This window comes from Quercus lobata, chromosome 3 (assembly GCF_001633185.2).
Source record: "Quercus lobata isolate SW786 chromosome 3, ValleyOak3.0 Primary Assembly, whole genome shotgun sequence".
Lineage (NCBI taxonomy): Eukaryota > Viridiplantae > Streptophyta > Magnoliopsida > Fagales > Fagaceae > Quercus > Quercus lobata.
In genome coordinates, this window is record NC_044906.1 from 57,070,521 (window position 1) to 57,142,609 (window position 72,089).

The window sequence follows — 72,089 nt, forward strand, 5'->3', positions numbered from 1 at the left end:
CTAAGTATCAATATTGAAAGAATTGGAGCAAACAATAGACTAATCCTGATTATAACTATGATTATCATCCATAGACTCTTTGTTGATGTCCAAATTCACAACATTTTCGACAAGCTCATCCAATTTCATTTGTGCAAGTTCTATGCCAAAAAAAATATCTAAGTATTAGTAGTTACAAAACATGATCATGCCTCAATAGTTTTAAAAGCAATACCCATCAGATCTAGTTTATAAACTATCTCAATAAACCCACTTGCAAGATATGCAGATGGTGTGCCAACACTAATACAAACACCAAAAAAAAAAAAAAACACATGGCACAAGACAAAAGCTACAACTGTGGCCTTAATCAACAATTAATATATCTTATATATTAATAACGGCACATGGGTCTAAAGTTTATAGAACAAAAACATTATGCAGAAAAAATTACTGCAGAATTTTGAAACACCAAGAAAACGGTTTTCTTTAATTCTAAAACTCACTAAAGACATGAGAGAGAGAGAGAGAGAGAGAGAGCAATAACCGGTTTGAGACTTTGAGTTTGAGGATTGGGCGTGAGTCTATCATATAGTAGAGTGAGTAGTACAGTTGAAATTAAAAAAATTAAAATTAAAATTAGATATTTGTAAGAAGGTTTAGAGATTTAGGGTTTGTAGGGATTAGAGATCTAGGATTTGTAAATTTTTAATTTCCAATTATATCCCTTGTAAGTTTTTGTAATTACTCACTTTTCTTTTTAAATTTAAAATATATGTTGGATATAAAAGGTATTTGACAAATCTAAAATAAAATAAATATGTATTTGTTATACGAGTTAAACGGGTTGTGTTAAATGGGTCATTTTAGGTTGACACAAATAAATTGGCGTGTCAAACGTGTCTATTACGGGTTACGCGGGTTGACTCGCTAATGACATGTTTCTTATCGTGTCGCTTTCAAGTCGAACCGTTTATGACCCAAACCCATTATGGCCTAACCCTAACCTGCAAAAACCCGTGTTGGGTTTGTGTCGTGTTCGCGGGTTAGGTCGAACATTGACACCTCTATAGAGCATTAGCAGCAGTGAAGCTATATAACTATTTTAGTTTCACCAAAACACAAAAATGCATGTTATAATAGTGGAGCTATAGCTAAAAATTTTATTTTAAAAATTATAATAAGTTACTAAAAAAAATATTAATATTTTTTTTACTCATATCTCTTCTACCTTGTCAATATCTTTTTTTTAAGCCCTCTTTTATTCTCATTAACTCAATACTCTCTCTCCTTTAATAATTGATATATTAAAAGCTCATAAATATTTAAAGACTAACTAATAGAATTGATATATTGAAATACTTTTCGGACAAAAAAAAAAAAAAAAAAATTGAACCTTAAAATTGAAATGATTTACGTTAACCAATAATTTTTTTATTTGAAATGCGTAGAGTTTCCAAGTCCTACACCCACCCAATCAACTACTAGAAGTCCTAACTCATTAGGATTTCATTTTTTTTTTTCATTCTTTTTTTTTCACCTCTACACAACTTGCTTACAATTGTAGCCCATTAGTCTTTCATTATAAGTTTATTTTTTTAATTCTCTTTTTCACTTCCACACGTTTTGCTTTGAAGTCTTGTCACTTGCTTCTTGACTGACTACTTTTCTACTTTCAAGTGAGTGTACCAAAACTAAAAAGAGAGATAGACACACATTGAGAAATAAATGAAGAAGATGAAGGGGCTGTAGAAACAGAGGCCGGCGAAACAAAGGAAAAGAAGAAGAAATGCGTAGTAGAGACAAATACGAAGAAGAGGAGGAAAAACCGAGGTAAGAGTGAGGAGGTGGATCTTGAAATTTGGGGGGTTTTCTGAGTTTTTTTGTTTCGCCCTGTATCTATTTTCCGGCTGAAACCCAATATTTATCCCGGTATGTCCGAAACAGCTTCGGTACAGCCAGTATTTAAACCGAAACAAAACAAGAGCATTTCTGTACTGGCCTAAGCACCAGTACAGAAAATTCTGGCGGTACCAACCGGTACAGTACGAAATTAACTTCCTTGGGTGCAAGGTTATCCCCAATAGATATGAGATTAGCTTTTCTTCGTTTCGACAAGAAAATTATCATGTAAAGCTCCAGCAACTTTCGTCTACGTACACAAGCATGATACCATGTGCACGCAATATCAAGGTTGCATACGCGGCAATCCAAAGCTGCACGTGCAAAGCTAGGGTTTCATTGTATTTTTTTGTCCATTTTTGAAAGCTTCAAGTTAAATTGTTCTTGGCCATGAACTCTTAGAAATGAGTCCCTTAGACTGTTGTTGTTGAGAAGCAAGAATCCGGTACAGCCAGTATTTAAACCAAAACGAAACAAGAGCATTTCTGTACCAACCTAAGCACTGGTACAGAAAATTCTAGCGGTATCGGCCGGTACGGTACGAAATTAACTTCCTTGGGTGCAAGGTTATCCCCAGTAGATATGAGATTAGCTTTTCTACATTTCCACAAGAAAATTCTCATGTAAAGCTCCAGCAACTTTCGTCTACGTACACAAGCTTGATACCATGTGCACGCAATATCAAGGTTGCATACGCGGCAATCCAAAGCTGCACGTGCAAACCTAGGGTTTTAGTTTATTTTTTTTGTCCATTTTTGAAAGCTTCAAGTTAAATTGTTCTTGGCCATGAACTCTTAGAAATGAGTCCCTTAGACTGTTGTTGTTGAGAAGCAAGAATTTAAGTAGTAAGAGCATTCACATTGGGAATGGCATATGCCATATGTAGAGAGAATTTAGCATAAAAGCCTAAAACCCCCACACATCCGGACTTGTAAAAACTAACTATTGCAAAATAATTTGCAATAGTGCTACAATGCAATTCTAAAGGTAGAATTGCACTATAGCTCAATTCAAAAAAAAAATAATAATAATAATAATAATATTTTATTCACTTATTTTATCAATTCATCTCTCTCTCACCAGGTTTTTAGGTTTTGGATTTTTGTTTTTATTTGAGTTTTGGGATATATTATTTTATTGTATAGAAATATTATTTTAATGTGTTGTATTGTAAAATAAAAGTTGGGATGCTGAGAGTATTATAAAATGGTATGGTATAATTGCTAAAGTAGTTTTTTGGAATGATAAAATAGGATGAGATAGAATTTTGGGATGTGAATGCGGACACAGAATGGTGTCGGTAGTGTTACACTTGTTGGGCAGCGCAAGGAAGCGCTGGAATAGCCCATTTGAGTCTATAACAGCGCTTTTTGAGACTATAACTGCGGTTTAAAAATACAGCTATACTCCCAATTTTTTTGAAGTGATTGGTCATTTCAGACAATTTTGGTAACGTTGTTCTAATAACGTTGTTTATATTTTTTGGAAATACGTGTAGATAAAAAAGTGTGTGAAAATACATGTAATATTACTTAAAAACTGAAAATTGTTACTCAAAATCACATACCAAACGCCCGACTCTCCTAATATTGTGTAGAGTATAAATAATATAGGCAAAATTTTGTAGGGCTCATGATTCAAAACAGTGGACTGTGGCCAGATGAATCAATACATCTGTACGTGTAGGGTACGAGCTAGGATTAAATCACTAATCGACAACGAGTCTCCCAACATTGTGCAGAGTATAGATAGTATAGAGTCTATAAACAGAATGGTAATAGTGTGGCTCGTGAGTCAGAACAATGGCCACAAGACGATGAAATCGCCAGTAGAGCTAGAGCACTATTAATGTATGAGAAGTAGATATATATGTCGGGGATAATAAGACAGTTTGTATGACGATCAGATAATTAAGATCGTTGGCACTTGATAGGGAAGGGTGCTATTGTTGGTATAGGATGCTGGGATTGAGGCGGTGTGATGCACGTTGGCAAAGTTGCCAAGTATGTAATGGATTTAATGGAGAGGACACAAGAGTTGGAGAAAGAAAAAATAGTTCCTAATTTCAAAACCCCAACTCTAATGAAATATTAATACATAAATAAATAAAAAAATTAACGAGAGAGGAGGAAAAAAAAACATAGAAGATTAAGGTGGTTCAATTTATGTGGCTTACATGTACAATATAAACCCCTAAATGGCTACATCTTTACTATTTTGTTTTTTTTTTTTTTGTTTTACAATGTACTCCTCTATATATATAAAAGTGGCTTACATGTATGAGAGAGAGAGAGAGAGAGAGAGAGAGAGAGAGAGAGATGATGGTAGGAATATTAGGGCCAACTCAATGAATTTCGGGACCGAAGGTAAAAACTTTAAGAAAACACTTTTTATATTTAATATTAATTAAAAAATATTTATTTAAATTTTGGTATAATTTTTTATTTAAATTTATTTTTCTTGCCACTTGAGATGCAAAACTACTAATTAATTTTTCATATTCAAGTTTCCCTAACAAGATTTATAATAGAAAATTATAACTTAACTAAAATAAAATTTAGTATAGAACAATACACTTGGTTTTTCAAAAGCAATATTGTAACTTTACTAAATGATATAATCACTTTATATTCTAAAATTGTATGAGTAAAAAAATTATTTATCATATAAGTCAATAAATTAAGACTAATACAAAGTAATTATTCTAAATTCATATTTTTGTTATTGTAACTTTTACATTGATATTTAGATCTAATTAAAATATCTATTATTAAAAAAAAAAAACAGGAAAATTTATGAAAACATACACACAAAAAAAAGAAAAAAAAAGAAAAAAAGAAAAGAAAATCAAAATAACCTACCTTGAAGCAAAAGGACCATTAAATCTATCTTATTAAAAGAAAGGGTACAAATGGGAATTGGGAAAATTAAAATAAAAAAAAGGTATAACAAAATAATTGATGAAGGAAAATGCTAAGACCACGACTTATTGTACAATTTGCAATGTGGTGAGATATGAGTGATAAAAATAAAAAATAATAAAAAAAAAAAAAGAAAATAAAAAAAAAAGTGTCCATAACTCCACCATATAGCAAAAGTTGTATAATAAGTTATGATCCTGCTCATTCAAAAAAGTCAACAAGCAAGGACAAGTAAATGCAGTGGAGAAACAATAATAGAAGATAAAAAGTATCTTTTTTTTTTTTTTTGGTAATAAGTTTTTAAAAATTGATTTGATGTGATAATTAAAAGTTAACAAGCAAGGACAAGTAAATGCAGTCGAGAAACAATAATAGAAGATAAAAAGTAATAAAAGAGAAGTAGAAAGTTTTTCTTCAAAGTCCAAAAATAGTTTGAAGTGAATTTTTTAAATTCCTCTTATATATATTTTTATTAGATATGAATTTTAATAAATTTATCATTAGATTACATTTTCTAATTACATTTTTTATGTTTGTGAAATTTCAAAAAAAAAAAAAAAAATCAAAGATCAATAGTTATGTTATCAATCAAATATTTAAATTTTAAGTTTTTGTGATATATACATAAAAATAAATTTATGGACCAAATAGTAAATAACATCTGATTTGAAGAAAAAAAATTGACATAAGTGTTATGAACATGAAAAACATGCAATCCAACGGTTAGATCTTTAAAATCCACATTCAATAAAAAGATATAGTAAAAGTTTGAATGATTTTTTGGTTTTTCTCCAAATTAGTTTTTTTTTTTTTTTTTAATTAACTTTATCCTAAAGATAGGATATAAGATGTAAACGTGTTCATCTGTTAAAATGCATTCTATTGGCTAATAGAGGGAGTCTTAAAATTATATTTTCTTTTTTGAAACAACCTTAAATAAAATATTTAGACAAATAAACTAATAATGTATTAGTTAATGGGGTCTTCTTTTATTAATTTGCTAGCCTTAGGCCATATCCAAAGTTGCCCATATGATTGAGCTGGCCCTAAGGAAGATGATAATCCCAAAAAAATCACTATAAAACAGTACAACAAATATTGAAGAATATAAGCATACTATTAATAAACTGTAGCTCATGCCTCATATGCTACAAAATCATGCACACAGAATATAAGCATACTATCTATTATAGTAAACTTGTTTTCACTTTATTACCTTCTAAATAATATAGAAGAATTCATGAAACTAGGAAACTATATGCTCAATGCTACAATCGCTTGAAAAAGAAATGCTGCTTTTAATGCTTTGCTATACTGAAAGTCAATTATCCTCGATCCAGTGTACGTTGGTCCAAAAGGTAAGCCAAAGCAGATGTAAATTAGCCTCTTTAAAGTTTTTCCACTTTTGAGGTTTTAATGTTTAGCTAACTTAAGTTCATAAAAGTAATAACTCTTGAATTCTTTCCACATTTGGGCTGTAAATTTCTGGTTCGAATTAGGTTCTGTACATAGATAATATCCCACGTCCAACTGGCTATTCAAATGGCCGTAGCAGTATAGTTATTTTGGTATCCCTGATGTGTACCACATTTACTACATAGTTGGACGTACGTGGGATATATCAGTTGAGCAAAAATCATAACGAGCTTATGTACCTCTCTCTCTCTCTCTCTCTCTCTCTCTCTCTCTCTCTCTCTCTCTCTCTCTCTCTCTCTCTCTCTATATATATATATAGAGGTAAAACTTAGAGAAAGTTCAATTAGAATTTGAAATTAGAATTCAATTTTGTGTCATGTATCTAAATTTATGTAGAGACCATACCATAATTATTTATTTAAGTTTGTGTCATGTGTCCATTTAAGTTTTTTAATCTTTGTGCCAAATAAGTTAGTGAGTGTAAAATACTAAGAATCTAATATTATTAAACTAAAAATAAAAACAATCACATATACTCAATAAAAATCACCACACAACAAAAATTACCACACGTTCTATCTTATTAAAAATTAGGAAAAAAAATGATCATAAGTAGTATTTAATTTATGTAAAAATTTTAATATGTGACTAATTACATTTACGTTAAAAATAATAATTTGACTAATTATCTATATTTTTATGATAAAAATTGTATTTAATTTTAAACATATCTATATATATGCATTAATGCATGTGTTACATACTGTTTTTTTCTATATATAATAATTTGACTAATTATTTATAATTTTATAATAAAATAGTGTTTGATTTTAAACGCATCCATGTGTTTGCATGGATTACATGCTAATTATAAAGTAATGATTATTAAAAATATGATTTTATAATTTTAACTAAAATTATATTTTTATAACACAATTTCAAATGGAGTGTGTATACAGATTGTGCAATAATGGGTCTATAACAAGACTTTTTCATAATTCTATATAGCTGCAAGAAGGGTTTTCTCAATGTTTGCCTGACCAAAATAATGAGAATATGGGCTTTTTTGTATTAAATATTATTTACTTAGGTTTAATTTAGAAGCACGCAAAAGAAGATGGGGACAATATACACCATCATTAATCATTAATTATAAGTATAAGAATAAGATGATTATGTTTGGTTGCAGAGAAGACGTAGGAAAGAAAATGAAAATTCACAAAAGTGTTTTATGAAACAATCAAACCCTAGAACAACCTTTATTTTTTTAACCTCGTTTCTCCGTCTTATAGGCAACCAAATTTCACAAAAGAGAGTAAATAATAGAAAAATCTCAACATACAAAACAGAAGATGGAGAAAAACATTTAAAAGTAAAAAAATTTATTAAAAAAAAAAAAAAAAAGAAGCAAAAAAAAGTAAAGGCCTAATTAAGGTAGCATAGACCAGTAGGTGCTCCATGAAGAACAAGGAAAGGAAGGCATGCTACTCTCTCCTCAGTTCCCTCTATTATTCTTGCTGTTTTCTTCTTTGAAGAAATCAAGCAGCGCGGTGCTCTTGCATTTCGGGCATTTTGGATCCACCTCGGATAACATGACGTACATGAGGCATCGAGGACACCCTACGAGCACCATTGATGTGGAATCCGGGCTGCTCGGGCACTGCAAAGTCTCTACAGGCTCTGATGAAACGCATGAGCTCTCAATTGACATGTCTGAAGAAAAAGAAGTCGAAACATTTGGCGACTCATCTGGTGAGTTTGCCCTTGGTGGTGACAAGTTCAGCTTCAAGTCCAGCTCTGGACTATTCGGTCTTCGGCTCATGTTCGTATTTGCCAAAACACCTTTTGCTCCGTCTTCTTCTGCACAATATTTTACCTGAGGCTATGATATTGTCAAGTAAATCAGCGAAAGTGGAAGTAACGCCTAAAAAAGATTAGCAAAGTAGATAAACTAGTGGATTATAGTAACTAAGTATACCTTGTATAAGGTCAAGGATTATTGTCTTCAAAATGGAAAGTAACGTGGTAATTAAGTGAAATTTGATGAGAGAATAGAGCTGGAGAGATTGAGAATGCAGGACAACAGGACGAAGCTTTGCTAATAAGGACCTGGCATGTACCTATATCCCACCATCAAAGGTTGGTGTTCACGTTGATGTTGGACCTCTAAGACCATTATATACTAAATGTGAGAGAGAGAGAGAGAGAGATCTTCAATACGAAATTAATTATTGGTAGGAATGGAGGGTGAGGAAAATTTAGAGAGAGAAAGAGAAAGAGGTTTGGATTTGATTAAGTTTAAGTTTGAGTTTGAGTTTGAGTTGAAGAGAAGAAATGATGGGTAGACTGTGTGAGATGATGATTGTAAGTGTATTAATTGAGGGGTAGAAAATACCTGATGTTTTTAGGTAGGAAGAAAATTTTAGTGAAGTATGTTGTTTAATTAGTCTTCATTCATGATTGAATCTAGGTGAGTTGTTGATTTTGTAGATATATGCTTTATTGAAAGAAGAAAAAAAAAATGAATACCTTTGGACTATTTGTTTAATTTAAAATACTACAAATAAAATTTGAATTTCTGCAAAATAGATTTTGATAGAATATATTTTTACTGAAAAGTTACTATATCGAATGAATTATTATTTTGATTATGATATAGGAGAAATTTTTTTTTCACCATAACATAATAATAATATACTTTATTAAAATATTTTCTCTTATTATGACTAGAAAATAAAACGTAAAACCTAGCATTTTTTTTTTTTTTTTTGGTTTTGGTTGAAGTTTATGGTCCAGCCTTCACAAGATCAATCACACCATCATTTGTTATATGAAGTTGAACATTGACTTTTATGATATGACTAATTAGCTATATATCGGAATGGAAAATTCAACCAATTTAATTAAATTGAAGATAGTTCAATACATGTACGGTTTCTGAAATTCAAACTTGGGAAGCATTTGACGACCATCCTCGAGCTGGAAACTTGTGCACGCAACAAATAGTGACCACATTTGCTCTAAATATCAATCTTGTCATTAAGGAGTTCTGACTATTGTCCTGTTGGACTATTGTTGTCTTGATAACAGATGTCGATATATAACAGATTGCTAATAAATTATTTTAGAAAATTTTTATTACCAATTTTATGATAAATATAAAATTATTTAAAAAGTCAATTGTTTGTTTCTTTTTTATAAAAAAATTTTAAAATTATTTCTTAAACTAGTAACTTTAGGACAATAAGGGCATGTTTGGTAAGCATACTCAAACACATGTTTTCAATTTTTAAATAACAATACACATTTTTTCACACATTTTTTCATCTATATATATATCAAAAAAATACAAACAACATTATCAAACTCCTTTACCAAACAGGCTCTAAGTAACTTTTCCTTTTATATATATATATATATATATATATTGGTATACGCATGTGTGCGAGCAATTTTGCACCTAGATAATTACAATTTTTTTTTTTTTTTTTTACTTCTTTGAATTCTTTATGTCAATTTTTTCAACAACTTTGATCACCTTTGATTTTCAACAACTTTGAATTCTTTACCATTTTTTTCTTTATGATCACCTTTGATTTTCAACAACAACTTTATTAATGCTTATATATATATATATATATATATATATATAGGGTTGGGTTTAAGTTACACCTGATTTAACTCTAAGCAATGTTACACCATTCAATATTTTTTAATTGGATGCGAATATTGACAAATCTACCCTTAAATTACATTATCTTTGTATATTTTTTATGCTTGCAAAATTTCAAGATGATAAAAAATTAATATCCATGTCATCAATCAATTGTTAAAATTCAAATTTTTGTAGTTTAAAATAATGCATAAAATATGAATTTATGGATCAAATGGTAAATAGCATCCGATTAATATGAAAATTGGCATACATGTTAAGAACATATAGAACATGTAATTTAATGATTGGATTTTCAAAATATTAATTCAATAACAAGTTATTGGGTGGTGTAACATTGTTTAGAGTTATACTAGATGTAACTTGAACCCAACTCATATATATATATATATATATAGATGAGTTCAAGTTACACCTAGTGTAACTCTACAAAAGTTACACATTTTTTAGACCGTAGATTTCTAAAAGATTTAACAGTTAAAAAAAATCATTAAATATGATTGCTTCCGACTTATTACATAATTAATACTGGCATTCTCTCTTTCACTCTCTCTCTCTCCTTATTTATTACTTTCCAAGAGATAATATTTTGTTCAACACAACCTAAACAAAAAATCTAATTTTCTGGCTAGATTGCGTTGAAGCAGATAACTTTTTTTTTTTTTTTTTTTAATTTACGTTGAAGATAGAAGTTTATATTTTTGTAAACAAAAAAAAAAAAAAAAAAAACTGAGTTTGAACACAGGGGCCACCCCGATGGGCCATGGCTACCAAACACCAATAAACAAAACAAAAGAAAAGTTCCATAAAAATTAGTCTAACCAAAAAGTTTTTTCTCAGTCTAACCAAAAAATTAGATTTTTTGTTTAGGTTGTGTTGAACAAAATAGTACCGCTTGGAAAGTAATAAATAAGGAGAGAGAGAGAGAGAGAGAGAGAGACATAATACTAGTATTAATTAGGTAATAAGATGGAAGCAATCATATTTAATGATTTTTTTTAAACATTAGATCTCTTAGAAATCTATAGTTTAAAAAAGGTATAACTTTTGTAGAGTTACACTAGGTGTAACTTCAACCCATCTCATATATATATATATATATATATATGTATGTATGTATGTATGTATGAGTTTTACTGACGTATGCTCTTAGAACATATATTAATAAACCATTTTAGGAAATTTTTTATGGAAAGAAGAAAAAGTTACTAGCTTTTATTTATAGTTTTTTCAATTTTTCATAAAAGGTTTCCCAATTGCTGAACTTATGTTTCGGGTATTACTCACACTTCATTTATTAAGATTGAAAGAGTTCCCACAAGACCCATGAAAGCTCGAGTTTGTATGAAAACACCAAAGCTTGTTTTAGACCCCCAAGTTAAAATTACTATTAGATTGTTTTTACTCTAATTTAGACTAAGTGCGGGATAAGAGTAAATGAGCGCAAACAACTGATAACACTACCCTAAGCCATGTTCATCCATTATCAACGATATAAAGTAAAGCTTAAGAGTAGGGAAGAAAGATGCAAACACAAGATAACACTGAGACATGTTATCGAAGAGGAAACCAAATAACTCGGCGAAAAACTTCTCCGCTGCTCTCCAAGCGGTAATCGATCTACTAGAGAATAAAGTTGAAGTACACGAATAACAAAAGACCTTTCAAACCTAGTCTACCCAATTTACTTGAACCCTCCAAGCTCCTACTACCAACTGGCTTCTCAAAACCTTGTCTTCTCTAACTTTCCCAGATCCCGCAATATGCCCGATTGCATTCGCCAATGATTGGCTCCTTCCAATGCTTCCTAACAACACCAAAACCTCAATTGACACTCAGATTGGGTGTGATAAGTGTTTGGGCTATCAACCGCTCAAGGATTTAGAGATGGAGAAGTAGGAGTAGAGGAAAACCATAAAGAAATGTGTAGATGATTGTGGGTATAACAATCTAAAACTCTCAAGTATGTATTCTAGGATTTTCTCTCTGAAAAGCACTCCTTACAATATATGGGTAATGAGGGTATATGTAGTGTGGGTAAAGACTTGGTAAAATAAACATGACAAATTAGCCAAACAGAATGTTTCGTGAGTATTTTGCGGGAAGGCCTTACCCGCGAGACACTTGCGAAAACTCCAGGCTAGCATGACTTTTCGCATTCCAATCATGTGCTTTACATGTGGCTACTTCATAGGTTAGCTTCTCATGAAATCAACTTGTTCTTCATTTTTCAGCTTGAGTTTTCACACTCTCTCACACACACACACACACACACACACACACACACACACACACACACACACACACACACACACACAAAAACCCACGTAAATACAGGGAAAATGATTGAATAAAATTACAATCAAATTTGACACGAAATTAAAGCCAACACAAAATAGTTGTAAATCACAACTTTACAATCTTGCCCTTTGGCTATTCTGTGACAAAACCCCTAAACAGACTCTAAACTTAAACGTGAATTTGGGAACATAGGCAAAACTCACCCCCACCTAATTCTAGAAGCTGTGAAGCACTTGCACTGTATACATCTATATCCTGAAACACTCGCACATAAACAAAAAACTTTCATTAAGCTCATGACAAGTTAAACACAAGGTATGTATAGGAGCAAGTAAAATGCGATCAAGATATTAAGCAAGATATAAGCTGAAGCGTAACTTGATCAAACATGAACAATCATTAAAGACTGACTACAATGAACATTTATCTAGTAAATGATCATCCAGACACACAATGCAATTAAGAGCAATGCTAAAATCAATTGCATGTCCAACATGCATGATGCATTAAAGAAACTAAAGCTAAAAGCAACAGAAAACAATAAGCATAAAAACCAAGATACACAAATAGTACTAAAGATAAACAAAGTTTTAAACTAAAGTACTTTAAAGCTTTAAAAGAAAGCAATGTAAATAACCGTAAGTTATAAAAACTTTAAAAAGTAAATTAGACTAGCCAAATAATGGTTAGACTATCCAAAAGTGTGTGACTGTAGGTTAGCTTCCTCCTTTTGAGCTCACAAAACTCCCTCTTTCAATATGCACACTTCCTTTCTTATGATGCTCTCCCCCTTACTATATGTTATAGTCAAAACTATACAGTGAGTTGCTCTCCCCCTTTTTGGCACGAATAGCTAAAGGCTCTCCTCTAACTTGCAATGAATCTCATACAATTGTTGATAGGCCAAGAATGTATTGAACCCTTGTGATGAATTAACCAGTTAATTAGCCAAGTTAATTAATTAATTCAATTAGCATGCAATAAGCGTGGTAGCACAAACAAATCACCAACTAAGTTAAAATGCAGTGAAAAATAAATTGACATGATGATTTGTTTATGAATGGGGAAAACCTACACAACAAAAATCCTACCGGGTGATTTTAAGGTTACCACTCCCGAGAATTCACTATTATTACAAGCGGTTACAAGTAATGGAATCCAAATACCTTATACCAACTTACAGTTGAACCCTTACCCCAATACCCAATTAAACTTGTTCTGTAGTGACAAACTCTCATTTTAATGCACGGCTCCCAATACGTAACTAACCAATTTGATGTGAAGATCCCAGTACGCAACTTACTCACCAACTTGAGAAAAATGTTGGCTGCAAAGTTCTTTAATTCATCAACACGATAAAGATCACAAAACTCCTTTGTTACAAAACCCTACGGTGTACAAATACAGCAGCTTTTTGAAAAGAAAGGCGAATTAGGGCATATGTCTTTGGTTCACAATATGCTTGTAAAAAACTTTTGCATTGAGTTGCGTTAGCTGTGACGACTCTTAAAACAATCCTTATATATGTCTAGGGTTGTGAGAAAAGAAAGCCCAAACATCTATTCATAGATTGGAGTGAAATTAGCTCTGAACAACTGATTTTCATAAATCTCGATAGATACCCTATTTGTCGAGCAGCTATCGAGCATCAAGCTGAAACAGCTACTAGCTGTCGAGCTTTAAAATCCAGTACTTCTTCACTTAATTTTTGGACAGACTTGCATGGCTTTAACACTTGAACTTGAAACCTTGTTCCTTGAAGCATTAAACACATCCCAGATCTACCCAATTACAAGTAAAGTGTGTTTTATCAAAGGATTAGTTAAGTCTATATTGACATATGTTCCTAACAATGATTCACATATGTCCTAATAACTGTGTATCAATAGTTGTTAGACGCATCTGAACCTGGTTGTTGGTGGAGTAGATAACATTAGCAAGGCCTGAAATATGCTCATGCAAACCCTCAACCAAGGTAGTCAACCTATCGAAATGAGAACTAGATGGTCCTGGCTGAGTGCTAGTAGACTGCGGCTCAGGATTGTGAGGAAATGTAGTCTGGGATGCCCAAGGGTAGTGGGAGCAGCTGAACGATGAACGGAAGGAGTGGCATGTGGGGAAGGGTCACTCTTTGGTGTTTTGGAGGGACTTTGCTTTCCCCGTTCAGTAAAAGAGTGACTTTTGCTCATTTGGAGAGACACCAGGGATATTGGGTGTTGACGGAGAATGGTAGTTCTTTCTTTTGGTGGATGAACACATTTAAGTACCATGATTTTCATGATAAGACTACAAAATGGAAGACACATCTGCGCTGCTGATCGTCTTGCTATTTTCCCCATAGTCTGGAAAATGTGAGCACAAATGTCAATCAAAGCACCTGTAATGAGATCACACAAAAATTGTGCTCTTCCAAGATTGATGAATCCAGTGTTGGTCAGTGGATAAAGGTTGAAGAATATGATCAATGTGAGAGCCTTCAATTCTGGTTCAAAATTCACTGTTCCAATGGACGTGCCTTTGGCAAAACCTCATGATCAGCTCTTAGAATGTCAAGAATATCTTTCATTGGAGCAAGTTTGTCATCATATGGAGAGATGTCCACATTTTCCGGATGATTGATGCATAGGATCTTTGTAAGATAGTCTGGAGTGATGAAAATCCTTTCCTCGAACCCAATACTTTAGTTCAGCTCCTATGAAACTAGCATTTAAGTAAAACTCCTTGACCAATTCATCAATAGGATCCTTAAAGTTTCCAAACAGGCTTGCCCAATCTTTATCTACAAAAATCTTAGGGATAAAGTGGATCCCAAGGCCTCAAACCGCATTTTCCTTTCTACCACAGTAGGTGCATTCTTAAAGATGCTAAAGAACGTCTGAGAGTCCAAGAAAGTCTTGAATATCTTTCTGTTGAAGTCATCGGATGAATGTTGAGTCCTTTTTGACACAGGGGATGATGTGAGGTCAATCACTTGTTCTTTACCATGAGAGGAACGACGATACATTTGCAAAAAGAATTGCCACACAATAAAGGAACAAGGATAGAAACAAAACAAGGAAACAAACTTGATTAGATACAAGTTGGTCCATAAACCAAATAACAAGTCCTAAAAAGAACATAAAAACATAAAACCTAATGTCACCAAATCATGTTTTAAGTGTTAAACATGTAACAATACTTATCTAGTATGAATGAAGTGCAAAACATGTCAAGTGATCAAGTGTGTGCATCAAGTGTGCATGTGGTGTGCATATGTGATGCATGATCAAAGCATGATAGAGCATGCATGGGTCAAAGTGTCTAAAACACACAAACAATGATCAAAACATGATAAACATGTAAAATCATTTTAAACCTCAAAGTTTGGTACTCATCGGAATCCAAAACAACAACAAAATGTCATTTGGGCATTTCATCAAACACAGAGTATGCATATAGACCACTAACATGTAAAAAAAAATGCATGAACATGATAATATCTTGCCTAAATACATGTTAAAATGCCACTTAGGGTCAACACAAACACAAGCAAACAAAATGGGACACAGCCCAATTAAGAAAAAAAAATTCAAGAATTTAAGTTTTTCCTAATGCTTTCAAAAATATACCCAACCCTAGAAATCCTAGAATCTAAGGCTTAATCTAAGGAATCAAAAGTAAAAAGATGTTGAAACATACCTTAGATGAATCTTAGAAGTGATTGATCTTGAGTTTTGGATGAGTTTTTTTAGAGAAAATGAGTTTTGGGTTGAGAGAGGCTCAGAGGAGGCAAAATACAAATGTTTGAAAAACTATCTCTGTTTGCCTTTAAAAACTGCAAAAACACACTTTTCACGGGTAAACTTCTCTTGAAGTTACTCGCAAAAATGCCATTGAAGCACTCATCAGTTTTCGCGGGTAGCTATTTCTCGCAAAATAGTTGCAAAACTCTCTATATGAATTTCAGTGTTTTCTTATTTTTGCCATCCTCATTTTCGCGAGAAGAGTTAACTCGTGACTTACTCACGAAAATGCCTCTGAAAGATTTTTTTGATAAAAACAAGAAATAGACATTTTTAACAAAAACTCTAAACACACAAAAGTATAAAAACACTTTCAAAAACACATAAAATACTCAAAATCCTTTTGGGCTTGATCAGCAAGCAATTGAGTATACCCATCACATTTGAACACGTATAAACACACAAATGGAATAAGCATTCATTGAACATTAGGCTTGTGTGTTGTGTGTGTGGATCAAGTATAAACTAGTCTATAGTCTAGTATGAAATTTCAATGATCAATTCAATCAAGTTATACACAACTAGTACGAAGTCAAGTGACCTATCTTACTTGTAGAAATGAACATATATGACTCCTCACCAATGTGATTACAATTGATTGAAAACTTTTCATTTGGCTTCTATTTTTCATACTTTTGATTAGAAACAACTTAAATTTTTTAGAAGCGATGCCATAAACATTTTGATATAACTTTGACAAACATGAGCCTTTGGTTTTGGCACCATACATTTTATACAAATTGCTTTCCCTTTTTCCTAGTCAAGCACTAGTTTGTGCGATGGCTTTTTCTACTCAATATCTCTTTTTGAGATAGACATTTGTAGAGCTCTTTGAAAAAGAAAAAAAAATGTGTGAGGAGATATATAAACATAAGTCTACTCATGTATCAAGATCAAGCAAGACTATTGACCAGTCGTTCATGACAAGTTTGAAGATCTATATACAACAATCAAAACATAGATTTCTAGATGTCGCTTACACTTAGAAAAAATGTGCATTCATAAGCTAAACTCATAAATGCACTACGCCATTAGTACGGAGGTACTAAGCTAAACTCACATGTGATATACATAACACAAGCGATAAAACTTTTTGAGATTTTTCACTTTTTATGGGTTTTTGAATTTTTCAACACACTCAAAAATTGAACAAGCAAAGTAAGATCAACAAAAACAACAAGAAAAAACATGAAAAAGAAACATACTATAAACCGGAAGCAATGACACAAGAAGATTGCATATGTTATGATGCATGAAAATATAACCCTAATACGTTGGAAGTATTAATGCATGGGCATAGAATGATTATGCATGAGTACCCTTCTTCACCCACACTGTATGAGTGTTTTGGGTGAGATCCTTAGACGGAGGGGTACGACTGACATAACTCTCAAACCTTGAGGTGAAGCTAGCAAGGCATAATAAAATGTTCTTTAACATCTCCATAACATCTCCAATGAGTTGTCCCTCATTTTCTCCTTTAGCTTTTGTTCCCTTTGGCATTCTTCTTGCATTGTCTTGGCCATGCATAGAATCAGCCATCTTGAGTGCATGAAACTTGAAACAATTTGGCCTTATGTGCCCTTGCACGCAACAATGATGACAAAAGTGCATCTCTTGAAGCCCCCTTTGACTTTTGGGTAATGACTTCCCTTTATCCTTTAGTTTTGCACCAATGGTTCTAATTGCAACAACAGGGGTCTCAATCTTAGGCTTCTTTACATTTTTGGCTGATACAAACCTTACTTCCTTCTTGGGTTCGCTGCTTAAGCTTCCTTCACCAATATAGCCTAGATCGGCCTTGTCATGTGAAGATTTTTGAGAAGAAAGCACGCTGTCAAGTTTCTTGGTGGAAATGCACTCCACTTTGACATTTGCTTGAATAATTTCAAGTTCAAGAAACTTGATTTTTGAATAGGCACCCTTCAATTCTTCCTTTAGCCCTTCAACTTCACACTTTGCCTCCTTAAGTTGCACAAGTGTACACCTATGCTCTTCTTCAATTTTCTTCATCTTCTTCACGGTGTTGTTGGCAACCTATGCTCTTCTAGCAATGCATCATACATTTCTTGAAGGTTCTTCTCACCTTCATTGAGGCACACATCCTCATTTTCCAAATCTTCAACTTCCTCCCCTTCAGAATGCACACAAAGCTCATCAACCAAGTTGCTCAAATTTTCCATAGAGTCAACCGTCGTAATTGCCATGAAAGCTGAATAGTTTCTCTCGCTATCACACTCTCCTTCTGCATCGGAATTTGAGCTTTCGGAATCACTAAGGGTAGTGACAAATACTTTACCCTTTCCTCTTAAATAGTTTGGACATTCTTTCTTGAGATGTCCATGACTGTTGCATTCATAGCACACGATTCCTTGAGTGGATGGAGAATCCTCCAGGTCTTTCTTCTTGAACTCCTTCTTATCACCTTTTGAGGATGAAAATTTTCCTTTGCCTAAAGACTTCCCACTGTTTTTCATCTTGAGAAATTTCCGGAAGTTCTTTACAAGAAACGCCACCTCCTTCTCCACATTGTCTTCTTCAGAGGAATCATCCATTCTCTCATTTATAGTTTTGAGAGCAAGTGATTTGCTGGACTTGTGAGAAGGCAATCCGAGCTCATAGATTTAAACAGATCCAATGAGTTCTTGAATCTTTATCTCATTCAAATCTTTTCTCTCCTCAATAGTTATGACCTTAGCCCGGAAGATTTCGGGTAAAGATCTCAAAATCTTCCTTACCACCTTAGCATCTTTAATCTTCTCCCCAAGATTGAGCTTGGCAATCATTATCTCGTTGAGTCTCCCATAGAATGAATCAAACGACCCATTGTCGCTCATCTTTACTTCTTCAAATCGAGTAGTGAGCATTTGAAGCTTAGTGTTTTTGACCTTCTTTGTAACTTCGTAGGTCATCTCAAGAATGGTCTACACTTCCTTGGCAGTCTTCACATGCGAAATCCTATGGAACTCATCAGCAGAAACATAGAAAATAGTGTTAATCGCTTTGTTATTGCATTTGCCAAAGCAAGAGCAACCTAATCCCATTTGGATTTGGCGATAGTGGGTCTAACATACCCATTTTCAATGGAATCCCATATTGTCTCATCAATAGCACAAAGAAAAGCACGCATACGTACTTTCCAAAAAGCATAATTACTCTCAACAAAGAATGGAGGAGCATTAAGAGATTGAGATTGATCCATCTCACTTGGGGTCTAGGATCACACTAGGATAATGAAATCAGATAAATGTACCCACTCTAATACCAATTGAAAGCTCGGATTTATGTGAAAACACAAGAGCTTATTTAGACCCCCAAATTAAAATTACGACTAGATTGCTTTTACTCTAACTTAGACTAAGTGCAAAATAGAAATAAATGAGCGCAAACAACCTATAACACTATCTTAAGCCATATTCATCCATTATCAACAATATAAAGTAAAGTTTAAGAGTAGGGAAGAGAGATGAAAACACAAGATAATATTGAGACATGTTATCGAAGAGGAAACCAAAGAACTCGACGAAAAACCTCTCTGCCGTCTTCCAAGCGGTAATTGATCCACTAGAGAATAAAGTTGGAGTACACAAATAACAAAAGACCCTTCAAGCCTAGTCTACCCAATGCACTGGAGCCCTCCAAGCTCCTGCTACTAACTGGCTTCTTGGAACCTTGTCTTCTCTAGCTTTCCCGAATCCCACAATACGCCAGATTGCATCCGCCAATAATTGGCTCCTTTCAATGCTTCCCAGCAGCACCAAAACCTCACTTGACACTTAGCTTGGGTGTGGTAAGTGTTTGGGCTATCAACCTCTCAGGGATTTAAAGATGGAGAGGTAATCGGTCCACTAAAGAATAAAGTTGGAGTACACAAATAACAAAAAACCCTCCAAGCCTAGTCTACCCAATGTACTTAAGCCCTCCAAGCTCTTGCTACCAACTAGCTTCTCGGAACCTTGTCTTCTCTAGCTTTCCCAGATCTCGCAATACACTTGATTGCATCCGCCAATGATTGGCTCCTTCCAATGCTTCCTAGGAGCACCAAAACCTCACTTGACACTCAGATTGGATGTGGTAAGTGTTTGGACTATCAACCTCTCAAGGATTTAGAGATGGAGAGATAGGAGTAGAAGAAAATCACAAGGAAATATGTAGATGATTGTGGGTATAACAATCTCTAACTCTTAAGTTTGTATTCTAGGGTTTTCTCTCTGAAAATCACTCCTTAGAATATGTGGGTAATTAAGGTATATATAGTGTGGGTAAAGACTTGGTAAAACAAACATGACAAATCAGTCAAACAGAATGTTTCGTGAATATTTCGCAAGAAGGCCTTACCCGCAACATACTCGCGAAAACTCCAGGCTGGCATGACTCTTCGCATTCTATTCATGTGCTCTACACGTGGCTACTTCGCGGGTTAGCTTCTCGCAAGCTTCTCGCGAAATCCACTTGTTCTTCATTTTAAGCTTGAGTCTTCACACTCTTTCACACTCATCCCTTACAACAAATAAAAACCCACATAAATACAGGGAAAAATGATTGAATAAAATTACAATCAAATTTGGCATGAAATTAAAGCCAACACAAAATAGTTGTAAATCACAATTTTACAACCTGTAAAAATATATAAATAAAATAACATAAAAAACTATTTTATTGTACGTTGATTTTGCATCACAAAGAGCTATAATGGCTCATTAGTAGCATTTGAAGAAGAGATGATGACCATTAATATATAGTTCATAAATGGAGAATCAATTGGAGAAGAAAAAAAAAAAAAAAAAAGAACGAGAAGTTGATGTTGCAACTATTGCTTGAACATAGTTGCCCTCAATTGCAAATTACTTATTTTCCTATCTATTACTTATTCATATGTCAAACAACCAATTTTGGCAATGACTTAAAGATAATCACAATGAATAATGCAATGGTTTCGGGAGAAAAAGAAAGTTCATAATGAAGATATATCTCTAATCCGACTGATCAATTATAAATACATAAAGAGCAAATGATAACAGATGGTGGCAAAAACCAACTGCATGTCTAATCTCATCCACTGCGTGCAAAAATGTACAATAAAGGTAAGCAACTCCTGGAGATTATAAATAATTATGGTAGTTATTTAATAGATACTATTTGTGATGATTAATTTTTATATAAAATTTATATTTTAGTATTAAACATTTATTATTACTGTGCTTGTATATGAAAGTATAGAATCTAGCTACTGTTCTAAAAAAATTATATATGAATAGGTAAGATTTTAATGTAGGGTTAAAAAAATAGAATAGAATTTAAAATCAATTAAAATATATATAATAGAATAATAAGGTGCAAAAATATGAGACCTCAAAAGCTTATATGACAAAATATTGGGAGAAAATGGGCTTTTGCTTTTTTTTTTTTTTTTTTTTTTTAAATCTAGCATTTTTCCCCTTTTTCAAACTAATTAGGAAAATGCCCCTATTTTGAAATTCGATTTTTGGACAATCGAGTTATAACAAACTGAAAATTAAAAAAAAAAAAAAAAAAATTTAGAGCCATAGTGGCGTTTTGGAACTCGAGTTCCATGCAAGTTTTTTTTTTTTTTTAGTTTGATCAATCCATACCTATAGTGGGGTTCTAAGGAGCCCTATAGTGACATTGAAACTCGATTTTGAGAAAATTGAGTTTCAAAACAGGGGCATTTTCCTAATTAATTTGGAAAAATGGGCAAAATGCTGGATTTTTTACGCGAAAGGGGCAAAGGCCAATTTTCTCCCAAAATATTGTAAGATCAACCAAAAGTCAAATTATAAATTACAAAAGAGAGATTATAGGAGATCATGTGATTGCTTTATTTATAAGTGGGCTGTAATATAATAGTAGTTGACAAAGATAAAATTTGATATCAATGATTCAATGGAGTGATTGTTTGGAGGATATTGAGCGATTGTTTTCTTAGAAGATGGTTGGCTATATAGTAAGATAGGGTAATAATGGGATTTGCTAGGGCTTGTAGGATAATAACCAAGACTTATTGTAAGGTACTAAATTAGATTTTATTTAATGGAAAATTTAATGGATGTTTTAAGAATATTAGTTTAGGAAATATTTTTTAAAAGTTTTTATGGAAAAAGATGGACAAAAAGTAAAAAATCTCTATTGATAGGATTTCTTCCTATATATATGAATTTATTGGACCCAAAAATGATACATTGGAAGACTAATAAAAAAAAAAAAATTATTTCTGTGACAACTTTTTATATTTTTCCTTATAAAATTAGTATCAAAATTTTTTTAAAATAGCTTATTAACAGTTTCCCTAAGAGCACCGTTAAAGACCATTTGTTTAATTATATATTCTTTATTGTTCTATATTTTAAAAAGTAAAATTTTAGATTTTTTATTCATTTATTCATTTATTTTTTTATTAGATAATTGATAAGAATGATAGATAAAGAAAATTATCTGTTACAAATACAAATACAAATGATAGATAAGAATGATAGATAAAGCATTCAATAATTTTCCTCGTGAAACTATTCACATTTGCATTCATCCGTGCTTACGGTAATTTAAAATTCGAGAAAATATTACATAAATGGTATTCAGGAATCGGTACATAAAATTAGAATAAGTCCTATTATTATCATCAATTTTGTGACATCAATGGTGTGTACCACTAACTATACCATACAAGTTTTTTTTTTTTTTTTTTTACATGAAGCAATTTCCTTATTTTCCATGGAATAAAGCTTTTTCCTTAAAGAAAACGCAACAGCTAGGAGACGAAATCAGATAGTGACACCATTGATATCCCAACTCCGAATTACCTGTTTCAAATACAGATGATTGTTAGTTGTAAAACCATTCATCCCTCCTACTATTATTATCATCAAATGTGTGACATTAAAGATTTACTCCATTTGCAAGGTATTCAAAACATGCAGAAGTAGTAGTATTTAAATAACACACTACTCTCCTCTGCTTGGCAGCTGAAAACTGGAAACCATCCATCATGATGAAGATGAAGATCATGGTTAACGTCTTCGCCTCTCTCTCTTTTCTATTCATTCTTCTAAGTCCAACAAGGTGCTTTATCTTCTTCTTTTTCTACCTCTGTTCTATTCTGTTATATTATTCTCTTTCCTGATACTCCCAATATTGCATTGCATTTACATTTAATTATAATGATCAACCGCCAAGCTTTGAACATAGAGATATCATGCAATTTTATAACTGTTTGAACTTATTAATTATTCTCTTACATTAATTGCAGTTAAATTTTACTTACATTCTTTCTTTCTTTTGAATCCTGGATCTCTCTGTTGAAAACACCAGAGTTTTTTACAAAACTCTTGGCAAGTTAACCAATTTTAGGACATTTGGAGTAGTAATAATGATAGAGGTTTTGGAAAGGGTTTTGGCAGGAATCTCTCTGCACTTGCTATTTGCTAAATTATTTGCTATAGGTGTACAATCAATTATTTAGGTCTTCTTTATGTAACATTTTGGAGAATGAATTTTCTTGCATATTAGATTGAGATCGAATTCACCAAATGTTGCTCCCTTTAGCTCTCAATATGTTTTCCAACACAAAATTAGTTTCTTTGTACAAATTTCATGATATCAGTGAAGATTAGTGCATAAACTATAAAAGTAGGGGTTAATATTATCTTTCAACTTTACAATCAACCCGACTCCATAAAAGCCATAGTCCTAAAAACTTTGGAACGGCTCACTTTGTTCAAGATTAGAAAGAAAATATATTATGAGTGTAGTATTTTTATGATTTGTATCCTTTTTTTTTTATGTCTTTGTTGAATCATCTATTTATGAGCGTAGTATTTTTATGATTCGTATCCTTTTTCTTTTTCCTTTTTTGTCTTTGTTGAATCATCTATTGAATTGTGTCAAAATTATGTGACATAGTTTATCGGTTTTATGAAGAAAATGATGTGAATAAATGGTGTCATGTTTCAGGGTATCGTCCAAAAATCTATCTGATGTGAAATTAGAACATGCGAGCTTTCCACCTAGAGGTTGGAACTCCTATGATTCCTTTAGTTGGACCATTTCTGAAGAAGAGTTCTTGCAAAATGCTCAAATCATATCTGAGCGTCTACTCTCTAGTGGATATGAGGTAGGAAGATTGGGGATACAAAATTCTCTATCTTACTTTTTATTTTCAACTTTATATTTCATCGATCACAATTTGCTAAATATTCATTTTACTTTCTTTTTATAAGTAAAATACTCAAAGATTAAAATTAAAAAAATAAAATAAAATAAAATCTATACTGTGGATGAATATATATATATATATATATATATATGATAAGAAAATATTAAGTGAGGCCTAGGTTCCAAAGAGAACAAAGACAACTAGGGGGAACTGGCCCATAAGCTTCCTTACAAAAGATCCATTGAGGGATGGAAGAGATGGGTTGGGGACCTTGGAGTCCTTGAGATGAAGAAAAAAGAGCCCAACGGGCTAGCATATGGGCAAGTTCATTACCCAAAAAGGGCAAATCATTTTCTTTTTAATTCATTATCCAAATCAAAGATTGACATATTGATTAACTAATGAAACTGATTAGTCATGTTTTTTCCCCTTTCTTTTTATCTCTGCAATGTAGTATGTTGTGGTGGATTATCTATGGTATCGGAGAAAGGTGGAAGGTGCTAACCCTGACTCTCTAGGATTTGATGTAATTGACGAATGGGGGAGGATGGTCCCTGACCCAGATAGGTGGCCTTCCTCTAGAGATGGAAAAGGGTTCACTGAAGTAGCCAAGAAAGTGCATGACATGGGTTTGAAGTTTGGGATTCATGTTATGAGAGGAATAAGTACACAAGCAGTGAACGCAAACACCCTCATATTGGACACAAAAACGGTATTGTCAGAGCATTTTTCATTTATTTATAGTTACTTTATGAAAGAACAAGGAAGCACACTCAATTTTAAAGTTTATTCCTCAGAAATATGAACAATGTTATTGAAATATATAATGCAAATAACAAGTGTCAAGAATAGTTAGCATTAGCAATAATTGCTTAAGCTTATGTTTTGATATATTTATTTTTATCAGGGAGAGGCTTTTGAAGAGGGTCGCAAAAAGTGGACTGCACAAGATATAGGGATTAAGGAAAGGCCTTGTTCATGGATGCCACATGGTTTCATGAGTGTAAATACCACGTCGAGAGCAGGAGCTGCCTTCTTGAGGTCACTCTATACACAGTATGCTGAGTGGGGTGTTGATTTGGGTAATTAATTTGACCATTGTTATTGGAAAGTTGTCCTTACTCTGTATACATTGCTACAGCATATCAGTTAAGACTGTTCTTGACATCCCATGAATTTATGCATCTAGACGCTAAATTTTTTTTGATATGTGCATGCTGTACAACCATAACTTTATACAAATATCTTTTGATTACAACAAATTCAATTGGACAGTCACATGTTTGGCAGCTCAATCTTTACTTTCCACTTTCTAAGTTTGACATTGATTGCTTAATTATGTTTTCTTGTAGTGAAACTTGATTGTGTATTTGGTGCTGACTTGGATATGGATGAAATAGGCACAGTGTCAGAGGTAAGATGCATATTCTCTCTCTCTCTCTCTCAGCTGCGATATTTTGGAGAAAATCTAAGGATACAACTTTTGTGTCACAATCCTAATGTGACTAATGAGTGGTAAGAACAAATGATGGATTTTTGTGAAAGTGATAGATATCCGATCATAGTCTACTACGTCAAAGTTTTGATAAAAATTGTGAAACTCAATAATTTGTTCAAAATTTGCATGGTTGATTTATGCCTAGATTTTGAAGCAACTTGACCAACCCATATTGTATTCGCTGTCTCCTGGAACTGGTGTGACCCCAAAACTGGCAAAGGCTGTGAGTGGATTTGCGAACATGTATCGAATAACTGCGGATGATTGGGATTCATGGGGAGATGTTGCATCTCATTTCGATGTTTCAAGGTGAGAAGACAGTTCTGTTTTTGTTCAAGATTTTTGGAGTTTCAGTCACACTAATCATTATTTCTTTTTCATTTAATGCCTTTTTGATCAATGAATACTGAAAAACACTTCTTTTTTTTTTTTTTTTTTTTACTAGGGACTTAGCTGCAGCTAATCTGATAGGAGCTGATGGCTTGCTGGGCAAGTCATGGCCTGACTTGGATATGCTACCACTAGGATGGCTTACCGATCCAGGTAATAAAAATTTTCTTGTTACTTTTCCTTCTAACATAAAATGAATAATTTTCTTGTTACTTTTCCCTTCTCTCTCTTCCTTCTTTTAAAATTTAATATAATTTTTTGCCATATATAACACATTAGATTTATTAGCATCAGAGATTCAGAGCATATAGCTCCAAAAACATTGTAAGGAAATATTATTAGAAAAAACTTCTTTTCTTTTCTACAAACAAATTCTTTTTTATTTGGTATTTAAAAATGTTTCGGATACACAAATCCATGAATATTCTTTTTTATTAGAAGTAGAGATGCAATGATTTAAAGATTAAAATTTGGAGACATGACCTACTTTGTCATCTATATTTTATAAAAGAAAGAAATTTTTATTTATTTATTTAGTATGATCATTATTATATTTCTCTTATAATACTTTTTATACATCAAGATAAACCGAACATTTATTATTTAATTTATTGAAATGAATTAATTTGTATAATTTTATGTTTTCCTATTTTTAATTTTAAATGTGTAATATTTAATTTATTTAATAAAAACATTGATTTATATTGTTTAAAGAATATGGGTTCCAATTAGGGTAACGAGTAAAGTCTCTTGTGATTAAATTAAAGACTTGGACTCAAATCTAACCTAAACAAAAAATAATCTAATCAGTGTCTTAATCTAATGATAAAAAGTAATTATTATTTAGCTCACAATATAGATTTTAAATTCTATCGCACTTATAAAACGATATTTATATAATATTATTTGTGATTAATATAATTTAAAACGTATCACATAAAAATGAAAGAAAATATTTGTCTTCAATTATATAAAAATGACTTGATGAAATTTTCTTATATTTGAGAAAAATGATGAGTAAATCTTTTTTTTTTTTTTTTTGCCTCTAGAATAACTTGGTTTAAAAGACATGTTTTAAGTGTAAATTATACATATATGTATATTACTTTTTTCTTTTGAAAAGAGATGTGTATTATTTTGTAGATTTATAAATTATTGATCAATTTAACTCCAAAAAAAATTTTCTGGCTCCCCTACCGGCCATTACAGAGTACTGTTAGATAAATCAATGAACTTAGTTATACATTTATTGGTTCTTGTCGTAGCAGTTTCGAGTGTCAAATAGGTCCATCAGTCCATGCACTCAAATGTGCATTACTTCAAATTCAATCTTTACAAACAAAGAACTTGCCATTCCAAATCCGCTGAGTGACTTTTACCAAAACAGAGGTACTGTCTAAACTCTAGACCAAGTGGCATGGCTTCAGAAACAAGTTCTCCAACCCACTTCTTTACATCAGTGGATAGTTAATTAGAGATTTTCAAAAGGCCCGGAATATATATGCTTACATTTGACTGTTTAAGTTGAGCCTAGCCTAGACATATAAAAACCCACAATTAACTTCAATTTTTTCAAATATTTTAGCTGCAAATGAAGGTCCACACAGAGCATCTAACCTTACTGCAGATGAGCAAAGAACTCAGGTATCTATATCAAAACAAAGAAGTTAGTTCTCGATAACCCTTGAAATAACTAAGCACTCTATTTTGACCTTATCTTTCTTATTTTGACAGATTACATTGTGGTCTATGGCTAAGTCTCCTCTCATGTTTGGAGGAGATGTGAGAAACCTTGACAACGCCACATACGACCTCATAACAAATGCTGTTTTGTTGGAGATAAATTCCTTTAGCTCAGGCAACATGGAGGCATGTGTACCCATCTAATCTTTTGTAGTCTTAGGAAATATAAGCTTTGTCTAAATAGCAACGTAACATATAATTTAATTTTTTGTACAGTTTCCTTATATTACTAATGGAACTCGTTCTTGGATTGCAACTGGAAGAAATGGTAAGACTCCCCAACCAACAAAGAACTCCAATAGAACTCCAATTAGTAGAACCTCACAGCTCTGCATTGCCCAAGTGCAAATTTGTTTTTTTTTTTTTAAGTGCATAATTCTATTCTTCACAATTTTTAATGATTTTTCATGAATTAAAAAAAAAAAAAAAAAAGAATAATGCTATTGTTAAAACTTTTTAATGATTATTCTTTCATGCTTTCTAGGAGAAATATATCTTGCATTTTTCAATGTAAACACTGTTCAGACAGTAATAACTGCAATGACATCCGACCTGGCTAAGGTACTTCCTAGTAAAAACTTGAATTCCTGTAAGTGCCATGAACTATGGAGTGGAAAAGACTTTGGGGTATTAAATCAGTCTCTATCAACGGCGGTAGAAGGCCATGGATGTGCACTATTTATCCTGAACTGTAGTTAGCATTGTGGATAAATTAAAACAAATTCAGATGTAAGAAGGCAATGATAATTCTTTGTGAGAAATTTTGTTGGACTCTGTTTCTGATATCATTATGTATGTTGCCATTTAATCTTGGGAATCCCTCGCTTCTATGTTTCAGCGTTTCACTTTCTTTTGTATTAGTTTTCTGAAGTTCAAAATTTTAGAAAATATTGTGAGAAATCTGTTGGACTCTGCTCTTGATACACCCTAAAATGATGCACATGTATCATTGTGCCTTTCCAGAGTTATCTATTGCCCATTGATTGAAAATAAATCTTGGGACATTATGCTGCAATCATGTAATATTATAAAATCCTTCCCTAATCATCAAATGTATCTTATCAGTCCCTAAATTCATTTTCTTCCGTTTTTGATAAACAATAACAACTGTGGAAGTATTTATGCAATTATCTTTGCTATTAAAGAGAAGCTCCTAATTCCTTGTTTCAATTCAAGGGTTTCCCACACCTTGGAAATTTCACTTGGAAGGAGTAAGAATATTTTCTGTCAACTACATGACACTTGCTCCTTTATCCTCACCACTCCTAAGTGCAATATACCCACACAACAATGAGTGTAAAGGAAATTGATCGTGAAAGAATACATATTTGGCATCAAGATTAGGCTCAACTTCCATTTAAAATTGGAACTTACCACAAATTCTATTATCAAGAATTTCATAATCTTATAAAGACCAATACCAATTAACCAAACCTATGGATAGTAGAGAACCGAATTTAAGGTATATAAGTTATCCTTCAGTTATATTATCACTATTTGATAATCCCTTCAGGTCTTTAATGGGGCTCCTAATTCTCTATTTTATTAACAAAACTAACTTTTAGGTCATACGTTTGCTAGCTTCAATTCATTCTTCAGTCTCTCTTAATTCACATGTAGAAAGTTCTGTAGACAAACATTATAAACAAAACTGGTAGAGAACATCATACAAACATATATATAAAGATAAAACAGACAATGGTTTTTATGAATTTAATTATTGTAGAAAGTTCTATAGACAAACATTATAAACAAAACTGATAGAGAACATCATACAACATATAAAGACAAAAAAAAAATATTTACAATGGTTTTTATGAATTTAATTAAGAAAAGCTGTATCTCATGGTCTCACCAAATCTGAAAGTTCAAAAACGTGTATAAACACCCTTGAACGTTTAGACCCCCAAAATACAAATTACCAATTCAAGCTTTATATCAAACAATTAATGTGCGGAACATGAACAAAAGCTTAATACAGAATTGATAAACAATCTAAGCCAATTAAAATCACATTCACAGCAGAAAATAAAAGGCAAAGATAAAGGGAAGAGAGATGCAAACACAAGGACAACACACGATGTGTTATCGAAGAGGAAACCGAAGCCCTCGACGTAAAACCTCTCCGCCGCCCTCCAAGCGGTCAATAATCCACTAGAAAATGTAGTTGGGATACATGAACAGCAATAGACCCTCCAAGCCTAATCTACCCGATGTACCTAAGCCCTCCAAGCTTCTTGCTCCAACGAGGTTGCGCCGAACCTTTTTCTTTTCTAACTTACCGGATTCCGCTATAATCCATAGCATCCGCCATCCTTGGCATCTTCTAATGTTTCCCAAAACTCCAAAAGCACTCAACACTCTAAATGGGTGTAGGTAGTGTTTGGATAGAAATCTCCTCTCAATAAGTATGACAATGAGAGAGGAAATGAGAAGAGACTACAAAGATTTCTCTCTAAGAATGAGTAGCTCTCTCTAATTGGGTGGGTGATTTAAAGAAACCTCTCTTAGGGTTTTTCTTTCTGAATAGCCACACATATTTTGTGGGAATGAGGGGTATTTATACTGGTGTGAGAATGGAATGCGAAGAGTCAGTTTTTCCAAAAACAGGGCTGGCTGGCGACTTGACCTCGCGACTTGACTGAGTCGCGAGTTCAAGCCACGAGCTAACTGAGTGGCCAGTCTGGATTTTTGTCCTGTAGTGCTCCAGCTGGCATGACTGTTCAGCTTCCCTGCATGCTCTGCACGTGTGCAACTTTTGGCGGCTTGCAAGCCGCGAGCCTCCCGCGAGATCCAGCCGCGAGTCCCTACTTCACTGCACAGTCTTGAGCATTTCTTCACACTCTCTCACACACTACCCTTACAACAATCCCACCTAAATACAGGGTTTCTAAGTGCTGTATTACAAGCAAATTTGTCACGAAATAAAGCCAACACATGGTTGATTAAATTCAACCTTACAAAATCTTCTATAAAAATAAAATAAAATAAAAAGGGTCTCTCCAAAGGTTGGTTCGTATCTTGAAATTTAAGAAAAATACTCTTGTTACTGGATCTACTTGTGACCTATTGAGATAAATACTGTATTTAAGAAAAATACTCTTTTTATAAAAATTAAAGTTAACTTTTTTAATTGTTGAACTTATGTTTCGGGTATTACTCACACTTCATTTATTAAGATTGAAAGACTCCCTGCAAGACTTGTAAAAATATAAAATAATAAAATAACTATTTAATTGTTGATTCTAAATCGCAAAGAGCAATCATGGCTCATCAGTTGCATTTGAAGAAGAGATGACCATAATTATATAGTTCTAAAATGGAGTTTTTTGTTTTTTATTGACCCTTAAAAAGGTCAAAATGGCCAAATACCACCAATTTCTGAATTTTTTTGTAAAAAAACACTGCTTCAGAATTATATAGGGAAATACCACTTTTTATGGTAATCGAGTTTCTCAAACTCGAGTTCCTAGAAGCTTTGCCATCGTGGCACTGCTGAGGTGGAAATTGGGCAATTAAAAAAAATTATATGGTACTCGAGCATGGTAAACTAGAGTACCATGCAACACAATACTCAAGTACACCAGGCTCAAGTACCATTTATAATAAAATGCTTTTTTTTTTTTTTTTGGATTATCAACAAATAAACATAAACATAAAATGGCGTTTATTTTATTTATAGAGTACTCGAGCTCACCATGCTTGAGTACCTAGTAAATTTTTTTTTTTTTTTTTTTGGGATTATCAACAAATAAACATAAACATAAAAATAAGTAGCTTTTTTACGTTTTTATTTATTTAAATAGAAGCATTGTAAAATATAGAGATTTTAATTTCAAAATATGAATTTAATTTCTACATTAAGTAAAATTGTTCACTGTTTTCTCACAAAAATTGTTCACTGTTTTCTGCATAAACTATTTCCAGCATTTTGCATAAAATTATTTTCTATTCAACATTATTTAAAAAATTGTTCACCCTCTTTTCTGCGTAAATTATTTTCTGTTCACTATTTAAAAAATCGTTCATTGTTTTTTCATAAAACATCTAGTGAAATCGTTTTTTTTTAAATCTAAACGCCAAATCCGAATGCTTTTTCATGTTTGAATTTCATAATAATCGAATCTATTTTTCTGCATTGATAAAACTGTTTCTACATTAATAAAATTTGCACTCTGCCCATCATGTTTACTGTATATTCAAATCTGCTTACTACATTCATAAAATCTATTGTTTGCATTAAATAGAACTATTCACTGTTTTCTCATAAAAATTGTTCACTATTTTTTGCATAAACTATTTCTAGCATTCTGCATAAAATTATTTTCTGTTCAGCATTATTTAAAAAATTGTTCACTCTCTTTTCTGCGTAAATTATTTTCTGTTCACTATTTAAAAAATTATTCCCTATTTTCTCATAAAACACCTAGTGAAATCTTGTTTTCTAATTTTAAAAGCCAAATCAGAATGCTTTTTCATGTTTAAATTTCAAAATGAACAAATTTATTTTTTTGCATTGATAAAATCTATTTCTACATTAATAAAATTTGCATTATGCACATCATATTTACTATATATTCAAATCTGCTTACTGCATTCATAAAATCTATTTATGCATTAAGTAAAATTGTTCACTATTTTCTCTTAAAAATTGTTTTTTGCATTAATTTTATGCAAAATGCTAGAAATAGCTTATGCAGAAAACAGTGAACAATTTTTGTGAGAAAACAGTGAACAGTTTTACTTAATATAGAAATTAAATTCATATTTTGAAATTAAAATCTCTATATTTTACAATGCTTCTATTTAAATAAATAAAAATGTAAAAAAAACTACTTATTTTTATGTTTTTATTTATTTGTCGATAATCCCAAAAAAAACTACTGGTATACTCGAGTATTGTGTTGCATGGTACTTGAGTTTACCTTGCTCGAGTATCACATAATTTTTTTAATTGCCCAATATCCACCTCAGCAGTGCCACGGTGGCAAAACTTCTAGGAACTCGAGTTTAAGAAACTTGAGTACCATAAAAAGTGGTATTTCCCTATATTGTTCCAAAATAGTGTTTTTTTAACAAAAAATTTCAGAAATTGGTGGTATTTGGCCATTTTGGCCCCCCTATAAACAAGATTTGTTTAACCTAATGTTAGCCAAGTAGTTATTTAGGTTAATTATTCATATCTAGATTAAACTCATGCAATCATATTACCAAGTGCGGAAAAGTAAAGAAGACAGTAATATGATGACTCAAGAAAACTAATGAAACCAATCGTTTCAAGGTAAAAAATTTAGAGAGGATTTAACCTAGCTATCCTCAAGGTAAACAAATTCATTATGATAGAATGGATGTTTACAATAGATTTAAACCCTAAATCTAAAGCTACCTCTTATAAAACTTACTAACACGATCACATATAGCTCCGACTTCACCTTAAGGACAGAGCCAGAACTTTGAGTTACTTCTTAGCTACTGAGATTTCCCTTTTTTTGTATGGGTAAGAACAAAATTATTTTTGTTTAGAATTTTTTAAAGGGCAGGGTTGTTTATTTTGGATAAAATTGGTTTATTGAGCTTAATATTTTTAGTTTTATTATTGGTAATTTTTGTTGTTGAGTTTTTTTTTTTTCTTTTTTTGGGTTTGTATATTTTATTTTAGATTTTAGATCTATAAATTTTTTATGGTCACTAAAATGAGGAAAATGCTAGAGTTACAATTTTTTTTTTTTATAAATTACTGATGTGATAAGCGGCTAGTGGTAAGTAAAAAAATTATGAGAGTAGTGGGCCCATATATGAATCAATAAGAATTTGCTACCAAAACAATTTGTAAAAATGTTGTAAAAAAGTTTGTGAATATAGTATTACTCTTAAAAGAATCAATAATATTATTTAAGGAAAACAAAATGTAATTTTATAGAACAAAATTGCTAAAATTAGTACACATACATATAATAATATTTTTTTTTTTTAAAATGGGGGGGGGGGGGGGGGGGAGGGGTTAGGCATTGCCCCCCTAGTCCAATGATGGCTCCATCCATGCTCCACTGACTCTTCCATCTTAGATGTGCTAAACACAAACTCCCACGTTTGTGACTTTGAGATCCCACTCAAAGGTTTGAGATCATTAGCAGTTATTAATCTTGTAGCAGCAACTCTAGATTTACCGGTTCTAATGGTATGAGAATGATTTCTGGCAGTGACTTTGAAAGGAGAAAGCATAATACCTTTTAGATCTCACAAGAGCACCTTTAAAGTCATAACAAAACGTGTCTTAGGGTTTCCTTTAAATATTATGTGAAATAGATCTGAAATCCTAATCACTTAATGGGCTTAACAAGCTATACTGGGCCAAAATTAAATTCTGTAGAACCCGTCTTTCGATTAGTCTAACATGTTCTCTCTATCAATCGAACTTGGCATGTTTCGAATTTCTGAACCTGCAACTTCCTTTTTGTTGTATTCTGACTTGCAACACCTTGAACATTGTCTAATAAACCCTATAGACTCTATGATCTATATCTAAACAAGTTCATGTTCACGGTTTGCCCATTGTTCTAAACTTTTAAAACCTAATAGGAGTAACATTTGAAGAAGGCAAAAATAAGGAATGACAAGATGATGTTGCAACTACTGCTTGAATATAGTTTCCCTCAATCGCAAAAAATTACATAATGAAGATATACCTATTCCTCAATTATAAACGACATAAAGAGCAAATGATAACAGATGGTGGCAAAACCAACAATCTAATCCCATCCACAACTTGCAAAAATGTGCAATAAAGGTAAGTGACTAAAACACCTGGAGTTTATAAATAATTATGGCAGTTATTTAATTTTATTATGATTGAATTTGTATATAGAAACTTCTATTCTAAAATTAATTACGCATTTATTGTTTCTAAAAAAAATAGTATTAGGCATTTATTATTGTTGTGCTTGTCTATGAAAGTATAGAATCTACTTTTTTTTTTTTTTTTTTTTTAAAAAAAAGTTTGACTTTATCTATTGTATTTTTTTAACTAGAATCTCCTTTTGTTTTAATGAGAAATCGTCACATCATCCACTAACTAAATAAAAGGTAAATATTAAAACCCACTACCGCTTCTTATTGTGTATTTAAAACAAAAGGAGACCTCCAGTTAAAAAAGTACTGGGGATAAGCCAAACCCTTAAAAAAATATGAATTGTTAAGATTTTAATGTAGGGTTAAAAAATAGAATAGAATTCAAAACCAATTAAAAAGTATATAATAGAATAATGATGTGCAAAATTATAAGCTCTCAAAAGCTTATATGACAAAATATTGTGACGTCAACCAAAAGTCAAATTGTAATAAAAGAGAGATTATAATAGATCATGATTGCTTCCTTAAATAGCTCTAATAACTGTTCCTAAAAAAAATTAGCTCTAATAATTATGGCAAAGATCAAATTTGGTATCAGGGGCGTAATTGATTGGAGGATATTGTGAGATTGTTTTCCTAGATGATGGTTGACTATAGCAAGATATGGTAATAATGGGAATTGCTGGGTTTTGTATTTTGCCTTGATTTGGCTAAATTCCAAAAGACTTGCTGTAAGACCTATGAAGATGCAAAAAATCCGTAGTTAAGTTCCTCGTCAGTGTAGATGGATGATAATATTGGATTCATCTCTGATGAATACCTTCAATAAGACTCAAGCTAAGAAAATATACACCGGCTAGTGCATCATAGACGGATGCTTTGGTATACAAAGCTCCTTTGTTACTGTTGCTCCGTCCATTACTCTTTGTCATAAATGCTTGTAATGAATGTGTAACGCATTTTAGGCTCATCAATGTTCTAGTGACGGTTTCATTATTTTTTCGACTCATCAACCTATATTTAGATTTTATTTAATTATATATTCTTTATTATTCTATATTTAAAATTTGTATATTTTAGATTTTTTATTCATTTAATTTTTTAACAGTTAAGGATGATAATTAAGGAAAATTATCTGTTCCAAATATAGATACTTTTGAGCTGTGAAACTATTCGATCACTCCTATTATTATCGTCAAATGTGTGAAATAGATCAACACCATTGATGTCCCAAGTTCCAACTCCCAATTAGCAGGTATTCAATTCATGAAAACTTAAAACCATCCATTATGATGAATATCATTGTTATCGTCTTCGCCTCTCTCTATTTCCTATTCATTCTTCTAAATACACCAAGGTGCTCCTTCTTCTTCTTTTTTCTTCTACTTCTATTATATTATATTATTATCTTTCCTAATTCTCCCATTATTGCATTGCATTCGCATTTAATTATAATGATCTACTGCCCAGCTTTGAAGATAAAGATAACATGCGATTTTATAACTGTCTAAATTGATTAATCATTTTCTCCTACATGTTTCTCCTAAATTAATGACTAGAGTAAGTTTAACTATTTTTTTGGTTGAAAATTTGATAGTTGGAGATGAGAGATTTGAACTCTGGATGTCTCCATAAAAAAATTAAAAAAAAATAAAAATACCAAAGGTGTCCACTAGTTGAATTTCAAGATTCTTGGCAAGTTAACCATTTTTAGGAACTTCAGAGTGGTAATAATAAAGGCTTTGGTAAGGGTTTTGGTGGGACTCTGTATTTGCTATTTGCTAAATTATGTGCTATAGATGCAATGGTGGTTCTAGTAATTTTTTCTCTCTTTTGTGCATGTGTGTATGTGTTTGTTTCTTAAAAAATAAATAAATAAATAAATTTATAAAATAAAAAATAAAAAATAAAAGGGGTTAGGGTGGTCCTGTGACCACCCTGGCTTCAATGTGGAGTTGCTCCTGTATAGATATACAATCAATTATTTAGGTATTCTTTGCTTAACATTTTGGAGAATGAATTTTCTTGCATATTAGATTGAGCAGCATTCTCACCGAATGTTGGTCTCTTTTACTCTCAATACGTTTTCCAACGCAAAATTAGTTTCTTTGTACAAATTTCATGATACTTGTAAAGATTGGTGCATGATCTATCAACCTAGCTAGACTCCACAAAAGCCTTAGTCTTAAAAACTTTGGAAAGGGTTCACTATGTATAAGATAAAAAAGCAAATGAAGTAGGCTAAGAGGAATTTATGAGTGTAGTATTTTTTATGATTCGTATCATTTTGTTATGTCTTCGTTGAACCATCTATTTGAATTGTGTCAAGGCTATATGTGGAAGCACAATATGCGAGCTCCCCACCTAGAGGTTGGAACTCCTATGATTCCTTTAGCTGGACCATTTCTGAAAAAGAGTTCTTGGATAGTGCTCAATTCATATCTGATCGTCTACTTTCTAGTGGATATGAGGTAGGAAGACTACAGATACAAATTTTCTATCCCACAATCACAAATCGCCAAAATATTCATTCTAATACTTTCGAGTAAATACTTACAGTTTATCTCTGCAATGTAGTATGTTGTGGTGGATTATCTATGGTATCGGAGAAAGGTGGAGGGTGCTGACGCTGATTCTTCAGGATTTGATGTAATTGACGAATGGGGGAGGATGGTCCCTGACCCAGATAGGTGGCCTTCCTCTGTAAATGGAAATGGGTTTACTGAAGTAGCCAATAAGGTGCATAGCATGGGTTTGAAGTTTGGGATTCATGTTATGAGTGGAATAAGTACACAAGCAGTGAACGCAAACACCCTCATATTGGAGTCCAAATCTTCTGTTCCACTTTTCCTGTTCCACTCTATACTCCACCAATAAATATTTGCCATGTGTTCATCTAATTAATTAAATACTGTCATTATTGACTTATTAATACAAAAATTATTAATTAATAGTAGTATTTAATTAATTAGGTAAACACGTGGCAAATATTTATTAGTAGAGTATAAAGTGGAGCAGAAAAAGTGGGACAGAAGATTTAGACTCCTCATATTGGACACAAAAACGGTATTGTCAGAGCATTTTTCATTTATTTATAGTTACTTTATGAAAGAACAAGCAAGCACACTCAATTTAAAGTTTAACCTCAGAAATATGAACAATGTCATTGGAACATGTAATGCAAATAGCAAAAACAAAGTGTCAAGAATAGTTAGCAATAGTAATAATTGCTTAAGCTTATGTTTTGATATATTTATTTTTATCAGGGAGAGGCTTTTGAAGAGGGTCGCAAAAAGTGGACTGCACAAGATATAGGGATTAAGGAAAGGCCATGTTCATGGATGCCACATGGTTTCATGGCGAGAGCAGGAGCTGCCTTCTTGAGGTCACTTTATACACAGTATGCTGAGTGGGGTGTTGATTTGGGTAATTAATTTGACCATTGTTATTGGAAAGTTGTCCTTCCTCTCTTTACATTGCTAGCTACAACATATTATTTAGGGTGTTCTTGCAATCCCATGAGTTTATGCATGCAGAAACTTAAAAATTTTGATTTGTGCATGTAGTACTACCGTAACCTTATATACAATCTCTTGATCACAACAAATTCAATTTGACAGTCACCTGATTGGCAACTCAAACTCCATTTTCCACGTTTTAAGTTTGACATCGATTGTTTATATTTTCTTGTAGTGAAACATGACTGTGTGTTTGGTGGTGACTTGGATATAGATGAAATAAGCGTTGTGTCAGAGGTAAGATGCATACCTCTCTCTCTCTCTCTCTCTCTCTCTCTCTACGTTACTGTCACATCTGCAGTGACATTTGTGATATTTTGGAGAAAATCTAAGAACACAACTTTTGTGCAACAATTTTAATGTGGCTGATGTTAATAAATTCATGTTTTTCAAATTAATGTTAGCTTAATTCAATATTTTTTGTTGATTTGAGAATAGTTTATTTAGGTTTTTATTGAAAGTATCTTAAAATATACTTGTAATTTGAAAAAGTTAAAAAAAAAAACTAGCCTATAATTAAGCTAGTCCCAAACACACAAATTATGTTTTTTTAAAAGTAGCTAGTCCCAAACACACAAATTATGTGTGTTTGGGACTAGCTTAATTATAAGCTAGTTTTTTTTTTTTTTTTTTTTTTTTTTTTTTTTTTTTTTTGAGAAACTCCAAAGCTACATTTTGTGTCCAGCATGCGATCTACCTTGCTCATGAGTGACACATGGAAGAAATTGATGAAGATTGTCTATTTATGTGCATGCTGAACGTGGCTAGAGAGTGGAATCTGACCATAAACTTTATGAGAGACCTCATTTCATTCCATCCACCTTGTAAAGAAAGAGAGAACCTTTGCCTAAAAGCTGAAAATACTCTCATCCGCTCTTCTCCATTTCTCTCACCATTGCCATACATTTGAGAGAAATTTTGTTGCCTAAATTTCCTTCACCATCTACTAAGTTTTGTGAGTTATGTGTTGAAGGTTTAGAAACTTAGGGTGCTATCACATATCCAATCCTATTGGTGGCTTTTTGTTGGTGGCTCAATAGTGGTGTCTCTAGGAAGCTAGTTGAAGATAGGGTTTCGTGAAGCTAGTTGCTAGGTGGAGCTTAGGAGACTCAAGTATATAGGGGAATATGAGTTTGGAAGGTTCATAGTCTTATAACTTGTACTACAACTATTCATATAATGGACAATTTCTAATGGTGTGGTTGGGGAGAGATTTTTTCCGCTAGGTGCTCAGGTTTTCCTCTTCCTAAACATTTCCTTGTGTTTAGCGTTGGTTTGCTTTATTTCTGCATTTTCATATTGCTCTTTGTATGCTTTAGTTCATATTTGCACATGCTTACAATATGAAATTTGATTAATCACTGACATTGAACTAAATGGTAGTTTCGGATTAAAAGTGATTAAGCCATAAAATTGGTTTATGGGGTTCTAAATATATGCTAGGGTGTTTTTAGCATTTCTCAATAAAGAATAAATAATGGGCCTATATGAAAGTGATATTCAGCTAGTCACAGTTTTTCATATAAAAAATATAACAAAAGTTGTGGAATACAATATTTTATTCAAAACATATGCGGTTGATTTATTAAATGGTGCGCCTTTGCCCAGGTTTTGAAGCAACTTGACCACCCCATATTGTATTCTTTGTCTCCTGGAACCCGTGCAACCCCAGCAATGGCCAAGGATGTGAGTGGATTAGTGAACATGTACAGGATAACTGGGGATGATTGGGATTCATGGGAAAATCTTGTGCCACATTTCGATGTTTCAAGGTGAAAAGGCAGTTCTATTTTTGTTCAAGATTTTTGGAGTTTAAGTTACACTTTAATCATTACTAGCAATGGGCTCGCACAATGCACGGATAATGCTATAAATTGCTATGTGAGAAGGTTATATAAAATGTTCAAAATATTTTAAAGTAATAACATGAAGTAATGTTATGATAACATGAAGAGGTTTTTGTTAAATTAATGATGTAATACAAAATTAATTAAGGGGATGAAGAATTTAAATTATAGAGTGTGTGTTTGGAACGCACGTCTTCTGTGCGTTCTAGCTTTTTGCTGAAAACTGGTGGGTCCCGTGCACTGTTCACGGGACTCACAAGTACTTTTTTCAACAAAAATAGCTTTAAAATTGGGTCCCACAGCACTATTCACACATTTAAAAATGATTTTACTATAGTATTTTCAATTTTTAGTTTTCAACAATAAGCGGTATCCAAACAAACCCAAAATAAGAGTAATTAAATGTCATGTAAATTAGAAATTAGTTATTATGTGGTGTTTCATAGTTTTTGTTTCTTCAATGCATTGGAGTTAACTTAAAGTTTTTGTAATATCATGTTAATGTTTTGACTTATAAAAATATCATAGAAAAATTATGATGTCACATTTATATTATTAAAGTATGAAAATGATAGGTTAAACACTCGGTGAAATAGTAATATCCTATTAATAGAATTTTATTATAACCCAAAATATGTTAAGAAATAAGAATTAGAGGTGAAAAGCTAAATGAAAAATTATTCTAACAAAGATCTACATGGCAGAACTAAATGGTTTCCCACGAGATTTTTTGCTATTTGAAATAAAATTTTAAAATGATAGGCATATAAAATACTGTTATATATGGTGCATACCTATATATAATTAGTGCACACCTATAGATAATTAGTATGCATATTTACACCATTGACACATTCAATGAACTAAAAATTTGACATAAATACAAATTTTGATGAGGTGGAAGCCTAAATAAGAGAGCCTTAAGGAATGTGTCACTTAGTAGAACCTAATGCTCTCTCTCACATGATGTCTTTGCTTCTTCTTTTTTAATATATATTTTAATTGATTGATAGATGATTTCTTTTCCATTTAATTCCTTTTTGATCAATCATTATAGAATACTGAAAAGCAATTTTTTTTTTTTTTTGGTTAGGGATTTTGCTGCAGCTAATATGATAGGAGCTACAGGTTTGAAGGGGAAGTCATGGCCTGACTTGGATATGCTACCACTAGGATGGCTGACTGATCCAGGTTATAAGAATTTTCTTTTTACTTTTCCTTTATACATTTAATGAAGAATTTAGCATTTTTTTTTTTTTTTAATGTCAAGTACATATACAATTTTTTCTTAATTGGCCCCCGGATTTGCCTTCTTTCTTCTTTCTTTTAACATTTAATTATTATTTTTTGTCATATATAACTCAGTAGATTTAGAAAAAAATGTAAATTTCACCTTTTAAGTTTGACTAAAATTCATTTTAATCCTCTAACTTTATTCTCATTTAATTGAATCCTTTAAGTTTCAAATCTACTCAATTCAAGCATTTTGTCTAATTTTGTTAAAAAAATTTCATTAAAAAAATATTATTTTCACATAAAAAAATTTGTGAAATTAATAAAAATATTTTATAGATTTTTTATTTGATATTTTTTTCAAAATTTTTTTTCTCATTAGTTGATGGCATACTTAACAACAATATTTTTTAACGGAATAAGACAAGAGACTTGAATTGAATAAATTTGAAATTCAAAGGATTTAATTGAACGAAAGTAAAATTAGATGAATGAAATAAATTTCAGTTAAACTTAAAGGATGTAATTTGCATTTTAGCCTTTGATTTAACAGCAAAAGAGCATATAGTTCCAAAAATATATAAGTAAATCTTATTAATAAAAACTTCTTTTCTTTTCTACCAAAAATTCTCTTTAATTTTGTGTTTAGAAAAGTTTAGGATACACGAAGACATGAATTTTTATTTTTTATTTTTTATTAGAAGAAACATGCTATGATTTTATGATAAAAATTTTGGGACATGACCTACTTTCTCATCTATAAATAAAATAATTTTTTTTATTTAGTATTGTCATTATTATGTTTCCCTTATTATACATTATATACATCAAGACATATAAAATAACATTTATTAAAATTAATTGATTTGTATACTTTTATGTTTTCCTATTTTTAACTTTTAATGTGTGATATTTAATTTATTTAATAAAAACATTGATTTATAATTTTTAAATAATGTAATCCCAATTAGCTTAATGAGTAAAGTTTCTTGTGGTTAAATAGGAAACTTGGATTCAAATCCAACCTAAGAAAAAATGAAACTAATGAATGTCTTAGCTTGATGAGAAATAACAATTATTATAGAACGGACTCTATAAGTTTTAAATCCTAGCATATCTAAAAAAGTGTTTAAAGAATATTAATTGTGATTAATATAATTTTAAATTTTGAAGCATAATTATACACGATTTAATGAAAGAAAATATTATTTGTCCTTCAATTATATAAAAATAACTTGATGAAATTTTCTTATATTTGAGAAAATGATATGTAGAATAAATCTTCTTCTTTTTTGGCATCTAGAATAAATTATTTTAAAAGACATGTTTTAAGTATAAATTATACATATATGTACATTACTTCTTTTTTAAGAATATATGTGTATTATTTTGTGGATTTATAAATTATTGTTCAATTTAACTCCCAAAAAAATTTCTAGCCCTGCCACTGGGAGGGACAGAGTACTATTAGGTAAATCAATGAACCTAGTTGTTGTTTAAGTGATTTTACTGTTACATTTAGGGGTTCTTGACCAAGCAGTTTCAAGTGACAAATGGGTCCATTAGTCATGCACTCAAATATGCATCACTTCAATTTCAATCTTCAAAAACAAAGAACTTGCCATTCCAATTCTGCTAACTGACTTCTACATTGTCTGTCTAGACCAAGTGGCATGGCAATAAGTTCTCCAACCTGCTTCTTTAGTTGAAATATGTTATATATCTATGACAAATCATTGGATAGTTAATTAGAAATTTTCAAAAGTCCCAATTAACTATTGTTAACTATATTTTTTTCAAATATTTTAGAGTCAAATGAAGGTCCACACAGAACAACTAACCTTACTCCAGATGAGCAAAAATCTCAGGTATTTATATCAAAACAAAGAAGTTAGTTATCTGTTGGTGTGTTTTATTAATACAAATAAATAAATATTTACATTTACAACTTATAATTTATTATGAGTATTCTATCTATTAATTTCAAATGGTTATTAAAAAAATTTATTATGTTTTTGTAACTTATATCTCCATTATATTGTCATTAAATTGATATTTATAACTTACATGTTTTCTATACCTATAAAAAGGGAGTTTTACCATTCTAGAGAGGTGAACTTCAAAGTCCTATATGTGTACACACAAATGTGTAAAAATGATAAAATGAGAAAACATGTATAGAATGGGGTTTTTTTTTATAGACTTTTTGTGAACAAAGAAGGATGTATTATTGTGGTGGAGCTTTTTCTCTTGGGAGTAGTGCAAATTCATGGAGAACACAGCATGTGTGACTAGGCTATTGCATCCTAAGGGAATCGTGCCAGTGAACCTATTGCACCGGATGAGATGTATCTTCGATATTCTCCCGAGTGACACAAAATGCCTTAAAATAGCAAGTATCACACCTCAGTCGAGCCCTGCCTTACCATGATATCTATAATTTATTATTTTTATTTTTATGTCATATATTATCATTCATATGACTGCATTGAGATAAGAAGTGAAATTTCATTTTATTTGCTGTGAGCTTATTACATAATTGTGAAATATCAAATTATTTTATTAATTTAAACTGCGGATCCAACTTTCTCTGTAACCATTGAAAATTGGAATAATTAAGCACTCTATTTTGACCTTATCTTTCTTATTTTCACAGGTGACTTTGTGGTCTATGGCTAAGTCTCCTCTCATGTTTGGAGGAGATGTGAGAAACCTTGACAACGCCACATACGACCTCATAACAAATGAGATTGTGTTGGAGATAAATTCCTTTAGCTCAAACAACATGGAGGCATGTGTACCCATCTAATCTTTTGTAGTCTTAGGAAAAATAAGCATTGTCTAAATAGCAACATAACATATTATTTAATTGTTTGTACAGTTTCCTTATGTTACTAATGGAGCTCGTTCTTGGATTGCAACTGGAAGAGATGGTACGATTCCCCTACCAACAAAGAACTCTAATTTGTAGTGCCTCATAGCTCTGCTTTGCCCAAGTGCAAAGATTATTTTCAAAAACTAAAAATTGCATAATTCTATTCTTTACATTTTTTTTTAATGATTTTTCACGAATTATAAAATAATAATAATAGTAATGCTATTCTTAATGCTTTCTAATGATTATTCTTCCATGCTTTCTAGGAGAAGTATATCTTGCATTTTTCAATGTAAACACTGATCAGACAGAAATAACTGCAATGACATCCGACATGGCTAAGGTACTTCCTGCTAAAAACTTGAGTTCCTGTATGTGCCATGAATTATGGAGTGGAAGAGACTGTGAGGTATTAAAGCAGTCTCTATCAAAGGCAGTAGCAAGCCATGGCTGTGAACTATTTATCATGTTCTGCAGTTAGCATTGTGGATAAATTAAAACAAAGATGTAATCGGTCATCTATGTTGTACTACATATAATGAACCCATTGGTTATATGAGGCAATGATAATTCTTTGTAACAAATCTGTTGGACTCTGTTTCTGATATCATAATGTATGCTGCCAACTTGCCATTTAATCTTGGGTGAGGCGGAAAATAGTCTACAAAAAATGAAAACGTAGACCAATTATTTCTGTCACCCTAACACTTGTAAATGCGGAAAATATTTTCCAGAATCAATTTATGTCGAACAAAACATAGCCTAAATTCCAAGTTTAATCATTCTTTGAACATTTAGATATTAAATGTATAAAAATTACACTCAATAATTCGTGAAGAAAAATGTTCAGACATCAAAAAATTGTCTATAGTGAATATACAAAATTATATCCATTTATTGAAAAATTGTGTATATTAAATGTATTGAATTGTGTACATTTTTTGGAAAGTTGTATACGTTGAATATATATAATTTTGTATATTAATTGAAAATTTTTGTATATTAAATGTACAAAATTGTGTACATTGAATATGTAGAATTGTGTTACACTCTATGAAGTTGGGATATTGAATGTACAAAATTATGTATATTATTTGAAAAGAACAAAACTTAGGTACAGTACCTTAGGTGCTATTCCTTAAATTCCCCTCTTAAGATTCAGCTATGTGGCTACTTAACTAAAAAATACACTTTCATTTTGTGAGAAAAAATCCACATGGTAGAATCTTAAAAGGGAAACCTAAGAAACAGAACCTAAGTACTATACCTAAGTCTTGCTCATTTGAAAAATTGTGTACATTTTTAGACCCCTTAAAACACAAGTTATTTAACCTAGTTATTTAGCCAAGTGATTACTTAGATAAATTATTCAAATCTAGGTTAACACATTCAAATCATATCATGTAAATAATGCAGAAATATAAAGAACACACGATATGATAACCTAGGAAAACCAAACCAGTAAAAAACATAGGAATGATTTAACCTAGCTATTCTCAAGGTAAAACAGATCCACTATGAAAAAATTGAAGTTTGTACAATAAGACTTAGACCACTAATATCCTATTGCTACCTCAAGTAGAAAACTTACTACCACGACCACGTGACAGCTCCGAGTCCACGGACTAGTTCTTTCCTTGATCCATTGCAAACACAAGTACTCCTACTTGTGATTTTGAGACTCCACTCAAAGGTTTCAGATTTTCTTTAAGTTCTTTATGCAGCAATTGAAACGATCACCAAGTTCTTGACATGAATTTTGATCTTCATAATTCTAAGTGTGTATAAAGGTAAACACCTCTAGATCTCACAAGAGATTTAACACACAACACATCAAAGACTTCTAAAACGTAGTTAGGGTTTTTCTTTTTATATTTGGACTAAAACATAAAACCCTACACGTCAAACCAAGCTTGGGTTGAGGTGGAAAATTCTGCAGAAAAATTAATCTGAGCGAGGTTTGATCGATCGAGTCTAATTTTTGATCAATCGGGCCTTGCAGATTTAGACCAATAAATCCTGCAATCATTCGATTCCAACTTTTACAAATAAACACACTTTGAGCAAGCCTAAACCTAGACTCTATGTTTTGATCATGATTTGCCAACATAATACATAATGAAGTTTTAATACATTTAGTTCCAAAAATTTTAGAACCTAATATAATGTAAAGAATTCTCTACATTCTTTGCAAAATTATGTACATTGAATGCACAAAATTGAAAATTTGTGTACAATGAATAACTAAAATGAGTACATTCTTTAAGAAAATATGTACGTTGAATATACAGTATTGTGTATATGAAATGAAAATTGTATGCATTAAATCTACAAAAATGTGTATTGTAGGGGCATTGGGCCCTGAAGCCCATTATTTATGTATATAATGGACCTAAGGCCCAAGCCACGGACCGAAGATGTTCGAGGAGGGTAAACGTTGTCAAAAGAGCCCATGTTAGCAAACGGAGAAATCAATTTTGATCATAACAGTCCAAGGGGTTGTGCTGAGGATGAGAGCCTCCTCGGATAACCAAGGCCGAGGTCCGTAGTGGTGGTCCGCCGTCCAAGAGAATGACCCAGGAACACTCTGTTGATATAGATAAGCACTATGGAAACACAAGACAAGGAGGTGTCCTAAAATATCTAAGAGGAAAGCTGCTACTACCGCATTGAATGCACTACAGCTAACTTTTTGGCTGCATTAATGTAGAGAAGACCCCTGAACAGTGTTGCATTGGCTACCACAACGCACAGAGGGACTGAAAGTGTGTCCGATAGGACAAGCACTCAAGTGGTGACTTGGATGATCAAAAAGTGAAGGACCAAGATTGTCTAAGGAGAACTATATAATAGAAGAGACCCTCCATGAAAGAGATGGGTTGGGGGGGGGGGAATGAAGAGGGAAACACTGTAGCAATCAGGAACCAACTTTGTGAACAAACTTGAAAGAAATATATAAGAACTAACTCCCTCAGACTTTGCCGAGGACGATTTTCTTTGGATCAATTCAATCTACTTTCCTATTCTTGTCAATTGAGTTCACTTTATTTGTTGTCCAACTCATTTGAACATAGTTTTCGAACCCACTCTCCACAAATTTATTATTTTAGGCTTTTTAGGCCTAGGTCCATCCATCGTCTAGGCTAGAAACTCAAATCTGGTCCTTACATGTATATTAATTGAAAAGTGGTTTATACTCTTTAAAAAATTGTGTATGTTGTATATACAAAATTTTGTACATTATTTGAAAATTTGTATATGTTTAATATACAAATTTTTTAAGTTCTTTGAAAAAGTATATGCTTTGAATAAACAAAATTGTGTACAATTTTTGAAAATTTGTGGAAATTAAATGTGCAAAGTTTTGTACATTGTACATTAAATTTGTGCGTATTGAATATATAGAATTGGAAAAAAATTTGTACATTAATATATAATGTTGTATACATTAAATATACAAAATTATCTATATTCTTTGAAAAAAAGTGTACAATAATGGACAAAATTGAATACATTTTTTTTATATAAAAAAATGTTTATATTCTTAGAAAAATTGTGTATATTAAATTTACATAAATATGTACATTCGAGTTCAGTATGCAAAATTATATACATTCTTTAAAAAATTTTGTACATTAAATTTACATAAATATGTACATTTGAGTTAAGTATACAAAATTATATACATTCTTTAAAAATTTGTGTATATTGAATGCACAAAATTGTGTTCTTTCTACTAAAAGTTATGTACTTTGAATATACAAAATTGTGTAATTTTTTTGAAATATTTTTACCATTCAATGAAAATTTTGTTCCTTGATTGTACAAAAGTGTATATATTCTTTGAAAAATTGTACACCTAGGAGTAATGAACTTTGTACTTTTTTTGACAAATTGTGTACTTTAAATATACATAATTGTGTACATTCTTCATAAAATTTGCATAAATAAAACTACAGAATTTTGTAAATTCACTGAAAAGTTGTGTACATTGAGTGTAAATAATTTAAGAATTGGGTATATTAAATATATAGAATTATGTTTATTGAATATACACAACTGTAAAAATTCTTTGAAAAATAGCGTATGTTAATATACCTAATTATGTACATTCTTGCAAAATTTTGTGTGCTTTGAATGTATAGGATTGTGTACATTGAATGTTCATAATTGTGTGCATTTATTGAAATTTGTGTAGATTGAATTTACAGAATTTAATAAGGACAAAACTTAAGTACAGTACTTTAGGTGCTATTTTTGGGTTTTATAGAACTTAGTTCTGTTTGATTTGGATCATGAACTGACTCGAAATAATATTGCTATGATTTTTTATGAGAGATTTTCTTAGGCTTAGTCCATGGAGCAAAGTCTTGGGCCAATAAGCCCATTTTGAATCTTGTGCACAAGATAGAAAAACCGTTGTTTTGGATATTAGGGTTTTGTGTGGTTTTTTAGAGAGAAAACTGTATTGCCGCATCTTGTAAATTTTTCCCTGAGAATAGTGAAATCCCTAGGCAAATTGTTAAACCATGTAAATATTGTCTTGTGTGATTGTTTCTTTTACGCATATTTTTTCTCTATTTTTTGCATCTCACAGATTTGGGAATTTCGTATTTATTCACTTTAGCTGTTCCTTAGGTTTCCCTCTTAAAATTCAACCATTTCGCTATTTAACTAAAAAATATACTTCCATTCCATGAAAAAAAATCCACATGAAAGAATTTTAAGAGAAAAACCTAAGGAACTACACTTAAGTACTATACTTAAGTCTTTCCCATTTAATAATTATGTATGTAGTATATATAAAATTGTGTACATTTTATGAAAAATTGTTTACATTGAATGTACGGAATTAAAAAATTATGTACATTGTATACACATTATATTAAATATACCAAAATGAAAAGTTGTGTAAATTGAATATATGAAATTATGTGCATTCTTTGAAAATATTTTGTAAATTGAATATACAAAATTGTCTACATTTTTTGAAAAATTATGTATATTGAATGTACAGGATAGTGTCCATTCATTGAAAAAAAAAATGTATATGTTGAATGTATAAAATTTTACATATTCTTTGAAAAATTGTCCATATTGTATGTACAAAATTGTGCACATTCTTTGAGAAATTGAATATTTGGAATTGTGAACATTCTCTGAAAAATTATGTACTTCGAATTTACAAAATTGTATACATTCTTTAAAAAATTACATGAGTTGAATATTTTGAATTATTACATTCTTTGAAAATTTGTGTAATTTGAATATACACAATTTTTTACATTCTTTGAAAATGTGTGCACTTTGAATATATGGAATTTTGTACATTATTTTCAAATTCGTGTCAATTGAATGTATAGAATAGTGTAAATTCTTTCAAAAATTGTGTATATTGAATATAAAGAATTGTGTACATTCCTTGAAATTTGTATACATTTAATATAAAGACATGAAAAGTTGTGTACATCAAAAATACATAATTGTGTACATTCTTAAAGAACTGTGTGTATTGAATGTACAGAATTATGCACATTCTTTTAAAAAGTATTTATAATGAATGTACATAATTACATTTTTGAAAAAAATTGTTATTTGAATACACAAAATTATGTACATTTCTTAAAAAATGTGTTCATTGAATGTAAAAAATTGTGCCTATTGAAAGTATAGAATTAAAATATTAAAATATATAATTAATTGTGTACATTGAATATATAGAATTATATACATTCTTTAAAAAATCGTATATTTTGAATATATATAATTGTGTACATTCTTTGAAAAATTGTGTACTTAAAATATACATAATTGTATACATTCCAAGAAAAATTGTATATTTTATAGTTAATTGTGTACATTGAATATATAGAATTGTATACATTCTTTAAAAAATTGTATATTTTGAATATACATAATTATATACATTCTTTGAAAAATTGTGCACTTTAAATATACATAATTGTGTACATTCCAAGAAAAATTGTATACATTGAATGTACTAAATTGTTTACATTTATTTGTGAATTAGTGTATATTTGTTAGGAATCTAGTCGTGATAGTTGTGCATGGTATGCTAGCATTTTTGGTTACTGGTATGTTCGTTACACATTTACATTGTATGTTAGTTACGTGTATAGAACGGGTGACTCTCTTCCACGCTCTCTCTCACGGGAAGAACAAGAGGAATTGGTTCGGAGTAAAAAGAAGGTGAAAGATGTGAGTCATGTGGGATTTCAAGGTGGGCAAGAAGTAGGTACTGAACTACCAAGCAGTGGTCAAGGGGCTTGGAGTGGCTCAGCCTTTTTTAACGATAAGCTGGTTGGTGAAATACCAGGTGCATTCTCGCAAGCCTTCTGTTTTGGTGATAGTATGGATGAAGAAGTCATCTCGGATGAGGTGGTAGAGACTATTCGTGAAGGGCTAGTTGCTGTTAGATTCCCTCGAGAGCTCAAACGATAGATACGAACTCCATGGTCGAAAGCACTCATCGTTAAGGTCTATGGAAGGACAGTTGGTTTCAACTTCCTTCATAATAGATTGTTAGCGATGTGGAAACCTGTAGGGCGGCTGGACTGCGTGGGTTTGGGAAATGGGTTCTTTCTTACTCGCCTCTCCTTGAGAGAAGACTATGAGAATATACTAAAAAGAGGTCCATGGTTCATAGGAGAGCATTTCCTTTCCATTAGACCTTGGGAGCCGGATTTTAGGCCGGAAACGGCAAGTGTTACTACGGTAGCGGTTTGGGTTAGACTCAATGGACTTCCTATAGAATACTACAACCCGGAAGCTCTCTGCCACATTGGGAAGACCATAGGTAATGTTCTAAGGGTTGATACACACACAGCCATAGAAGATAGAGGGCGGTTTGCGAGAATGTGTGTCCAAATAGATGTAGAAAAACCTTTAATTACGGCAGTGCTAATCGGGAAATTCGAGCAACAGGTCTGTTATGAAGGCATTCTGTTAGGAGTTTTAATTAGGAGGGTTGCTAAATGTAATGACCATTGCTATTTTAATTGGTTAAGTGCTTGGCTGCCTGCTAAGGTACCTAATTAGCTAAAATAGCAAAGGTAAGTATGTAGGAACTACAATAAGGCTATAGGAATGCTTGTACCCGAATCAGGTGTGAAGGTTAGTGGAGTTAGTTGTGACAGCTAGGACAGCTGGAGTGTGAGTTAGTTACACAGCTGTAAGCACAGCTATGTGCAGTCACTTACCAAAGAGAATTGGGGTATAAGGATGAGGGGATGTAACCATAAGGGGTATCAATGCAGTAAAGCTCAATATTCTTTCTGTTATTCTATTCTTCTTTCTGTTATTCTATTCTTCTTCTCCATTCTTTCATTCATCCCAGGAGGCTTAGCTAACCTCGAATTTAGCTATTATCATCTCACCAATTCAGCACCTAACACATTCAGAAGCTATGCTTCTCTTGTGGTCGGATTGGTCATAGTAAGGAGACTTGTTCATATACCGTGTTGCTTAGCCCAACTACAAGGGAGGAGAGACCGGTGGCCGCTGGTGTCGCGGACGTACACTCACGCAAAGAGCATGTCTCTGTGCAAGCAGGAGATGTGGTGGGGTCCAGCAGTGACATGCAGGAGAGTGTGCTTGACAAGGAGCAGGAAGGTACGTACGGGCTGTGGATTATGGTTGAGCGTAAGAGAATAAGGACAAAACAGCAAAGGAGTGGAGGGACCCATTTGGTGGGGGATAACGGTCTTCAAAGACAGGTTAAGGGAATGAAATATGCAGAAAATACGACACGGATGGCTTCAGGGAATGTGAAATTCGCGGATGGGCCTATGAGAGAGGCTAAAAGGAAACATACTCCCCCAAGAGTGTTAACAGAAGCCCAGGTAATGAGTGCTATCACTACATTAGGAAAGGCCTCTGGTAAGCAGGCCCATTTCAAAAACCAAAGCCCAGAAACTGCAAGTGGACCAAAAGTTGCTAACATAGAGCTGGGTTTAAGTGGTTCAGCTAAGCTAAAAAATCCAAGCGGCTCAAGTAAAGGGAAAAGGGGGGCTGGACGATCTAAGGGTTCAAAAGGTTCTTCTTCTAATACCCCTCAGACGCCATTATCTCATGCTCAAGAGGTTTCCGAGGTTCCGTTGAGGCCATGTGCTCAGTTGAATGGGGATGGGAAGCCAAAGGGAAGTGAGGAAGGCTCAAGGCCGAGGATTGCTGTTGAGAACCAGATTTCAAGTTTGCCTTGGCCGGAGGTGGGTTTCAAATTTGGAGGAAGTAACAGTGGAAGTGCTGTCATCGGAGAAGAGTGTGCAGGAGGACGATCCTTTTCAGAGGGATGTGCCGGCGCCGGAGAGGATTTGGAGAATGGGTTGGGAGTCGCTAGCCCAGGTGTTGCCGATTCCAACTTTATGCAAAGTGAACATGTGGGAGAGGTTACCAGAACGGAGAATGAAGGGATGGGGTCCAATGTTTTTTTCGCTCATGGGGAACAAGCTTATGCTCAATCGGCTTGTGCTGTCATTGGGAATGGAAGTGGTTGCACTTCAACAAATTCTGACTCTGTGTCTAGGAGAGGGGCTGCTGAAGGAGATGTTGAAGTGGAGCATATGGAATTGGAGGATGGAAGTGATGGTGCTGCCATCTTGTGTTGAGTGTCTCTTCCCACATCAAATAATCATGATCATGAACATAATAATATGGAACTGCAGGGGTGCTTTAAAGCCTTCCTTCCAAACCCATGTTCGGGAGCTGGTGCACAATCATAATCCGGCTATTCTAGTCCTAATGGAGACAAAAGTTGGAGGTGAGAGAGCTAGGGAGATTTCGGGTAGGCTGCCATTTGATAATGCAATCCACACGAATACTGTTGGGTATGCAGGCGGTCTATGGATGCTATGGAATTCTGATAGAGTGGAAGTCACCTCATTAGCCAACACAGAGCAAGAGATTCACACCATCATCAAGGTAATGAATTCTGACTCTTGTTGGTTATTTACAGCTGCTAGTCCTAAGAGTGCCGAAAGACACATATTGTGGGATAATTTAAATAAAGTAGCAGAGTTGCATAATATGCCTTGGGTTTTGGCGACTAATTTTAATGAACCCTTGTTAGACGATGACAAATTTGGGGGTAGGGCTGTTAGTATTAATAGATCCCTTCATTTCAAAGATTGTCTAGATAACTGTAACATGATGGATATTGGCTTCTCTGGGCCTCGTTTTACTTGGACTAACAAAAGGGAAGTGCAAGCCCTTATCCAAGAGAGGATAGACAGGTTCTTTGTCAATCCGAATTGGTGTCTATTATTTCCTGAAGCTAAAGTTGTCCACCTCACAAGATGTCACTCTGATCATTGTCCAGTTCTTCTTGAATTAACCCCTGCATCCCGAGGAGCAAGGAAAAGGCTTTTTAAGTTTCAAACTTGCTGGTTGACAGACCTCACTTTTCCGAAGGTCGTCTCACAGGCTTGGGAGCAAACTCATAGCCTTGCTGAAGTTGTAGAAAAGTTCACCAAAGATGCTGGCCTTTGGAACAAGGTTCATTTTGGAAACATTTTTGCTAAAAATAAGAATATAAAGGCTAGATTGAACGGTATTCAGCGAGCAGTGTCAGTTAAGCCGTCATCTTTTCTTCTTAATCTCGAGCAAGATTTACTAAAGGAGCTTGATCTGATTCTGAGGCAAGAGGAGGAGCTGTGGACAATGAAGTCGCGAGTCAACTGGATGATTCAAGGGGAGCGAAATACAGGTTTTTATCATGCCTCAACGCTGATTCGAAGGAAGCGAAATCAGATCTTGGCCATCAAAGATGCAATGGGGGAGTGGATTTATGAGGAGGCGGAAGTTAAGGCTTTTATTAGAAATGGATTCAATGATATTTACACAACTTCTCTATCTAGTGTTTCTCGGTCAGAGGCCTACTCCACCCAATGGCAAGCTAGTCTTACAGAGGAGGAAAAGGCCAATATTAGTGGGGGGGTATCGGATGCAGAGGTTAAATAAGCTCTGTGGTCCTTGAAGGCCTTTAAAGCCCCTGGGCCGGATGGGCTTCATGCGGGTTTTTATCAAAGATTTTGGTTGACAGTGGGAAGATCAGTGACGGATGAGGTAAAAAAAAATTTTACAGAAAGAAGAATGCCAAGTTACTTGAATCAAACTCTTATTGCCCTCATTCCCAAAAACCAAGGCCCAGAAACTCTGGGAAACTATAGACCCATAAGCCTATGCATTCAGTGTACAAGTTAGTGACTAAAATCATAGTGACTAGACTAAGACCTTATTTAGAGAAGCTGATTTCCCCTCTGCAAACAGCTTTTTTGCCGAGGAGGAAGGGTATTGATAATGCAATTATAGCTCAGGAAGTCATTCACACCATTGGTAGAAAGAGAGGGAGTATGGGGTACATGGCTCTAAAAATTGACTTGGAGAAGGCGTATGACAAGTTCGAGTGGAATTTTATTAGAGTAATGTTAACTAGAGCAAATATTCCAAAAGATCTCATTGACATCATAATAAGCTGTGTCTCATCTGTGTCAACATCCATTATGGTGAATGGAGAAGCTTTAGACCCAATTTATCCTTCGAAAGGGATTAGGCAAGGGGACCCCTTATCCCCGTATCTTTTTATCCTCTGTATGGATTTTCTTGGTCAATTAATTGAAGAAAAGTGTAGCTTGAAGGAGTGGCAGCCAGTTAGAGCCTCCCATTTACTCTTTGCCGATGACTTAGTGTTGTTTGCTAAAGCGGACTATGCTAATGGTGCGGCCATTAGAGAAGTTCTTGATGTCTTCTGTGGTGTGTCAGGGCAAACTATAAGTGAAGCTAAGTCTAGAGTGTTCTTTTCTCCAAATGTGGATGATGCTACCAAGGGGACTCTTTGTGATGTTTTGGGGTTTGTCTCTACCTCGAATCTAGGCAAATATCTGGGTATCCCTATCAAGCATCCCGGATCTTCTTCTCAAGACTACAACTTTGTCCTTGATAGAGTTAAGCAAAAGCTAACTAGCTGGAAGGCAAATTTGCTCTCTATGGCTGGTCGAAATGTTCTCATTCAAGCCTCTTTAGCAACAATTCCAGCCTATATCATGCAGTGTGCCCACCTTCTGGGAAAGGTGCTGGATGGGTTGGATAAAGTGAGCAAGAATTTTTTGTGGGGTACTTCGGAGGCAACTAGAAAGATCCATTGGGTTGGGTGGCACAAAGTGACCAAACCAAAGGATAGAGGGGGTCTTGGGCTGCAAACAGCCAGGGGGAGGAACATTGCCCTCCTTGCCAAATTGAATTGGAGAATGCATAATGAAAAAGACGCTTTATGGGCAAAAGTGATTGAAGCGAAGTACTGTACTAGGAGAAGGCAGATTTCGAGAAATGCTGATGGTCTTCCTAGCTCAAGGATTTGGGCAACCATTAAAAAGGGAAGGGAGGTCTTTATGAAGGGAAGTAGATGGACGGTTGGTAGGGATAGCAAGATTAGCTTTTGGAATGGAAATTGGACAAAAAAAGGTCCCATTCGACAATTAATCCGAGAACCTTTAACTCAAGAAGCTTCGGCGCTTGAAATCAAGGATGTGATCCAAGATTCGAGGTGGAACCGGAGCAAGCTGCCTTTTGATTTTCCTTTGGACTGCAAGTTAATGCTCCAAGCTATCCCAATTTCCCATCTAGGAAGAGGTTGTGATAGAATAGCATGGGTGGATAATCCTAAGGATATTTTTGATTTGAAAAGCGCGTATGGGATAGCAATGGGAGACGATACAAGTATGGCCTTCAATGCAGATTGGATTTGGAAGCTAAAGACGCTTCCTCGTATTCAATTTTTTCTTTGGAAATGTGCACATAACAGTATTGGTGTGAAGGATTGCCTTGTAGGGCGAGGGATGGGCAGCGATAACCAGTGTGCTATATATCACGAGGGTGCTGAATCCATTCTCCATGCCTTAAGGGACTGCCCTCGGGTTCAGAGTATTTGGAGACAACTAGGAGTGCAGGACAGTAACCATGGCTTTTGGCGGTCAGAGTTAACGGACTGGATGAATTTAAATGGGAAGTTGTGTGGGAGTATCACTGATGGGCACCCTCCCTAGAAGCTGCTCTTTTCTTTTGCTATTTGGCATATATGGAAGAGCAGGAACAACTACATTTTCAATGGGAAGCCGACAAATCCAAGGCTAGCTACTGAGATAATTAACCAAGCAACGGAATTTCTATATTGCTATTCGCCTTCTAAAGCTTCTAATGCCAGAACAAGCATGTTGGTTCGACGAGAGAAACCACCAAGCGGCTGGACTAAACTGAACACGGATGGGGTTGTTATGGGCAATCCGGGTGTAGCAGGCTGTGGTGATATTGTGCGGGATGAAAGAGGCAATTGGGTGGTTGGTTTTGCAAGGAAGATCAAGCTAGCTAGCGGTTTTGAAGCGGAGTTATAGGGTCTACGGGATGGACTCTCTTTGTGCTGCAATTTAAATATCTCCTCTCTAATAGTTGAATTAGATGCTAAAGTGGTTGTTGATATTCTTCACAAGGTGAACTATGAGAATAATATCCTTTCTCCCATTTTAGATGACTGTCGCCTTCTCATGACCAGGTTTGAGCAGGTCCAAGTTCACCATATTTATCGCCAAGCTAATGGCTATGCAGATGGCCTTGCTAAGTTGGGTGCTGAGCAGGAAAGTAGTTTTTCTTGTCCACCTGAGGACATTAGAAGTAGGATAGATTTTGATGGTTCTGGTATGTACTTGGTCAAACGTGGTGCTGATCTGTATGCTGTTGGCTAGTTTTTCTGTTTTAATATACTCCTAGTTTAACCACACAAAAAAAAAAAAAAAATGTATAGAACGGTTAGAGAAGCTGAGCTGTTCAGTTAGTTAGTTAGTTTTGGATGAACAATGCTTTGAGCACTTGTATATATATAACCTGTTAAGGAAGGCATTAAGTATTATCCAAAAATTCAATCAAGTTTGTTCTCATCTCTCTCTTTAATTCTCTAAAACTCAGGAGGTTGGTTGCCCTCGAAGTAACTGTTCTCTTCTTCCCTACTTCTATTTCCTTTACAAATTCTGAATTACCAAGAGCTTAACAATATTATATGTATAGAATTGTGCAAAATTTTTGAGAAATTATATACATTGATAAGTGATTTTGTTACTGCTTGACAGTTTTTAGACCCCTTAAACAATTGATTAAACCTAGGTAATTAGTCAAGTTGTTACTTAGTCCAATTAAACAAGTCTAGGTTATCACAATAATAAAGATCAAATCATCCAAAGCAGCGGAAAATAAATAAGACAATGATATGATCACCCAAGAAACCAAACCGGTAAAAACCTGGGGAGGATTTGACCTAGCTATCCTCAAGGTAAACTTGAATCCACTATCAGAAAGAATCGAAGTTCATACAAAAGGACTTACAAGCACCCCCGCTCGACTTTCTAATGCTACCAACCAGTCAAACTTACTGACACGACCACGTACAAGCTCCGAATCCACGGACTCCTTCTTTCTTTGGATTCCCACCAGCTACAAGCACCCCCGCTTGTGTATTCTTTAAGCTTTAATGGCAGCAATTGTTTTGATCATCAAGGTGTAGAGAATATCTCCTCCTTGAAAACCCTAAGTTTGTGTAAAGGAAAGCTCCTTTAAATCTCACAAGAAATTTACACAAACCGCAATATGAGCAACACTAAAACATGGTTAGGGTTTGCCTTTTATACTTAGGACAAATAAGAAACCCTAAAAACGTTTTAAAACAACTAGGGCTGAGTTGGAAAATTCTGCAGAAAAGCAATATGCCCGACGTTCAATCGGTCGAGCCTAAGCTTCGATCGATCGAGCCAGGTCGAAAGCCACAATGCTTTCTGCTTTACACTCGATTCCAACTTTACATTGACATACAACTTTGAGCTAGCTTTAAACACTTCTAAACACATTGTTTTGATCATGGTTTGCCAACATTACAAATTAGAGTTCTAAATACGTAAAGTCCTAAACTTTAGAACCTAACAAACTCCCCCTTTGGCAATCCGTGACAAAACACAACTTAGAAGCTCAAAGTTTACAAAATGAAAAGCCCTTTACAAAATAATGCTCATAAACAAAAATTCAATCCTAACTACTATCCATCAGTTGCAAGTGTAGACAGCAGCTCAATTGAATCAACTTGTATATTTCTTGAAACACTAAACAAAATGCATAACCGCATGTGTGGGAAAATTACAAGTAAACAAAATAACTTCTTGATTTCAAACAACACACAAATAAAGACATATATCAATGACTAAAACACCTAGAGTTTATAAATAATTATTGGTAGTTATTTAATTTTATTATGATTGAATTTGTATATAGAAACTTCTATTCTAAAATTAATTACGCATTTATTGTTTCTAAAAAAAAATAGTATTAGGCATTTATTATTGTTGTGCTTGTCTATGAAAGTATAGAATCTACTATTTTTTTAAAAAAAAAGTTTGACTTTATCTATTGTATTTTTTTAACTAGAATCTCCTTTTGTTTTAATGAGAAATCGTCACATCACCCACTAACTAAATAAAAGGTAAATATTAAAACCCACTACCGCTTCTTATTGTGTATTTAAAACAAAAGGAGACCTCCAGTTAAAAAAGTACTGGGGATAAGCCAAACCCTTAAAAAAATATGAATTGTTAAGATTTTAATGTAGGGTTAAAAAATAGAATAGAATTCAAAACCAATTAAAAAGTATATAATAGAATAATGATGTGCAAAATTATAAGCTCTCAAAAGCTTATATGACAAAATATTGTGACGTCAACCAAAAGTCAAATTGTAATAAAAGAGAGATTATAATAGATCATGTGATTGCTTCCTTAAATAGCTCTAATAACTGTTCCTAAAAAAAATTAGCTCTAATAATTATGGCAAAGACCAAATTTGGTATCAAGGGCGTAATTGCTTGGAGGATATTGTGAGATTGTTTTCCTAGATGATGGTTGACTATAGCAAGATATGGTAATAATGGGAATTGCTGGGTTTTGTATTTTGCCTTGATTTGGCTAAATTCCAAAAGACTTGCTGTAAGACCTATGATGATGCAAAAAATCCGTAGTTAAGTTCCTCGTCAGTGTAGATGGATGATAATATTGGATTCATCTCTGATGAATACCTTCAATAAGACTCAAGCTAAGAAAATATACACCGACTAGTGCATCACAGACGGATGCTTTGGTATACAAAGCTCCTTTGTTACTGTTGTTCCGTCCGTTGCTCCGTCCATTACTCTTTGTCATAAATGCTTGTAATGAATGCGTAACGCATTTTAGGCTCATCAATGTTCTAGTGACGGTTTCATTATTTTTTTGACTCATCAACCTATATTTAGATTTTATTTAATTATATATTCTTTATTATTCTATATTTAAAATTTGTATATTTTAGATTTTTTATTCATTTAATTTTTTAACAGTTAAGGATGATAATTAAGGAAAATTATCTGTTCCAAATACAGATACTTTTGAGCTGTGAAACTATTCGATCACTCCTATTATTATCGTCAAATGCGTGACATAGATCAACACCATTGATGTCCCAAGTTCCAACTCCCAATTAGCAAGTATTCAATTCATGAAAACTTAAAACCATCCATTATGATGAATATCATTGTTATCGTCTTCGCCTCTCTCTATTTTCTATTCATTCTTCTAAATACAACAAGGTGCTCCTTCTTCTTCTTTTTTCTTCTAGTTCTATTATATTATATTATATTATTATCTTTCCTAATTCTCCCATCATTGCATTGCATTCGCATTTAATTATAATGATCTACTGCCCAGCTTTGAAGATAAAGATAACATGCGATTTTATAACTGTCTAAATTGATTAATCATTTTCTCCTACATGTTTCTCCTAAATTAATGACTAGAGTAAGTTTAACTATTTTTTTGGTTGAAAATTTGATAGTTGGAGATGAGAGATTTGAACTCTGGATGTCTCCATAAAAAAATTAAAAAAAAATAAAAATACCAAAGGTGTCCACTAGTTGAATTTCAAGATTCTTGGCAAGTTAACCATTTTTAGGAACTTCAGAGTGGTAATAATAAAGGCTTTGGTAAGGGTTTTGGTGGGACTCTGTATTTGCTATTTGCTAAATTATGTGCTATAGATGCAATGGTGGTTCTAGTAATTTTTTCTCTCTTTTGTGCATGTGTGTATGTGTTTGTTTCTTAAAAAATAAATAAATAAATAAATTTATAAAATAAAAAATAAAAAATAAAAGGGGTTAGGGTGGTCCTGTGACCACCCTGGCTTCAATGTGGAGTTGCTCCTGTATAGATATACAATCAATTATTTAGGTATTCTTTGCTTAACATTTTGGAGAATGAATTTTCTTGCATATTAGATTGAGCAGCATTCTCACCGAATGTTGGTCTCTTTTACTCTCAATACGTTTCCAACGCAAAATTAGTTTCTTTGTACAAATTTCATGATACTGGTAAAGATTAGTGCATGATCTATCAACCTAGCTAGACTCCACAAAAGCCTTAGTCTTAAAAACTTTGGAAAGGGTTCACTATGTATAAGATAAAAAAGCAAATAAAGTAGGCTAAGAGGAATTTATGAGTGTAGTATTTTTTATGATTCGTATCATTTTGTTATGTCTTCGTTGAACCATCTATTTGAATTGTGTCAAGGCTATATGTGGAAGCACAATATGCGAGCTCCCCACCTAGAGGTTGGAACTCCTATGATTCCTTTAGCTGGACCATTTCTGAAAAAGAGTTCTTGGATAGTGCTCAATTCATATCTGATCGTCTACTTTCTAGTGGATATGAGGTAGGAAGACTACAGATACAAATTTTCTATCCCACAATCACAAATCGCCAAAATATTCATTCTAATACTTTCGAGTAAATACTTACAGTTTATCTCTGCAATGTAGTATGTTGTGGTGGATTATCTATGGTATCGGAGAAAGGTGGAGGGTGCTGACGCTGACTCTTCAGGATTTGATGTAATTGACGAATGGGGGAGGATGGTCCCTGACCCAGATCGGTGGCCTTCCTCTGTAAATGGAAATGGGTTCACTGAAGTAGCCAATAAGGTGCATAGCATGGGTTTGAAGTTTGGGATTCATGTTATGAGTGGAATAAGTACACAAGCAGTGAACGCAAACACCCTCATATTGGACACAAAAACGGTATTGTCAGAGCATTTTTCATTTATTTATAGTTACTTTATGAAAGAACAAGCAAGCACACTCAATTTAAAGTTTAATCCTCAGAAATATGAACAATGTCATTGGAACATGTAATGCAAATAGCAAAAACAAAGTGTCAAGAATAGTTAGCAACAGTAATAATTGCATAAGCTTATGTTTTGATATATTTATTTTTATCAGGGAGAGGCTTTTGAAGAGGGTCGCAAAAAGTGGACTGCACAAGATATAGGGATTAAGGAAAGGCCATGTTCATGGATGCCACATGGTTTCATGAGCGTAAATACCACGGCGAGAGCAGGAGCTGCCTTCTTGAGGTCACTCTATACACAGTATGCTGAGTGGGGTGTTGATTTGGGTAATTAATTTGACCGTTGTTATTGGAAAGTTGTCCTTCCTCTCTTTACATTGCTAGCTACAACATATTAGTTAGGGTGTTCTTGAAATCCCATGAGTTTATGCATGCAGAAACTTAAAAATTTTGATTTGTGCATGCCGTAACCTTATATACAATCTCTTGATCACAACAAATTCAATTGGACAGTCACCTGATTGGCAACTCAAACTCCATTTTCCACGTTTTAAGTTTGACATCGATTGTTTATATTTTCTTGTAGTGAAACATGACTGTGTGTTTGGTGGTGACTTGGATATAGATGAAATAAGCGTTGTGTCAGAGGTAAGATGCATACCTCTCTCTCTCTCTCTCTCTCTACGTTACTGTACACAACTTTTGCGCAACAATTTTAATGTGGCTGATGTTAATAAATTCATGTTTTTCAAATTAATGTTAGCTTAATTCAATGATAAAATTTTTTGTTGATTTGAGAACAATTTATTTAGTTTTTTTATTGAAAGTATCTTAAAATATATTTGTAATTTGAAAAAGTTAAAAAAAAAAAAAAAAGTAATAAAAACGAGGTTTAAAAATGTTGTAAAAAAAAAAAAAAAAAAAAAAAAAAAAAAAAAAAAAAAACTAGCTTATAATTAAGCTAGTCCAAACACACAAATTATGTATTTTTCCTTTCTTTCTTTTTTTTTTTTTTTTTGGGGGGGGGGGGGGGGGAACTGTATTTGGATAGTGAGTAGTTGAGCTTAGTCAAACAGTGGCCAAAGCTTTTTTTTGAGAAACTCCAAAGCTACATTTTGTGTCCAGCATGCGATCTACCTTGCTCATGAGTGACACATGGAAGAAATTGATGAAGATTGTCTATTTATGTGCATGCTGAACGTGGCTAGAGAGTGGAATCTGACCATAAACTTTATGAGAGACCTCATTTCATTCCATCCACCTTGTAAAGAAAGAGAGAACCTTTGCCTAAAAGCTGAAAATACTCTCATCCGCTCTTCTCCATTTCTCTCACCATTGCCATACATTTGAGAGAAATTTTGTTGCCTAAATTTCCTTCACCATCTACTAAGTTTTGTGAGTTATGTGTTGAAAGTTTAGAAACTTAGGGTGCTATCACATATCCAATCCTATTGGTGGCTTTTTGTTGGTGGCTCAATAGTGGTGTCTCTAGGAAGCTAGTTGAAGATAGGGTTTCGTGAAGCTAGTTGCTAGGTGGAGCTTAGGAGACTCAAGTATATAGGGGAATATGAGTTTGGAAGGTTCATAGTCTTATAACTTGTACTACAACTATTCATATAATGGACAATTTCTAATGGTGTGGTTGGGGAGAGATTTTTTCCGCTAGGTGCTCAGGTTTTCCTCTTCCTAAACATTTCCTTGTGTTTAGCGTTGGTTTGCTTTATTTCTGCATTTTCATATTGCTCTTTGTATGCTTTAGTTCATATTTGCACATGCTTACAATATGAAATTTGATTAATCACTGACATTGAACTAAATGGTAGTTTCGGATTAAAAGTGATTAAGCCATAAAATTGGTTTATGGGGTTCTAAATATATGCTAGGGTGTTTTTAGCATTTCTCAATAAAGAATAAATAATGGGCCTATATGAAAGTGATATTCAGCTAGTCACAGTTTTTCATATAAAAAATATAACAAAAGTTGTGGAATACAATATTTTATTCAAAACATATGCGGTTGATTTATTAAATGGTGCGCCTTTGCCCAGGTTTTGAAGCAACTTGACCACCCCATATTGTATTCTTTGTCTCCTGGAACCCGTGCAACCCCAGCAATGGCCAAGGATGTGAGTGGATTAGTGAACATGTACAGGATAACTGGGGATGATTGGGATTCATGGGAAAATCTTGTGCCACATTTCGATGTTTCAAGGTGAAAAGGCAGTTCTATTTTTGTTCAAGATTTTTGGAGTTTAAGTTACACTTTAATCATTACTAGCAATGGGCTCGCACAATGCACGGATAATGCTATAAATTGCTATGTGAGAAGGTTATATAAAATGTTCAAAATATTTTAAAGTAATAACATGAAGTAATGTTATGATAACATGAAGAGGTTTTTGTTAAATTAATGATGTAATACAAAATTAATTAAGGGGATGAAGAATTTAAATTATAGAGTGTGTGTTTGGAACGCACGTCTTCTGTGCGTTCTAGCTTTTTGCTGAAAACTGGTGGGTCCCGTGCACTGTTCACGGGACTCACAAGTACTTTTTTCAACAAAAATAGCTTTAAAATTGGGTCCCACAGCACTATTCACACATTTAAAAATGATTTTACTATAGTATTTTCAATTTTTAGTTTTCAACAATAAGCGGTATCCAAACAAACCCAAAATAAGAGTAATTAAATGTCATGTAAATTAGAAATTAGTTATTATGTGGTGTTTCATAGTTTTTGTTTCTTCAATGCATTGGAGTTAACTTAAAGTTTTTGTAATATCATGTTAATGTTTTGACTTATAAAAATATCATAGAAAAATTATGATGTCACATTTATATTATTAAAGTATGAAAATGATAGGTTAAACACTCGGTGAAATAGTAATATCCTATTAATAGAATTTTATTATAACCCAAAATATGTTAAGAAATAAGAATTAGAGGTGAAAAGCTAAATGAAAAATTATTCTAACAAAGATCTACATGGCAGAACTAAATGGTTTCCCACGAGATTTTTTGCTATTTGAAATAAAATTTTAAAATGATAGGCATATAAAATACTGTTATATATGGTGCATACCTATATATAATTAGTGCACACCTATAGATAATTAGTATGCATATTTACACCATTGACACATTCAATGAACTAAAAATTTGACATAAATACAAATTTTGATGAGGTGGAAGCCTAAATAAGAGAGCCTTAAGGAATGTGTCACTTAGTAGAACCTAATGCTCTCTCTCACATGATGTCTTTGCTTCTTCTTTTTTAATATATATTTTAATTGATTGATAGATGATTTCTTTTCCATTTAATTCCTTTTTGATCAATCATTATAGAATACTGAAAAGCAATTTTTTTTTTTTTTTGGTTAGGGATTTTGCTGCAGCTAATATGATAGGAGCTACAGGTTTGAAGGGGAAGTCATGGCCTGACTTGGATATGCTACCACTAGGATGGCTGACTGATCCAGGTTATAAGAATTTTCTTTTTACTTTTCCTTTATACATTTAATGAAGAATTTAGCATTTTTTTTTTTTTTTAATGTCAAGTACATATACAATTTTTTCTTAATTGGCCCCCGGATTTGCCTTCTTTCTTCTTTCTTTTAACATTTAATTATTATTTTTTGTCATATATAACTCAGTAGATTTAGAAAAAAATGTAAATTTCACCTTTTAAGTTTGACTAAAATTCATTTTAATCCTCTAACTTTATTCTCATTTAATTGAATCCTTTAAGTTTCAAATCTACTCAATTCAAGCATTTTGTCTAATTTTGTTAAAAAAATTTCATTAAAAAAATATTATTTTCACATAAAAAAATTTGTGAAATTAATAAAAATATTTTATAGATTTTTTATTTGATATTTTTTTCAAAATTTTTTTTCTCATTAGTTGATGGCATACTTAACAACAATATTTTTTAACGGAATAAGACAAGAGACTTGAATTGAATAAATTTGAAATTCAAAGGATTTAATTGAACGAAAGTAAAATTAGATGAATGAAATAAATTTCAGTTAAACTTAAAGGATGTAATTTGCATTTTAGCCTTTGATTTAACAGCAAAAGAGCATATAGTTCCAAAAATATATAAGTAAATCTTATTAATAAAAACTTCTTTTCTTTTCTACCAAAAATTCTCTTTAATTTTGTGTTTAGAAAAGTTTAGGATACACGAAGACATGAATTTTTATTTTTTATTTTTTATTAGAAGAAACATGCTATGATTTTATGATAAAAATTTTGGGACATGACCTACTTTCTCATCTATAAATAAAATAATTTTTTTTATTTAGTATTGTCATTATTATGTTTCCCTTATTATACATTATATACATCAAGACATATAAAATAACATTTATTAAAATTAATTGATTTGTATACTTTTATGTTTTCCTATTTTTAACTTTTAATGTGTGATATTTAATTTATTTAATAAAAACATTGATTTATAATTTTTAAATAATGTAATCCCAATTAGCTTAATGAGTAAAGTTTCTTGTGGTTAAATAGGAAACTTGGATTCAAATCCAACCTAAGAAAAAATGAAACTAATGAATGTCTTAGCTTGATGAGAAATAACAATTATTATAGAACGGACTCTATAAGTTTTAAATCCTAGCATATCTAAAAAAGTGTTTAAAGAATATTAATTGTGATTAATATAATTTTAAATTTTGAAGCATAATTATACACGATTTAATGAAAGAAAATATTATTTGTCCTTCAATTATATAAAAATAACTTGATGAAATTTTCTTATATTTGAGAAAATGATATGTAGAATAAATCTTCTTCTTTTTTGGCATCTAGAATAAATTATTTTAAAAGACATGTTTTAAGTATAAATTATACATATATGTACATTACTTCTTTTTTAAGAATATATGTGTATTATTTTGTGGATTTATAAATTATTGTTCAATTTAACTCCCAAAAAAATTTCTAGCCCTGCCACTGGGAGGGACAGAGTACTATTAGGTAAATCAATGAACCTAGTTGTTGTTTAAGTGATTTTACTGTTACATTTAGGGGTTCTTGACCAAGCAGTTTCAAGTGACAAATGGGTCCATTAGTCATGCACTCAAATATGCATCACTTCAATTTCAATCTTCAAAAACAAAGAACTTGCCATTCCAATTCTGCTAACTGACTTCTACATTGTCTGTCTAGACCAAGTGGCATGGCAATAAGTTCTCCAACCTGCTTCTTTAGTTGAAATATGTTATATATCTATGACAAATCATTGGATAGTTAATTAGAAATTTTCAAAAGTCCCAATTAACTATTGTTAACTATATTTTTTTCAAATATTTTAGAGTCAAATGAAGGTCCACACAGAACAACTAACCTTACTCCAGATGAGCAAAAATCTCAGGTATTTATATCAAAACAAAGAAGTTAGTTATCTGTTGGTGTGTTTTATTAATACAAATAAATAAATATTTACATTTACAACTTATAATTTATTATGAGTATTCTATCTATTAATTTCAAATGGTTATTAAAAAAATTTATTATGTTTTTGTAACTTATATCTCCATTATATTGTCATTAAATTGATATTTATAACTTACATGTTTTCTATACCTATAAAAAGGGAGTTTTACCATTCTAGAGAGGTGAACTTCAAAGTCCTATATGTGTACACACAAATGTGTAAAAATGATAAAATGAGAAAACATGTATAGAATGGGGTTTTTTTTTATAGACTTTTTGTGAACAAAGAAGGATGTATTATTGTGGTGGAGCTTTTTCTCTTGGGAGTAGTGCAAATTCATGGAGAACACAGCATGTGTGACTAGGCTATTGCATCCTAAGGGAATCGTGCCAGTGAACCTATTGCACCGGATGAGATGTATCTTCGATATTCTCCCGAGTGACACAAAATGCCTTAAAATAGCAAGTATCACACCTCAGTCGAGCCCTGCCTTACCATGATATCTATAATTTATTATTTTTATTTTTATGTCATATATTATCATTCATATGACTGCATTGAGATAAGAAGTGAAATTTCATTTTATTTGCTGTGAGCTTATTACATAATTGTGAAATATCAAATTATTTTATTAATTTAAACTGCGGATCCAACTTTCTCTGTAACCATTGAAAATTGGAATAATTAAGCACTCTATTTTGACCTTATCTTTCTTATTTTCACAGGTGACTTTGTGGTCTATGGCTAAGTCTCCTCTCATGTTTGGAGGAGATGTGAGAAACCTTGACAACGCCACATACGACCTCATAACAAATGAGATTGTGTTGGAGATAAATTCCTTTAGCTCAAACAACATGGAGGCATGTGTACCCATCTAATCTTTTGTAGTCTTAGGAAAAAAAAGCATTGTCTAAATAGCAACATAACATGTTATTTAATTGTTTGTACAGTTTCCTTATGTTACTAATGGAGCTCGTTCTTGGATTGCAACTGGAAGAGATGGTACGATTCCCCAACCAACAAAGAACTCTAATTTGTTGTGCCTCATAGCTCTGCTTTGCCCAAGTGCAAAGATTATTTTCAAAAAATAAAAATTGCATAATTCTATTCTTCACGTTTTTTTTAATGATTTTTAACGAATTATAAAATAATAATAATAATAGTAATGATATTCTTAACGCTTTCTAATGATTATTCTTCCATGCTTTCTAGGAGAAGTATATCTTGCATTTTTCAATGTAAACACTGATCAGAGAGAAATAACTGCAATGACATCCGACATGGCTAAGGTACTTCCTGGTAAAAACTTGAGTTCCTGTTTGTGCCATGAATTATGGAGTGGAAGAGACTGTGGGGTATTAAAGCAGTCTCTATCAAAGGCAGTAGCAAGCCATGGCTGTGAACTATTTATCATGTTCTGCAGTTAGCATTGTGGACAAATTAAAACAAAGATGTAATCGGTCATCTATGTTGTACTACATATAATGAACCCATTGGTCATATGAGGCAATGATAATTCTTTGTAACAAATCTGTTGGACTCTGTTTCTGATATCATAATGTATGCTGCCAACTTGCCATTTAATCTTGGGTGAGGCGGAAAATAGTTTACAAAAAATGAAAACGTAGACCAATTATTTCTGTCACCCTAACACTTGTAAATGCGGAAAATATTTTCCAGAATCAATTTATGTCGAACAAAACATAGCCTAAATTCCAAGTTTAATCATTCTTTGAACATTTGGATATTAAATGTATAAAAATTACACTCAATAATTCGTGAAGAAAAATGTTCAGACAACAAAAAATTGTCTATAGTGAATATACAAAATTATATCCATTTATTGAAAAATTGTGTATATTAAATGTATTGAATTGTGTACATTTTTTGGAAAGTTGTATATGTTGAATATATATAATTTTGTATATTATTTGAAAATTTTTGTATATTAAATGTACAAAATTGTGTACATTGAATATGTAGAATTGTGTTACACTCTATGAAGTTGGGATATTGAATGTACAAAATTATGTATATTATTTGAAAAGAACAATACTTAGGTACAGTACCTTAGGTGCTATTCCTTAAATTCCCCTCTTAAGATTCAGCTATGTGGCTACTTAACTAAAAAATACACTTTCATTTTGTGAGAAAAATCCACATGGTAGAATCTTAAAAGGGAAACCTAAGAAACAGAACCTAAGTACTATACCTAAGTCTTGCTCATTTGAAAAATTGTGTACATTAAATGTGTACATTTTTAGACCCCTTAAAACACAAGTTATTTAACCTAGTTATTTAGCCAAGTGATTACTTAGATAAATTATTCAAATCTAGGTTAACACATTCAAATCATATCATGTAAATAATGCAGAAATATAAAGAACACACGATATGATAACCTAGGAAAACCAAACCAGTAATAAACATAGGAATGATTTAACCTAGCTATTCTCAAGGTAAAACAGATCCACTATAAAAAAAATTGAAGTTTGTACAGTAAGACTTAGACCACTAATATCCTATTGCTACCTCAAGTAGAAAACTTACTACCACGACCACGTGACAGCTCCGAGTCCACGGACTAGTTCTTTCCTTGATCCATTGCAAACACAAGTACTCCTACTTGTGATTTTGAGACTCCACTCAAAGGTTTCAGATTTTCTTTAAGTTCTTTATGCAGCAATTGAAACGATCACCAAGTTCTTGACATGAATTTTGATCTTCATAATTCTAAGTGTGTATAAAGGTAAACACCTCTAGATATCACAAGAGATTTAACACACAGCACATCAAAGACTTCTAAAACGTAGTTAGGGTTTTTCTTTTTATATTTGGAGTAAAACATAAAACCCTACACGTCAAACCAAACTTGGGCTGAGGTGGAAAATTCTGCAGAAAAATTAATCTGAGCGAGGTTTGATCGATCGAGTCTAATTTTTGATCAATCGAGCCTTGCAGATTTAGACCAATAAATCCTGCAATCATTCGATTCCAACTTTTACAAATAAACACACTTTGAGCAAGCCTAAACCTAGACTCTATGTTTTGATCATGATTTGCCAACATAATACATAATGAAGTTTTAATACATTTAGTTCCAAAAATTTTAAAACCTAATAAAATGTAAAGAATTCTCTACATTCTTTGCAAAATTATGTACATTGAATGCACAAAATTGAAAATTTGTGTACAATGAATAACTAAAATGAGTACATTCTTTAAGAAAATATGTACGTTGAATATACAGTATTGTGTATATGAAATGAAAATTATATGCATTAAATCTACAAAAATGTGTATTGTAGGGGCATTGGGCCCTAAAGCCCATTATTTATGTATATAATGGACCTAAGGCCCAAGCCAAGGACCGAAGATGTTCGAGGAGGGTAAACGTTGTCAAAAGAGCCCATGTTAGCAAACGGAGAAATCAATTTTGATCATAACAGTCCAAGGGGTTGTGCTGAGGATGAGAGCCTCCTCGGATAACCAAGGCCGAGGTCCGTAGTGGTGGTCCGCCGTCCAAGAGAATGACCCAGGAACACTCTGTTGATACAGATAAGCACTATGGAAACACAAGACAAAGAGGTGTCCTAAAATATCTAAGAGGAAAGCTGCTACTACCGTATTGAATGCACTACAGCTAACTTTTTGGCTGCATTAATGTAGAGAAGACCCCTGAACAGTGTTGCATTGGCTAACCCAACGTACAGAGGGACTGAAAGTGTGTCCGATAGGACAAGCACTCAAGTGGTGACTTAGATGATCAAAAAGTGAAGGACCAAGATTGTCTAAGGAGAACTATATAATAGAAGAGACCCTCCATGAAAGAGATGGGTTGCATTGGCTAACCCAACGTACAGAGGGACTGAAAGTGTGTCCGATAGGACAAGCACTCAAGTGGTGACTTAGATGATCAAAAAGTGAAGGACCAAGATTGTCTAAGGAGAACTATATAATAGAAGAGACCCTCCATGAAAGAGATGGGTTGGGGGGGGGGGGAATGAAGAGGGAAACACTGTAGCAATCAGGAACCAACTTTGTGAACAAACTTGTAAGAAATATATAAGAACTAACTCCCTCGGACTTTGCCGAGGAAGATTTTCTTTGGATCAATTCAATCTACTTTCCTATTCTTGTCAATTGAGTTCACTTTATTTGTTGTCCAACTCATTTGAACCTAGTTTTCGAACCCACTCTCTACAAATTTATTATTTTAGGCTTTGTAGGCCTAGGTCCATCCATCGTCTGGGCTAGAAACTCAAATCTGGTCCTTACATGTATATTAATTGAAAAGTGGTTTATACTCTTTAAAAACTTGTGTATGTTGTATATACAAAATTTTTTACATTATTTGAAAATTTGTGTATGTTTAATATACAAATTTTTTAAGTTCTTTGAAAAAGTATATGCTTTGAATAAACAAAATTGTGTACAATTTTTGAAAATTTGTGGAAAATAAATGTGCAAAGTTTTGTACATTGTACATTAAATTTGTGCGTATTGAATATATAGAATTGGAAAAAAATTTGTACATTAATATATAATGTTGTATACATTAAATATACAAAATTATCTATATTCTTTGAAAAAAAGTGTAAAATAATGGACAAAATTGAATACATTTTTTTATATAAAAAAATGTTTATATTCTTAGAAAAATTGTGTATATTAAATTTACATAAATATGTACATTCGAGTTCAGTATGCAAAATTATATACATTCTTTAAAAAATTTTGTACATTAAATTTACATAAATATGTACATTTGAGTTAAGTATACAAAATTATATACATTCTTTAAAAATTTGTGTACATTGAATGTACAAAATTGTGTTCTTTCTACTAAAAGTTATGTACTCTGAATATACAAAATTGTGTAATTTTTTTGAAATATTTTTACCATTCAATGAAAATTTTGTTCCTTGATTGTACAAAAGTGTATATATTCTTTGAAAAATTGTACACCTAGGAGTATAGAACTTTGTACTTTTTTTGACAAATTGTGTACTTTAAATATACATAATTGTGTACATTCTTCATAAAATTTGCATAAATAAAACTACAGAATTTTGTAAATTCACTGAAAAGTTGTGTACATTGAGTGTAAATAATTTAAGAATTGGGTATATTAAATATATAGAATTATGTTTATTGAATATACACAACTGTAAAAATTCTTTGAAAAATGGCGTATGTTAATATACCTAATTATGTACATTCTTGCAAAATTTTGTGTGCTTTGAATGTATAGGATTGTGTACATTGAATGTTCATAATTGTGTGCATTTATTGAAATTTGTGTAGATTGAATTTACAGAATTTAATAAGGACAAAACTTAA

General features: G+C 32.6%; 4 protein-coding genes across 4 annotated transcripts; all 4 read left to right on the forward strand.

Annotated features, from left to right (window-relative positions):
* Window positions 1–23,925: 23,925 nt before the first annotated feature.
* LOC115981128 (alpha-galactosidase-like) lies at window positions 23,926–28,474 on the forward strand. The gene is made up of 10 exons (XM_031103310.1): window positions 23,926–24,102; window positions 24,599–24,856; window positions 25,052–25,226; window positions 25,497–25,558; window positions 25,788–25,951; window positions 26,088–26,185; window positions 27,618–27,676; window positions 27,767–27,901; window positions 27,992–28,043; window positions 28,260–28,474. The coding sequence occupies exons 1-10, from the start codon at window positions 23,926–23,928 to the stop codon at window positions 28,472–28,474; spliced, it is 1,395 nt and encodes a 464-aa protein (XP_030959170.1).
* An 8,381-nt stretch (window positions 28,475–36,855) lies between these two features.
* On the forward strand, window positions 36,856–50,559 carry LOC115981129 (alpha-galactosidase-like). The gene is made up of 13 exons (XM_031103311.1): window positions 36,856–36,860; window positions 36,954–37,095; window positions 37,202–37,462; window positions 37,891–38,050; window positions 38,318–38,379; window positions 39,751–39,914; window positions 41,083–41,180; window positions 43,032–43,090; window positions 43,879–44,013; window positions 44,104–44,155; window positions 44,364–44,440; window positions 46,447–46,527; window positions 50,143–50,559. Exons 1-13 carry the CDS (start codon window positions 36,856–36,858, stop codon window positions 50,557–50,559), a joined length of 1,713 nt encoding a protein of 570 aa, XP_030959171.1.
* A 2,190-nt stretch (window positions 50,560–52,749) lies between these two features.
* Window positions 52,750–54,075, forward strand: LOC115981130. The gene has a single exon (XM_031103312.1). The coding sequence runs from the start codon at window positions 52,750–52,752 to the stop codon at window positions 54,073–54,075; it is 1,326 nt and encodes a 441-aa protein (XP_030959172.1).
* Window positions 54,076–59,699: 5,624 nt separating this feature from the next.
* LOC115981132 (alpha-galactosidase-like) lies at window positions 59,700–68,247 on the forward strand. The gene is made up of 11 exons (XM_031103313.1): window positions 59,700–59,764; window positions 60,741–60,882; window positions 60,989–61,246; window positions 61,448–61,622; window positions 61,882–61,943; window positions 63,344–63,507; window positions 64,676–64,773; window positions 66,625–66,683; window positions 67,472–67,606; window positions 67,697–67,748; window positions 67,959–68,247. The coding sequence occupies exons 1-11, from the start codon at window positions 59,700–59,702 to the stop codon at window positions 68,171–68,173; spliced, it is 1,425 nt and encodes a 474-aa protein (XP_030959173.1). The 3' UTR covers window positions 68,174–68,247.
* The last annotated feature ends 3,842 nt before the right edge of the window (window positions 68,248–72,089 follow it).

Excerpts from the sequence above, each read along its gene's own strand:
- LOC115981130 (XM_031103312.1), top strand. The coding sequence starts at position 52,750 with ATGATCATGAACATAATAATATGGAACTGCAGGGGTGCTTTAAAGCCT.
- LOC115981129 (XM_031103311.1), top strand. Across the intron at positions 38,380-39,750 it reads AAATAAGCGTTGTGTCAGAG|GTTTTGAAGCAACTTGACCA; the intron begins GTAAGATGCATA and ends GCCTTTGCCCAG. Across the intron at positions 44,156-44,363 it reads GATTGCAACTGGAAGAGATG|GAGAAGTATATCTTGCATTT; the intron begins GTACGATTCCCC and ends CATGCTTTCTAG.
- LOC115981132 (XM_031103313.1), top strand. The coding sequence starts at position 59,700 with ATGAATATCATTGTTATCGTCTTCGCCTCTCTCTATTTTCTATTCATT. Across the intron at positions 61,944-63,343 it reads AAATAAGCGTTGTGTCAGAG|GTTTTGAAGCAACTTGACCA; the intron begins GTAAGATGCATA and ends GCCTTTGCCCAG. Across the intron at positions 64,774-66,624 it reads AGGATGGCTGACTGATCCAG|AGTCAAATGAAGGTCCACAC; the intron begins GTTATAAGAATT and ends CAAATATTTTAG.
- LOC115981128 (XM_031103310.1), top strand. The coding sequence starts at position 23,926 with ATGGTGTCATGTTTCAGGGTATCGTCCAAAAATCTATCTGATGTGAAA. Across the intron at positions 25,559-25,787 it reads AAATAGGCACAGTGTCAGAG|ATTTTGAAGCAACTTGACCA; the intron begins GTAAGATGCATA and ends ATTTATGCCTAG. Across the intron at positions 28,044-28,259 it reads GATTGCAACTGGAAGAAATG|GAGAAATATATCTTGCATTT; the intron begins GTAAGACTCCCC and ends CATGCTTTCTAG.